Genomic DNA, 72,089 nt, shown 5'->3' with positions numbered 1-72,089 from the left:
AATTAAAGTGACTTCTATATTGCATCCAAAATAATATTTAGATATATTTAAATATTCAAAAAGGTTTAAACTTTTTTTTTTTTACTTTCATTAAAATATTTCAATAAAATGAAATAATTGCCTATTGAAAATTTATGAATCCATGGTTAACTTTTTTTCTGCAGTCACTGGGCTATATGTATTGAGACATTTTTACATTTATATTTAGTAAAAAATAATAAAAAATAAACCTGAATTTTAATCTAAACATCTGTATTTTCATACAATTTAATACAATTGCTGTGTGAACACGTTCATGTGATTGGCTTATAAGTAAACAATCCCCCCACATGGGGTGCATTCTTGTGATTGGCTAAAAGAAGGGAGATATCTGATTGGTTGCTGATCATTCCCTGTTTAAAAAAAAGCATTTGTGTGTCGAGCCAAGTCAGGGGAGTCTCAAAATTCACACACAAATGCAGTGAAGTTCACAGACCGCAAGCAGTTTGTGAATCAAGATATATGTGTGTGTGCATCAGAAATACATTTGTGAATCTTGTCCTGTGCATTTGTGAATCTTGTCCTGTGCATTTGTGAATCTTGAGTGCATTTGTAAATGTTGTTTGCATTTCTGAATTGTGTGTGTATTTCTGATTTTTGTGTGCATTTCTGAATTTTGTATGCATTCGTAAATCTTCTGTGCTTTTTAAATTTTGTGTGTGCATTTGTGAATTTTGTGCGCATTTGTGCATCTTGTGTGTGTATTTATGAATCATGTGTGTACATCTATGAATCCTGTGTGTGCATATGTGACTGTAGTGTGTGCATTTATCTTTATTGAGACTCTTCTGGCTCCATACATTAGGGCCGGGCAGAGACTGATACACGGGCGTGGCACAGGGGCTCTACAGCGCCCTCTGGAATACTGAGGGCCATATATCATACATACTTGCACGTAGACGCACGAAACTCGGTACACATGTAGATCTCATCAAACCAAACAACTTTCGTACTGCATGTCATAGGCTCCGCCCAACAGGAAGTTGGATATTTAGGGTTTAGTATTCATATTTTTCGTCAAAGTTGTGGGGGCTTTTGGGGTCCTTAACATACTCAAAAACTCTTGAAAATTTGCGCACACTTTGGAATCTGTGCCCTTTAGGAGCCTGCAGAGGCTGGGACCCGGGCGTGGCACAGGGGCTCTACGGCGCCCCCTGGAACACAGTCATAAATGTTGATGTATAGCTCACACATACTTGCACATATTCATATGAAACTCAGTACACATATAGATCTCATTGTGCCAAACAATTTTCGTATTGCATGTCATTGGGCTCCGCCCAACAGGAAGTCAGCTATTTAGAGTTATGTAAAAAGCGCATGCTCTGGAATTTGATATACTTGTCATAGGTTTTTAACTCGTTTACCACCAAACTCGGTCAACATGATCTCAAGACATTGGGGATGAAAATTTGCCAGGGGATTTTTGATATCTCGAACGGTTTGCTCGTGGCGAGGCGTTGAAATTATGGCGAGAATTGAGAAACAGGAAGTGTCTAATACCATCCACATACATTTCCTGATTTCAATCAAACTTCATCAGATTATTCATTGTATGATGTCGATCACATATATGTGACTATTAGGAGTCAAAGTTATAGCGCCACCAACTGGCAGCAGTAAGTGTGTCATTTTCAAAATGCTTGGAATTCAGCATCTTATTTTTACTCGATTTGCTTCAAACTTCATCAGAATAATGTTAAAACACAGCCGATATAAATCTGCTGGGGGGATATTGATATCTAAAAATATTGTTGCCGTGGCAACATGTCAAACTGGAATACTTCTCAGGTGATTTTGAGGCATATAACATGCTTAGAATTTCATCAAACTCAGAACACATATCAGTATTAGTGACAGCTAGACACTGGCAAAAGTTCATAAGAGGGTGTGGAAGAGGCACTCTATAGCGCCACCTTTTGTCAAAAGTGGGGGGGTTAGTTTTAGCTACAAACACCAAACTCAGTACAAAAATTGTTCTTTTTAAGACGGACAACTTTCTAATTCACAGTCATCAGCTACGACCAACAGGAAGTTGGCTATTTTGATTTGAATGTGGATTTTTTTTTACATTTAGCTGTGAATTAATGCATACTGCTCAGAGGAGAGTAACACTATACACACCAAACTTTGTCTACATGTTGAAAAAACATTGAGGAACTTAAATTGTGAATGGGTTTTGGATAGCTTGGATGGTTTAGTGGTGGTAATTTTTTTAAATGACAGTAAAAATGGAATTATTAATTTTCCTGCATTTTTAAATTCCAAACACTTCAAAACCTTTTTTCATACAGAAAAAAAGTCATTCTGAGGAAATATGCATAGTTTCATGACTTTACAACACTGTATGGATAACAGAAAATTAAAAAACTGTCAGACATCTGATCTCACTCTATCCCCCTGTTTGAGTGTGTGTGCTTAGACTACCATTGTCTGAGAGAAATAGCGCCCCTACAGGTGCAATTCCCGCAAAAAAAGGGAGGAGACTCTCTTTTATTTTCACTTTTAAATCGGTTAAAATACAAATAAATACTTGGATTTAATTCACACTGACAAGCTAAACCAACATATATGATTATTACCATGTCAGGGCTCATTAATAATTGATGTGTGGTCAGTGATACGTGAGAAACACGAGAGATGAATCACTGCTCTGAGCAGGAGCGTGTGGAATGATGAGCTCAGAAAAAACGAGTTTATTCTTGTTTTATAGCTATTAAAAATAAAGTATTGCAGCGATATCACACAATTCACCAATTACAACACACCAAGAGCTAAATTCAGATGTTTTTGAACTGTTTGTGTGAAAACGAAATATTCGCGGCTGCCTATCTGAAATCACCGCCTCCGACCAGCGTGTACAGTGTCACTAGTTCAAAAAAAACTAATTTGTTCTTGTTTAAGAGCTTTTTCAAATAAAATATTGCCATAAATGCACACAATACATCCATTATAACACAGCAAGCTAAATGCAGGTGTTTGTGACCCGTTTAAGTGTGCAAGACTATTTGAAAGCGCGACTGGCAGAATAACGTATCTCTCGAGCTGCAGGGTTCTGCCTTTCGTCGTACGAACGAACACATCACGGACAAGATTATTTCAAAATACATAATAGCTTGGCTAATATAAACGAAAACAGCCACGTGAACATAAACTTTTGAGAAATAAATCTGAAGTGGATCTACTCGGTTTGAATATTAAGTGACCGCATTTACCTGCTTCTGTCTTCAATTTTAATCTATATATGTAAAAAAGGAAACTCATTCGTCTTGGCTGCTTTTTTTTAATGTCTGTGCGTATTTATTTATTTACTTTTTTATACATTTTGTATAATTTCATAGTTTATGTATTATAATTATAAAAACATAAATACATTTAGCCACTTACATAGAAATATCTTAGGCCTTATCCTTTTCTGACAGTTTTAGGGATTTTTAAAAATCCTAAAAAACCTTATTTGTGCTGCAAATAATAATTTCAAACTCATTTGATACTGACCTATGACATCCTGTGACATGATATTTGTTTGAATTTACATAATCTCATGGATGTAACAGTAAATCTGTTCAGCTCACAGATCAAGACTAAGCTGTAATGCAAGCAGAACTTTCACAAATGCTTATAGGTCAATAAAATCATTATTAAAAAAAAACGTATAAATCATTTAAGGATTTGATAACACTGTAAAATAATGTCTAATTTGTTAACATTAGTAAATGCATTGGTAACACTTTATAATAACTGCACTCATTAGTAAATAGTCAGTTTATGCTTTATAAAGCCTTGTTTTAACACTAATAGTCAATACTAAGCAGTTTATAAATACAGCTATAAATAGCTATATAGCTATATATATATATATATATATATATAGTAGGAGACACGTTGGGGATGGTAAAGGTTTTGTCCACTTGGTGGTGCTGTGGTTATGTTTAATTATATATATATATATATATATATATATATATATATATATATATATATATATATATATATATATATATATATATTAAATTTGAACATGCACAATTATACAAAATCACTTTTTAAAAACTACAACAAAAAAATTTGTTTGTACTACAACAAGCATTTTCCGGGATTTGTGATATCACAAATATTGACGAATGGGATGTGAATTGGTTGAGCTGCACTAAAAAAAGGCAACGAGTGTGAAATACACGTAGTTGACCATGAAGACTGGAAGAGAAAAAAATGACTATGAAGGAACTTTTCCTTTACTGATAAAATGAGCCAAAAAAGACATTTCACTCAGACTGAAAAAAAAAAAAAATTATTAGATCCTCATGAGAAATATTCAAAATTAGATCACTACAGTAATTAAAAAGTAAAGACATGACCACTGGACAGCAAAATGCTTACTGGGTCAGAAGGGTCAGAAAGAAAAAAAAACAGATGGAGAAGAACAGAAACACCTAAATTGCAAAAGAATTAAAGTTAAGAATTAGGTGTGACACTATAATGGAGCATTTAGTCTAGAGTGCCACCATTTTCCAGAACTGCAACTTTCCTGGACTCTCAGAATTACAATGTGTCAGGTTCTGAGAGATGTAAAAGATTCCAAAAAAAAAGGACTTAATTAGAATAACATGATGTACTGTGGAATACTATATATTAAGAATTTATATATTGGCTTTATGAACGGAATATTTTGAGTGATTCTTGAAGGACTAGCATCCCCTCCTCTTGAACGACGGTTTGAGGAATATATCTTCCAGATAGTACCGCGACTCCCTATATGCAGAGTATGCAGTCTTCATAGGGCACCAACTTCCAGAGGGGACACCATCCCAGTTGCTAAAAAAAAAAAAAACATTCACCATTCTCCCATCCGCGCTCGCGATCACTCGCACCTCATGTTTGCGGCTAAATTTTTGAATTTTGGATGGACATCAGCCCGGGTAAAGGACATAAGCAATCAGGCACAGAGAAAAGTAAATTAGAGAAAGTAAAAAAAAAAAAAAAAAAAAAAAAAAACAGGCATAAATTTGGCTTGACATTGGACATTCGAGAGTCTCAAATTTAGGGACCGTCTCTAAAGTTATATGTGATCTTGTTATACACTTTTCTAACATCAGTAGCATTTGAAGAGTATGACTTACAGTCATAAAAACAACTGTAATTGTTCATCTACGTGACAGCTATAATGCACAATAAAATTAAATGTTTGATGTTTATTAAAACAAACTGTAAGTCATATGTAAATTATGCTACTTTTTCACATGGACTCAAAAGCAAATTTGAAGCTCAATAGCATTTGAGGAGAAAGACTTGCAGTCATAAAACAATTTTAATGTGTTAATTTAGGTGTCAGCTACAATGCACACCTTATACATTTATATATATATTAAAATAAAGTGTTACTAAAGTTATATATATTGTTCTGTGTATGTGATTTCAAAGTCTAGATGGGTCGGATTAACCCTTTAACTGCCGTATCCCTTAAAACTTGATTGCCAGAGGGTTACTGTAAATGCTTATGCCCGCTGGGCACAGTTTTCCTGATGCCACCGGGGTGGCGTTGCACTGACGGCTTGAGCCCGCCATCGCTGCTTGCAGCTATATTTATTATTATTATTATTATTTATTTTTTTTTTTTTTAAACCTTCCGGGCATTTTTGGGGGCCTTAACATGCTCAAAAACTCTTGAAAATTGGCACACACATTGGAATCTGCGGCCATCAGGACGCCACAGAGAATGGGACCCGGGCGTGGCACAGGGGCTCTACAGCGCCCCCTGGAACACCGTCAGAAATCTTGAACCATAGCTCACACACGCTTGCATGTATTTATATGAAACTCAGTACACTTATAGATCTCATTGAGCTGAACAACTTTCGCGCTCTATGTCATAGGCTCCGCCCAACAGGAAGTCAGCTATTCAGGGCTGTTTAAAAAAAGCATGCTCTGGAATTTGATATACTTGTCATAGGTTTTTTACTTGATTGCCACGAAACTCGGTCAACATGATCTCAAGACATTGGGGATGAAAAATTGCCAGGGGATTTTTGATATCTCAAACGGTTTGCTCGTGGCGAGGCGTTGAAATTAGAGCAATAAATGAGAAACAGGAAATGCCTAATAACATCCGCATACATTGCCTGAGTTTGATCAAACTTCATCGGTTTGTTCGCTGTATGATACCAATCGAATATATGTGACTATTAAGAGTCAACGTTATATCGCCACCAACTGGCAGCAGGAAGTGTGTCATTTTCAAAATGCTTTGAATTCAGCATCTTATTTTTACTCGATTTGCTGCAAATTTCATCAGAATAATGACAAAACACGGCCGATGAAAATCTGTTGTGGGGATATTGATATCTAATATAGTGTTGCCATGGCAACGTGTCAAACTTGAATATTCTGTTATGGTGAGTTTGAGGCAGATAACAAGCTCAGATTTACATGAAAGTCAAAACACATATCGGTATTATTGATAGCTAGACACTGGCAAAAGTTCATAAGAGGGCGTGGAAGAGGCACTCTATAGCGCCACCTTTTGTCAAAAGTGGGGGGGTTAGTTTTAGTTACAGACACCAAACTCAGTACAAAAACTGGTCTTATCAAGACGGACAACTTTCTAATTCACAGTCATCAGCTACGATCAACAGGAAGTCGGCTATTTTGATTTGAATGTGGATTGTTTTTTACATTTAGCTGTGAATTAATGCATAGTGCTCAGAGGAGAGTAACACTATACACACCAAACTTTGTCTACATGTTGAAAACACATTGAGAAACTTAAATTGTGAATGGGTTTTGGATAGCTTGGATGGTTTTGTCGTGGTGATTTTTTTAAATGACTGTAAAGATGGAATTATTAATTTTCCTGCATTTTTAAATTCCAAACACTTCAAAACCTTTTTTCATACAGAAAATAAAGTTATTCTGAGTAAATATGCATAGTTTCATGACTTTACAACACTGTATGGATAACAGAAAATTAAAAAACTGTCAGAAATCTCATCTCACTCTGTCCATCTGTTTGAGTGTGTGTGCTTAGACTTCCATTGTCTGAGAGAAAATGCGCCCCTACAGGTTCAATTCCCGGACTAAAAAAGGGAGGTTTCACTGGTTTCACTTTTAAATCGGTTAAAATACAAATAAATACTTGGATTTAATTCACACTGACAAGCTAAACCAACATATATGATTATTACCAGCTCAGGGCTCATTAATAATTGATGTGTGGTCAGTGATACGTGAGAAACACGAGAGATGAATCACCGCTCTGAGCAGGAGCATGTGGAATGACGAGCTCAGAAAAAAACGAGTTTATTCTTGTTTTATAGCTATTAAAAATAAAGTATTGCAGCGATATCACACAATTCACCAATTAGAGCACACCAAGAGCTAAATTAAGATGTTTTTGAACTGTTTGTGTGAAAATGATATATTCGCGGCTGCCTATATCTGATATCACTGCCTCCGATCAGCGCGCACAGTGTCACACGTTCAAAACTAACGAATTTATTCTTGTTTAAGAGCTTTTTAAAATAAATTATTGCCATAAATGCACACAATACATCCATTATAACACAACACGCGCTAAATGCAGGTCTTTTGTGACCCGTTTAAGTGTGCAAGACTATTTGAAAGCGCGACTGGCAGAATAACATATATCTCTCGAGATGCAGGATTCTGCCTTTCGTCGTAAGAACGAACACTTCAAGGACAAGATTATTTCAAAATACATAATAGCTTGGCTAATATAAACGAAAACAGCCACGTGAACATAAACTGTTGAGAAATAAATCTAAAGTGGATCTACTGGAATTTAATATTAAGTGACCGCATATACCTGCTTCTGTCTTCAATTTTAATCTATATAAAAAATTAAACTCATTCATCTTGGCTGCTTGTTTAATGTGTGTACGTATCTATTTATTATTTTGCTCTAACAAGACTTAATCTATATTTAATTAAATCAATTACATTTTATTTTACATTTTATTTTTCCATTTCTGCATCTAAACGCCTAAAAACTATTGTATACTATTGTTAGCAATTTCTTTATCGTCCAATTTATCTGGTGTACACGCTTTTATTTTCATAATAAACTTGTTTGTTAGATTATACACAGTTATAGTGGTCTATAATAAATATTGACAGGTTTTATTCAAGCTGTTTAGAATGATTGCCTTAGGCTAATTTTTTAAAATGTAAATCCAAAAATAAATAAATAAATAAATACAAAACATTGGAAAAGAATAACTTTTACTTTTTTATACATTTTGTATAGTTTCATAGTTTATGCATTATAGTTATAAAAACAAACATTTTTAAAAATCCTAAAAAACCTTATTTGTGCTGCAAATAATAATTTCAAACTAATTTGATACTGACCTCTGACATCCTGTGACATGATATTTATTTGAATTGACATAATCTCATGGATGTAACAGTAAATCTGTTCAGCTCACAGATCAAGACTAAGCTGTAATGCAAGCAGAACTTTCACAAATGCTTGTAGGTCAATAAAATCATTACAAAACACTTACAAATCATTTAAGGGATTTGATAACACTGTAAAATAATGTCTAATTTGTTAACATTAGCAAATGCATTGATAACACTTTATAATAACTGCACTCATTAGTAAATAGTCAGTTCATGCTTTATAAAGCCTTGTCCCAATATTAATAGTCAGTAGTAAGCAGTTTATAAATACAGCTATAAATAGCTTGTTCTTGGTTTATAAGCACATTTATTAAAAAGGAGAATAAAGGGTCAGTTATCTTCCTATGAAAAAAATAAAATAAACAAAAAATAAACAAACAACACAGATTGATACAGAACTCAGAAATGTTATTGTGGATTTATGATAAACTCAGCCTGTAAATGAATTCATACTCCTCCAAGAAGACACAAGTAGTTCACACCAAACTGTTTTAACATGAAGCCAATATACTGAAGATGTTAAATTTCGAATGGGTTTAGGATACCTTAAATGGTGTGGCCATAGCGATTTATTAAAGTAACATAAAAAAAAATACAATAGTTATTTTACTATATCTTTAAAATTTTTAATTCCAACTCTTCATAATTTTTTATATACGTAGAAGTCATCATTTGAAGGAAGCACAGTAAGTTTCATAGCTTTATCATTTTCAAGAGCCAGCATAAAATTAAAACTATCATAACATATAAATCAAGCTTGCAATTCTTAGTACCAATAATGGCCACCAGATGGAGCTATAGGATTACTTTTAAATAATTATTGTAGAAACAAGTATGATTTAAATCATTTATAGATATCTTTCAAAGAAAAATAATATGAATTTTATGTATTTTACTGATAAAATGACCCTCACTTAATTAGAATAACAAGCTGAAGTATTGTGAACTGTATATTAAGAATAATTCTTTATAGGCTTTATGGACAAATACGTTTTGAGTGACTCTTGAAGGATCAGCACCACATCCTCTTTTACCACTGTTTAAAGAATGTATCTAACAGTACAGGTGCGGATGAATTTTGAATGGCTTGAATGGTCTTGTCGTGGTGATTTTTTGAAATAACAATAAAAAAGTAACCGGTAAATGTCTTTACTTTTTTTAAGTGCAGCTTCTAAACACTTCAAAAAAATGTACACATAGAAGACAAGTCATTCTGAGGAAATATGCATGGTTTCATGACTATACAACACTATATGGATGATAGAAAATTAAAAAACTATCATACATCTGATGTCACTCTGTCCCTCTGTCACTGTGGGTAATGTGTCTGTGTGTGTGTGTGTGTGTGTGTGTGTGTGTGTTAAGTGAATTAGGTGTGAAACTATCAGGGAGCATTTAGTCTCCAGCGCCAACATTTTACAGAACTGCCACTTTCCTGGAGTCTCAGAATTACAATGTGTCAGGTTCTGAGAAATCAAAGATTCCAAAAAATGATTTAATTAGAATACCATGAAGTATTGTGAAATACTATATATTAAGACTTTATATATAGGCTTTATGAACAGATTAGAGTGACTTGTGAAGGACCAGCACCACCTCCTCTTGTCCGATGGTTTGAGGAATAAATTTTCCTGAATCCGGGATTAAGATTTAAGGAGCTCATTTTTATTCCACCTCCTTTCCTGAAAGTCTGTCTTGCAGAATTGACTAAAAAATAATCTTCACATTAATTCCTAATTATTTTGCAATTATTGTTCAGTTCTTCTTGACCTGTTTTTTTTCTTCTTCTTTTCTGACCTCATGACCCAGTCAGCATTTTTGTACAATGGTCAAGTCTTAACTTATCCATTTCTGTATTGCATTTGTGTTTGATATTTCTCATGAGTATTTCATAATTTTCGACTTTGAGTTAAAACAGTTTGAGTTAAAACTCTTTTTTAGCGCATTTCATCTGTAAAAGAAAACATGCCTAATAATTCTGCACATGAATATAAGGAGTGTTTCTCTTCCAGCTTTCCTGGACTATTGTATAGCACTCATAAATGATTAAATAAAAAATAATGGTAGTTATAAAGATTGATATGGTTTGGAATTGGTAAAATGTGCTTGGAAAAAAATCACAATAAAACAATGTTTTAATGTTTAAGTTTGGAATATTAACTGACATGAATGAATGCTATATAAATATTGTTCATGTTAACATAATGTTTATAAATGAAATCTTATTGTAAAGTGTTACTAAATATATATGTATATATATATATATATATATATATATATACAGTATTGTTCAAAATAATAGCAGTACAATGTGACTAACCAGAATAATCAAGGTTTTTAGTATATTTTTTATTGCTACGTGGCAAACAAGTTACCAGTAGGTTCAGTAGATTGTCAGAAAACAAACAAGACCCAGCATTCATGATATGCACGCTCTTAAGGCTGTGCAATTGGGCAGTTAGTTGAAAGGGGTGTGTTCAAAAAAATAGCATTGTCTACCTTTGACTGTACAAACTCAAAACTATTTTGTACAAATATTTTTTTTTCTGGGATTTAGCAATCCTGTGAATCACTAAACTAATATTTAGTTGTATGACCACAGTTTTTTAAAACTGCTTGACATCTGTGTGGCATGGAGTCAACCAACTTGTGGCACCTCTCAGCTGTTATTCCACTCCATGATTCTTTAACAACATTCCACAATTCATTCACATTTCTTGGTTTTGCTTCAGAAACAGCATTTTTGATATCACCCCACAAGTTCTCAATTGGATTAAGGTCTGGAGATTGGGCTGGCCACTCCATAACATTAATTTTGTTGGTTTGGAACCAAGACTTTGCCCGTTTACTAGTGTGTTTTGGGTCATTGTCTTGTTGAAACAACCATTTCAAGGGCATGTCCTCTTCAGCATAGGGCAACATGACCTCTTCAAGTATTTTAACATATGCAAACTGATCCATGATCCCTGGTATGCGATAAATAGGCCCAACACCATAGTAGGAGAAACATGCCCATATCATGATGCTTGCACCTCCATGCTTTACTGTCTTCACTGTGTACTGTGGCTTGAATTCAGAGTTTGGGGGTCGTCTCACAAACTGCCTGTGGCCCTTGGACCCAAAAAGAACAATTTTACTCTCATCAGTCCACAAAATGTTCCTCCATTTCTCTTTAGGCCAGTTGATGTGTTCTTTGGCAAATTGTAACCTCTTCTGCACATGCCTTTTTTTTAACAGAGGGACTTTGCGGGGGATTCTTGAAAATAGATTAGTTTCACACAGACGTCTTCTAACTGTCACAGTACTTACAGGTAACTCCAGACTGTCTTTGATCATCCTGGAGGTGATCATTGGCTGAGCCTTTGCCATTCTGGTTATTCTTCTATCCATTTTGATGGTTGTCTTCCGTTTTCTTCCACGTCTCTCTGGTTTTGCTCTCCATTTTAAGGCATTGGAGATCATTTTAGCTGAACAGCCTATCATTTTTTGCACCTCTTTATAGGTTTTCCCCTCTCTAATCAACTTTTCAATCAAAGTACGCTGTTCTTCTGAACAATGTCTTGAACGACCCATTTTCCTCAGCTTTCAAATGCATGTTCAACAAGTGTTGGCTTCATCCTTAAATAGGGGCCACCTGATTCACACCTGTTTCTTCACAAAATTGATGACCTCAGTGATTGAATGCCACACTGCTATTTTTTTTTAACACACCCCTTTCAACTAATTCAACTAATTGCCCAATTGCACAGCCTTAAGAGCGTGCATATCATGAATGCTGGGTCTCATTTGTTTTCTGAGAATCTACTGAACCTACTGGTAACTTGTTTGCCACGTAGCAATAAAAAAATATACGAAAAACCTTGATTATTCTGGTTAGTCACATTGTACTGCTATTATTTTGAACAATACTGTATATATATATATATATATATATATATATATATATATATTGTTCTGTGAATGTGATTTTAAAGTCTAGATGATTCGGATTAACCCTTTAACTGCCATATCCTTTAAAACCTCACTGCCAGAGGGATATTGTGAATGCATGTGCCCACTGGGCACAGTTTACCTGATGCCACCGGGGTGGCGATGGCATTGGTGGCTTGAGCCCGCCATCGCTGCTTGCAGCTATATTTATTATTATTATTATTATTATTCTCCAAAATGAATCGCATTTTTGAGGGCCTAAACATGCTCGAAAAGTCATGAAACTTTGCACACACCTCAGAACTGGCGAAAATTTACGTCTGATATGGGTTTCAGAAGTGGGTGTGGCAAAATGGCTCAACAGCGCCACCTATACACTTTCAACAGAGTGCGCCTCGAGCTATGTTTCACGTACATGTACAAAAATCGGTATACACATGTAACACACCAATAGCTACAAAAAAGTGTCTTGGTACGAAATCCGAATCCCAACAGGAAGTCGATTATTTAGAATTTTCCCTGCAAAATTGGTGTTGTTTTTGTCATTTTCAGGGGTTGTATTTTAACGAAATCCTCCTAGAGATTTATTCAGATCAACACCAAACTTGGTCAGTGTAATCTAAAGCCCTTTGCGATGTTAAATTGCGAAGGAATTGAGGTCTCGTTAAAGGGCGTGTCCATGGCGGCCTGACAAATTTCGATGATTCGCCATGAAAAATGATGGTGCTATAACTCAGACATACAATGTCCAATCTGCCCCAAACTTCACATGTTTGATAAGACTCTTGACCTGAACAGATCTACATGCCAATATTCAGTTATAGTCATAGCGCCACCTATTGGCAACAGGAAGTGACATATTTTACACTGTGACAAACTACTCCTAGAAATTTTATGACATCAATGTCTTTTTTGTGGTCAGTCTAATCTAAAGACCTGTGTGATGGTTAGTTGTGAAGATCTTGAGTTTTTGTTAAAAGGCGTGTCCATGGCGCCGTGACGAAGTTCGATGTCTCGTCATGGGAATAACAGATGTTATATCTCAGGCATAAAGTGTCCAATCTTGCCCAAACTTCACATGTGTGATAAGGGTCCTGGCCTGAACAGATCTGAAGGCCAATATTCCATTGGGTGTGGCAAAATGGCTCGATAGCGCCACCTATAAACTTTCAACGGAGTGCATATGCACATTCAATGGAGTGCGCCTTGAGCTATTTTTCATGTACATGTACAAAAATCGGTACACACATGTAATACACCAATACCTACAAAAAAGTCTCTTGGTACGAAATCCGAATCCCATCAGGAAGTCGGTTATTTAGAATTTTCTCTGCAAAATTGGCATTGTTTTTGCCATTTTCAGGGGTTGTACTTTAACAAACTACTCCTAGAGATATATTCAGATCAACACCAAACTTGGTCAGTTAAATCTAAAGGTGTTTGCGATGTTAAATTGCGAAGATTTTGAGGTTTCGTTAAAGGGCGTGTCCATGGCGGCCTGACAAAATTCGATGTTTCGCCATGAAAAAGGAAGTTGCTGTTACTCAGACTTACAATGTCCAATCTGCCCCAAACTTCACATGTTAGATAAGACTTCTGCCCTCAACAGATCTACATGCCCCTATTCAGTTATAGTCATAGCGCCACCTGCTGGCAACAGGAAGTGACATGTTGTATGCTGTGACAAACTTCTCCTAGAATTTTTTTGAGATTAATGTATTTTTTGTAGTCAGTCTAATCTAAAGGCCTGTGCAATGTTAACTTGTGGAGATCTTGAGTTTTTGTTAAAGGGCATGTCCATTGCGTCATGACAAATTTTGATGTCTCGCCACAGCAAGAGAAGTTGTTGTAACTCAGGCATAATTTGTTTGATCTTCCCCAAACTTCACATGTTCGATAAGAGTCCTGCCCTGAACACATCTGAAGGCCAATAGTCCATTATAATGAGAGCACCACCTGCTGGCAACACAAAGATTGGCACAAATATGGAGTAAACTTTGATATATTCCACTTATATTTATGAGTTTAAATGCATGTTTCTCACCGTTCACCTATTTACTAAAGCCACTCGCTGCCGGTGAGCCCATGTGCGAGGGCCCGTTCATCGCTGCTTGCAGCTTTAATTGCCTATTGCCTATTTTTTTTTTTTATTAAACCTTCCGGGGGTTTTTAGGGGCCTTAACATGCTCAAAAACTCTTGAAAATTGGCACACACATTGGAATCTGCGGCCATCAGGACGCCGCAGAGGCTGGGACCCGGGCGTGGCACAGGGACTCTACAGTGCCCCCTGGAACACCTTCAGAAATCTTGAACCATAGCTCACACAGACTTGCATGTATTTATATGAAACTCGGTACACTTATAGATCACATTGAGCCGAACAACTTTCACACTTTATGTCATAGGCTCCGCCCAACAGGAAGTCAGCTATTCAGGGCTGTTTAAAAAAAGCATGCTCTGGAATTTGAAATACTCCTCTGAGGTTTTCAACCCGTTCGCCACAAAACTCGGTGAACATGATCTCAAGACATTGGGGATGAAAAATTGCGAGGGGATTTTTGATATCTCGAACGGTTTGCCCGTAGCAAGGCGTGGAAATTATGGCGAGAAATGAGAAACAGGAGATGTCTAATAACATCCACATACATTTCCTGAATTTGATCAAACTTCATTGGTTTGTTCGTTGTATGATACCGATCGTATATATGTGACTATTAAGAGTCAACGTTATAGCGCCACCAAATGGCAGCAGGAAGTGAGTCATTTTCAAAATGTTTTGAATTCAGCATCTTATTTTTCCTCGATTTACTTAAAACTTCATCAGAATAATGACAAAACACGGCCGATGTAAATCTGTTGTGGGGATATTGATATCTAATATGGCGTTGCCATGGCAATGTGTCAAACTTGAATGTTCTGTTATGATGAGTTTGAGGCAGACAACAACCTCAGATTTACATGAAACTCAAAACACATATCAGTATTAGTGATAGCTAGACAATGGCAAAAGCTTTTAAAAGGGCGTGAAGGAGGCACGCTATAGCGCCACCTTTTGTCAAAAGTGGGGGGGTTAGTTTTAGCTACAGACACAAAACTTGGTACATAAATTGTTCTAATCAAGACGGACAACTTTCTAATTCACAGTCATAAGCTACGATCAACAGGAAGTCGGCTATTTTGATTTGAATGTGTATTTTTGAGATTTTACAGTTGTGAATTAATGCATACTCCTCACAGGGGAAGTACACTATACACACCAAACTTTGTCTACATGAAGAAAAACCATTGAGGAACTTAAATTGCGAACGGATTTTGGTTAGCTTGAACCGTTTTGTTGTGGTGATTTTTTGAAATGACAGTAAAAAGGGAATCATTAATTGTCTTGTATTTTTAAATTGCAGCTTCCAAACACTTAAAAAAAAATTCATACAGAGATCAAATCATTCTGAGGACATATGCATAGTTTCATGACTTTACAACACTGTATGATTAAAAGAAAATTAAAAAACTGTCAGACATCTCAACTGACTCTGTCCCTCTGTTTGAGCAATGTATGTGTGCTGACTGAGTGCATGTGTGTGTGTGAGTGGGGGATGGGCATGAGCTGAGTGGCAGACACAATGAGAGAGAGAAAGAGAGAGAGAGAGACTTAATCATCTCTTTAATCACCAGAAAAAAAAAAAGTATTTTAAATTGTTATTTTTTGTTGCTGTTGCTAACATTGCGGTTTTCATTACAGCTTAAGAAATCTCTTAGGCCTTATCCTTTTCTGACAGTTTCAGGAATTAAAAACAAAATTCTAAAAATACTTATTTGTGCTGCAAATAATAATTTCAACTCATTTGATACTGACCTATTCCATCCTGTGACATGACATGTATCTACATTTTTAAAATCTCATGGATGTAACAGTAAAACTGTTCAGTTCACAGATCAAGACTAAGCTTCTTTCACAAATGCTTATAAGTCATTAAAGGATTTAATAACACTGTAAAATAATGTCTAATTTGTTAACATTAGTAAATGCTTTGGTAACACTTTATAATAACTGCACTCATTAGTAAATAGTCAGTTCATTCTTTATAAAGCCTTGTCCCAATATTAATAGTCAGTAGTAAGCAGTTTATAAATACAGCTATAAATAGCTTGTTCTTGGTTTATAAGCATATTTATTAAAAAGGAGAGTAAAGGGTCAGTTATCTTCCTATGAAAAATAAAAAAAATAAAAATAAACAAACAACAACACTGATTGATACAGAACTCAGAAATGTTATTGTGGATTTATGATAAACTCAGCCTGTAAATGAATTCATTCTCCTCCAAGAAGACACAAGTAGTTCACACCAAACTTTTTTAACATGAAGCCATATACTGAAGATGTTAAATTGCGAATGGGTTTAGGATACCTTAAATGGTGTGGCCATAGCGATTTATTAAAGTAACATAAAAAATACAGTAGTTATTTTACTATATCTTTAAAATTTTTCATTCCAACTCTTCATAATTTTTTATATGCGTAGAAGTCATGATTTGAAGGAAGCACAGTAAGTTTCATAGCTTTATCATTTTCAAGAGCCAGCATAAAATTAAAACTATCATAACATATAAATCAAGCTTGCAATTCTTAGTACCAATAATGGCCACCAGATAGAGCTATAGGATTACTTTTAAATAATTATTGTAGAAACAAGTATGATTTAAATCATTGATAGAAATCTTTCAAAGAAAAATAATATGTATTTTATGTGTTTTACTGATAAAATGACCCTCACTTAATTAGAATAACAAGCTGAAGTATTGTGAACCGTATATTAAGAATAATTCTTTATAGGCTTTATGGACAGATAAGTTTTGAGTGACTCTTGAAGGATCAGCACCACATCCTCTTTTACCACTCTTTAAAGAATTTATCTTACAGAACAGGTGCAGATGAATTTTGGATAGCTTGAATGGTTTTGTCGTGGTGATTTTTTGAAATAACAGTAAAAAAGTAACCAGTAAATGTCTTTTATTTTTTTAAGTGCAGCTTCTAAACACTTCAAAAAAATGTACACATAGAAGACAAGTCATTCTGAGGAAATATGCATAGTTTCATGACTATAGAACACTATATGGATGATAGAAAATTAAAAAACTATCATGCATCTGATGTCACTCTGTCCCTCTGTCACTGTGGGTAATGTGTGTGTGTGTTAAGTGAACTAGGTGTGAAACTATCAGGGAGCATTTAGTCTCCAGCGCCAACATTTTACAGAACTGCCACTTTCCTGGAGTCTCAGAATTACAATGTGTCAGGTTCTGAGAGATCTAAGATTCCAAAAAATGATTTAATTAGAATACCATGAAGTATTGTGAAATACTATATATTAAGACTTTATATATAGGCTTTATGAACAGATTAGAGTGACTCGTGAAGGACCAGCACCACCTCCTCTTGTCTGATGGTTTGAGGAATATATCTTCCAACTGGCAGCAGGCAATTCTTTTTGTCAGTTCTTCTTGACCTGTTTTTTTCTTCTTCTTTTCTGACCTCATGACCCAGTCAGCATTTTTGTACAATGGTAAAGTCTTAACTTATCCATTTCTGTATTGCATTTGTGTTTGGTATTTATCATGGGTTTTTCATAATTTTCGACTTTACAGTTTGAGTTAAAACTCTTTTTTAGCGCATTTCATCAAGAAAACATGCCTAATAATTCTGCACATGAATATAAGGAGTTTTTCTCTTCCAGCTTTCCTGGACTATTGTATAGCACTCATAAATGATTAAATAAAAAATAATGGTAGTTATTAAGATTGATATGGTTTGGAATTGGTAAAATGTGCTTGGAAAAAAATCACAATAAAACAATGTTTTAATGTTTAAGTTTGGAATATTAACTGACATGAATGAATGCTATATAAATATTGTTCATGTTAACATAATGTTTATAAATAAAATCTTATTGTAAAGTGTTACTAAAGTTATGTATATATATTGTTCTGTGAATGTGATTTTAAAGTCTAGATGATTCGGATTAACCCTTTAACTGCCGTATCCTTTAAAACCTCACTGCCAGAGGGATAGTGTGAATGCATGTGCCCGCTGGGCACAGTTTATCTGATGCCACCGGGGTGGCGATGGCATTGGTGGCTTGAGCCCGCCATCGCTGCTTGCAGCTATATTTATTATTATTACTTTTTTTTTCTAACGTTACGGGGGCTGTTGGGGTCCTTAACATGCTCGAAAACTCTTGAAAATTGGCACACAGATTGGAACCTGCGGCCATTAGGGTTGGGCAGAGACTGATACACGGGCGGGGCACAGGGGCTCTACAGCGCCCCCTGGAATACTGAGGGCCATATATCATACATACTTGCACGTAGACACATGAAACTCGGTACACATGTAGATCTCATTAAACCAAACAACTTTCGTACTGCATGTCATAGGCTCCGCCCAACAGGAAGTTGGCTATTTAGGGTTTATTATTCATATTTTTCGTCAAAGTTGTGGGGGCTTTTGGGGTCCCTAACATACTCAAAACCTCTTGAAAATTTGCACACACTTTGGAATCTGTGCCCTTTAGGAGCCTGATGAGGCTGGGACCCGGGCTTGGCACAGGGGCTCTACGGTGCCCCCTGGAACACAGTCAGAAATGTTGATGTATAGCTCACACATACTTGCACATATTCATATGAAACTCAATACACATATAGATCTCATTGTGCCAAACAATTTTCGTATTGCATGTCATTGGGCTCCGCCCAACAGGAAGTCAGCTATTTAGAGTTATGTAAAAAGTGCATGCTCTGGAATTTGATATACTTGTCATAGGTTTTTTACTCGATTACCACCAAACTCGGTCAACATGATCTCAAGACATTGAGGATGAAAAATTGCCAGAGGATTTTTGATATCTCGAACGGTTTGCTCGTGGCAAGGCGTTGAAATTATGGCGAGAATTGAGAAACAGGAAGTGTCTAATACCATCCACATACATTTCCTGATTTCAATCAAACTTCATCAGATTATTTATTGTATGATGTCGATCACATATATGTGACTATTAGGAGTCAAAGTTATAGCGCCACCAACTGGCAGCAGGAAGTGTGTCATTTTCAAAATGCTTTGAATTCAGCATCTTATTTTTACTCGATTTGCTTCAAACTTCATCAGAATAATGTTAAAACACAGCCGATATGAATCTGCTGGGGGAAATTGGATATCTAAAAATATTGTTGCCGTGGCAACATGTCAAGAGGGAATACTTCTTAGGTGATTTTGAGGCATATAACATGCTTAGAATTTCATCAAACTCAGAACACATATCAGTATTAGTGACAGCAAGACACTGGCAAAAGTTCATAAGAGGGCGTGGAAGAGGCACTCTACATTCTGAGGAAATATGCAAAGTTTCATGACTTTACAACACTGTATGGATAAAAGAAAATAAAAAAACTGTCAGACATCCTATTTCACTCTGTCCCCCTGTTTGAGTGTGTGTGCTTAGACTTCCATTGTCTGAGAGAAATAGCGCCCCTACAGGTGCAATTCCCGCAAAAAAAAGTGAGGAGACTCTCTTTTATTTTCACTTTTAAATTGGTTAAAATACAATTCACACTGACAAGCTAAACCAACATATATGATTATTACCGGGTCAGGGCTCATTAATAATGGATGTGTGGTCAGTGATACCTGAGAAATACGAGAGATGAATCACCGCTCTGAGCACCAGCGTGTGGAATGATGAGCTAAGAAAAAAACGAGTTTATTCTTGTTTTATAGCTTTTAAAATTAAAATATTAAAGCGATATCACACAATTCACCAATTAGAACACACCAAGAGCTAAATTCAGATGTTTTTGAGCTGTTTGTGTGAAAATGAAATATTTGCGGCTGCCTATATCTGAAATCACTGCTCCGATCAGCGCGTGTGGTGTCACGATGTCAAAACAAGCGTATTTATTCTTGTTTAAGAGCTTTTTAAAATAGAATATTGCCACAAATGCACACAATGCACCCATTATAACACAACACAAGCTAAATACAGGTGTTTGTGACCCGTTTATGTGCGCAAGACTATTTGAAAGCGCGACTGGCAGAATAACATATCTCTCGAGCTGCCTTTCGTCGTATGAACGAACACATCACGGACAAGATTGTTTCAAAATACATAATAGCTTGGCTAATATAAACGAAAACAGCCACGTGAACATAAACTGTTGAAAAAAAAATCTGAAGTGGATCTACTGGGTTTGAATATTAAGTGACCGCATACCTGCTTCGGTCTTCAATTTTAATCTATACATATAAAAAAGGAAACTCATTCGTCTTGGCTGCTTTTTTAAAATGTGTGTGCCTATTTATTTATTTACTTTTTTATACATTTTGTATAATTTCATAGTTTATGTATTATAATTATAAAAACATAAATAAATTTAGCCACTTACATAGAAATATCTTAGGCCTTATCCTTTTCTGACAGTTTTAGGGATTTTTAAAAATCCTAAAAAACCTTATTTGTGCTGCAAATAATAATTTCAGACTCATTTGATACTGACCTAGGACATCCTGTGACATGATATTTATTTGAATTTACATAATCTCATGGATGTAACAGTAAATCTGTTCAGCTCACAGATGAAGAGTAAGCTGCAATGCAAGCAGAACTTTCACAAATGTTTATAGGTCAATAAAATCATTACAAAACACTTATAAATCATTTAAGGATTTGATAAAACTGTAAAATAATGTCTAATTTGTTAACATTAGTAAATGCATTGGTAACACTTTATAATAACTGCACTCATTAGTAAATAGTCAGTTTATGCTTTATAAAGCCTTGTCTTAACATTAATAGTCAATACTAAGCAGTATATAAATACAGCTATAAATAGCTTGTTCTTGGTTTATAAGCACATCTATTACAAAGGAAATGGTCAGTTATCTTCCTAAGAAAAATTTAAATAAACAAACAACAACACAGATTGATACAGAACTCAGAAATATTTATTTCAATATCCAATAAAAGTAAACCGTACACTTGAATTATATATTATATTATATATATATACACACACTTGATAAAAAATGAAATATAGACGTATGCAATTATATATATATATATATATATATATATATATATATATATATATATACATATATATATATATATATATATATATATATATATATATATATATATATATATATATAGTAGGAGACATTTTGGGGATGGTAAAGGTTTTGTCCACTTGGTGGTGCTGTGGTTATGTTTAATTTAGTGATGGCCGATTCGTGAACGAGTTCACCAAATCGAACTGAATCGTTTGAAACGGTTCACATCTCCAATAAGCATAAATCCACAAATTACTTAAGCTGTTAACTTTTTTAACGTGACTGACACTCCCTCTGAGTCAGAATAAACCAATATCCCGGGGTAATCCATTTACTCAAACAGTACACTGACTGAACTGCTGTGAAGACCGAACTGAAGATGAACACGGAGCCGAGCCAGATAATGAACAAACACGCCCACTGCTGGAGCAATTCTCGTTCTCCAGTCAAGAACCGGTTGCTTTGGTTTTCGGATCACCAGTACACTCAACCGAGAATCGTTTCTGTCGGACGCGTCCGATTTGAGAACCGATGAGCTGATTCTCGTTCTCGAGTCAAGAACCGGTTGCTTCGGTTTTCGGATCACCAGTACACTCAACCGAGAATCGTTTCTGTCGGACGCGTCCGAATTGAGAACCGATGAACTGATGATATTGCGCATGCGTGTAATTTTGTAAGTATTTTGTTAAACAAATCGGAAAGTGTGATAAAATAACTATATTTTATTTTGATTTTTTTTTTTTTTTTTTTTTTTTTTTTTTAGATTAATGTTTCCAATCTGTATATTGTATATAATGTATAGGCCAAATGGGTTTTCAGGGAAGTTGGACAATAATTAAGACTCTAAAGACTCTTATGTTTAATAGGAATAAGGGATGATTTATGAGATATCTGTACTGTATTTATAGTTAATGATGACATTCACAAATAGAGTTTGTAGTAAACAGAACATGAACACGAGTAGAGCAGCTGATGAAACTGAACTGCAGCACGTGCTGGTTAGAGCGATTCTCGTTCTCGAGTCAAGAACCGGTTGCATCAGTTTTCGGATCATCAGTACACTCAACCGAGAATCGTTTCTGTCGGACGCGTCCGAATTGAGAACCAATGAACTGATGATACTGCGCATGCGCGATTCAGCGTGAAGCCAAACTGACTCACAGCATGTCTGAACTGAAGTGATTCTTTTGGTGTTTGATTCTGATTCTGTACTAGTAATGTTATGAGCGCGGGTATTTCGAGGGCTTGGATGAAGGGCAATCTGGCGAAACGTAAGTTCATTTAATAACAAATACATCGCAATGGATTATGTTTAGTAAGTGGATCATGGTTTCTGCGCTGATGACACCTAATTTTTTTTACTTTATATCTTGAAGACTTAAATCCTCATATGCACATTATTGCTGTTACTGTATTTAGGTGTTGTTGCAAAAGTCAAATGTAAACTTTTCATGATTATGAGGTTTTAACTGACTAAAGTTATGATTACTGACTTTATATATTTGAATGTTTGATAGACGTGACGCCATTACGTCATCGCCAATGACGTCATTGCGTCGAGCGTGAAAGAACCGATGAACCGTTTTTTTCAACCGGTTTATTGAATCGAACCGTCCGAAAGAACCGGTTCGCGGAAAAGAATCGAACTTCCCATCACTAGTTTAATTAGAGCACCTAAGCAAGAACTGTGTGTGTTGCAGTGTTGGTAACTGGGAAGCACAGTTTTTGAGGGCATGGCATATTAGCCCGTAAGGTGGATTCTAGTTGTATTCGGTCCATAAGGTATGGCTTTGTGTGTACATGTGAATACGGAGAGGCCACAAGAAGTTTGAGATCATTTTTAATGGAGCTCAAGAAATAAAGAAAGACATTTGTTATGCATCTACGTCTGTCTACATGGACTCTGTTTGTACGTGTTCTAAACTTGCTTAATCCTATTATCAACAGCAACGGCATTGGAAAGCTATATATATATATATATATATATATATATATATATATATATATATATATATATATATGAAATATAAACATGCGCAATTATACAAAAATCACTTTTTAAAAGCTACAACAACAAAAATTGTTTGGACTACAACAAACATTTTCTGGGATTTGTGATATCACAAATATTGACGAATGGGATGTGAATTGGTTGAGCTGCACTAGAGAAGGCAACGAGTGTGATATATACGTAGTTGTCCATGAAGACTGGAAGAGAAAAAAATAACTATAAAGGCACTTTTCCTTTACTGATAAAATGAGCCAAAAATTTCACTCAGACTGAAAAAAAACCAAAATTATTAGATCCTCATGAGAAATATTCAAAATTAGATCACTACAGTAATTACAAAGTAAAGACATGACCACTGGACAGCAAAATGCTTACTGGGTCAGAAGGGTCAGAAAGATAAAAAAAAACAGGTGGAGAAGAACAGAAACACCTAAACTGCAAAATAATTAAGAATTAAAGTGAAGAATTAGGTGTGACACTATCAGGGAGCATTTATTCTACAGTGCCACCATTTTCCAGAACTGCAACTTTCCTGGAGTATCAGAATTACAATGTGTCAGGTTCTGAGAGACGTAAAAGATCCCAAAAAATGACTTAATTAGAAAAGCATGATGTATTGTGGAATACTATATATTAAGACTTTATATATTGGCTTTATGAACAGAATATTTTGAGTGATTCTTGAAGGACTAGCATCCCCTCCTCTTGTACGACAATTTGAGGAATATATCTTCCAGATAGTACCGTGACTCCCTATATGCAGAGTATGCAGTCTTCATAGGGCACCAACTTCCAGAGGGGACACCATCCCAGTTGCTAAAAAAAAAAAAAAAAAAAAAAAAACATGCACCATTCTCCCATCTGCGCTCGTGATCACTCGCACCTCATGTTTGCGGCTGAATGTTCGTAATTGATGGATGGACATCAGCCCGGGTAAAGGACATAAGCAATCAGGCACAGAGAAAAGAAAACTAAAGAAAGTAAAAAAAAAAAAAAAACAGGCATAAATTTGGCTTGACATTGGACATTCGAGAGTCTCAAATTTAGGGACCGTCTCTAAAGTTACATGTGATATTGTTATACACTTTTCTAACATGAGTAGCATTTGAAGAGAATGATTTACAGTCATAAAAACAACTGTAATTGTTCATCTACGTGACAGCTATAATGCACAATTAAATTGAATGTTTTATGTTTATTAAAACAAACTGTAAGTCATATGTAAATTATGCTACTTTTTCACATGGACTCAAAAGCAAATTTGAAGCTCAATAGCATATGAGGAGAAAGACTTGCAGTCATAAAACAATTTTAATGTGTTAATTTAGATGTCAGCTACAATGCACACCTTATACATTTTTTATATATATTAAAATAAAGTGTTACTAACGTTATATATATTGTTCTGTGTATTTGATTTCAAAGTCTAGATGGGTCGGATTAACCCTTTAACTGCTGTATCCCTTAAAACTTGATTGCCAAAGGGTTACTGTAAATGCTTATGCCCGCTGGGCACAGTTTTCCCGATGCCACCGGGGTGTCGTTGCACTGATGGCTTGAGCCCGCCATCGCTGCTTGCAGCTAAATTTAGGGCCTGAGCCAATGGGCGCAGGGCCCTATTGTTCCCCTAAGGATTATTCTTATTAGGGCTCAAGCCCGAAGGGGCGAAGAGCCCTATTGTTCTTCTAAGGATTATTAGGGCTCAAGCCCGAAGGGGCGAAGAGCCCTATTGTTCTTCTAAGGATTATTAGGGCTCAAGCCCGAAGGGGCGAAGAGCCCTATTGTTCTTCTAAGGATTATTCTTATTATTATTTTTTTTATTTTTTATTAAACCTTCCGGGGGTTTTTGGGGGCCTTAACATGCTCAAAAACTCTTGAAAATTGGCACACACATTGGAATCTGCGGCCATCAGGACGCCGCAGAGGCTGGGACCCGGGCGTGGCACAGGGGCTCTACAGCGCCCCCTGGAACACAGTCAGAAATCTTGAACCATAGCTCACACACACTTGCATGTATTTATATGAAACTCAGTACACTTATAGATCTCATTGAGCCGAACAACTTTCACACTTTATGTCATAGGCTCCGCTCAACAGGAAGTCAGCTATTCAGAGCTGTTTAAAAAAAGCATGCTCTGGAATTTGAAATACTCCTCTGAGGTTTTCAACCCGTTCGCCATGAAACTCGGTGAACATGATCTCAAGACATTGAGGATGAAAAATTGCGAGGGGATTTTTGATATCTCGAACGGTTTGCCCGTGGCGAGGCGTGGAACTTATGGCGAGAAATGAGAAACAGGAAATGTCTAATAACATCCACATACATTTCCTGAATTTGATCAAACTTCATTGGTTTGTTCGTTGTATGATACCGATTGTATATATGTGACTATTAAGAGTCAACGTTATAGCACCACCAACTGGCAGCAGGAAGTGTGTCATTTTCCAAATGCTTTGAATTCAGCATCTTATTTTTACTCGATTTACTTAAAACTTCATCAGAATAATGACAAAACACGGCCGATGAAAATCTGTTGTGGGGATATTGATATCTGATATAGTGTTGCCATGGCAACGTGTCAAACTTGAATGTTCTGTTATGGTGAGTTTGAGGCAGACAACAACCTCAGATTTACATGAAACTCAAAACACATATCAGTATTAGTGATAGCTAGACAATGGCAAAAGCTTTTAAAAGGGCGTGAAGGAGGCACTCTATAGCGCCACCTTTTGTCAAAAGTGGGGGGGTTAGTTTTAGCTACAGACACCAAACTTGGTACATAAATTGTTCTTCTCAAGACGGACAACTTTCTAATTCACAGTCATCAGCTACGACCAACAGGAAGTTGGCTATTTTGATTTGAATATTTAAATTGAGCTCTGATTTAATGCATACTCCTCACAGGAAATGTTCACTATACTCACCAAACTTTGTCTACATGTGGAAAAAACATTGAGGAACTTAAATTGCGAGTGGATTTTGGTTAGCTTGAACAGTTTTGTCGTGTTGATTTTTTTAAATGACAGTAAAAAGGGAATCATTAATTGTCTTGTATTTTTAAATTGCAGCTTCCAAACACAAAAAAAATTCATACAGAGATCAAATCATTCTGAGGACATATGCATAGTTTCATGACTTTACAACACTGTATGATTAAAAGAAAATTAAAAAACTGTCAGACATCTCAACTCACTCTGTCCCTCTGTTTGAGGAATGTATGTGTGCTGACTGAGAGTGTGTGTGTCTGTGAGTGGGGGATGGGCATGAGCTGAGTGGCAGACACAATGAGAGAGAGAAAGAGACTTAATCATCTCTTTAATCACCAGAAAAAAAATGTATTTTAAATTGTTATTTTTTGTTGCTTTTGCTAACATTGCTGTTTTCATTACAGCTTAAGAAATCTCTTAGGCCTTATCCTTTTCTGACAGTTTCAGGAATTAATAACAAAATTCTAAAAATACTTATTTGTGCTGCAAATAATAATTTCAATCTCATTTGATACCGACCTATTCCATCCTGTGACATGACATTTATCTTAATTTACATAATCTCATGGATGTAACAGTAAAACTGTTCAGCTCACAGATGAAGACTAAGCTGTAATGCAAGCAGAACTTTCACAAATGCTTATAAGTCATTAAAGGATTTTATAACACTGTAAAATAATGTCTAATTTGTTAACATTAGTGAATGCATTGGTAACACTTTATAATAACTGCACTCATTAGTAAATAGTCAGTTCATGCTTTATAAAGTCTTGTCCCAACTTAAATAGTCATTAATAAGCAGCTTATAAATACAGCTATAAATAGCTTGATCTTGGTTTATAAGCACATTTATTAAAAAGGAGAGTAAAGGGTCAGTTATCTTCCTATGAAAAATAAAAAAATGAAAATAAACAAACAACAACACAGATTGATACAGAACTCAGAAATTTTATTGTGGATTTATGATCAAATCAGCCTGTAAATGAATCATACTCCTCCAAGAAGACACAAGTAGTTCACACCAAACTTTTTCAACATGATGCCAATATACTGAAGATGTTAAATTGCGAATGGGTTTAGGATACCTTAAATGGTGTGGCCATACCGATTTATTAAAGTAACATAAAAAAATACAATAGTTATTTTACTATTTTTAACATTCTTTATTCCAACTCTTCATAATTTTTTATATACGTAGAAGTCATCATTTGAAAGAAGCACAGTAAGTTTCATAGCTTTATCATTTTCAAGAGCCAGCTTAAAATTAAAACTATCATAACATATAAATCAAGCTTGCAATTCTTAGTACCAATAATGGCCACCAGATGGCGCTATATGATTACTTTTAAATAATTATTGTAGAAACAAGTATGATTTAAATCATTTATAGAAATCTTTCAAAGAAAAATAATATGTATTTTACTGATAAAATGACCCTCACTTAATTAGAATAATATGCTGAAGTATTGTGAAATACTGTGTATTAAGAATAATTCTTTATAGGCTTTATGGACAGATAAGTTTGGAGTGACTCTTGAAGGATCAGCACCACATCCTCTTTTACCACTGTTTATAGAATTTATCTTACAGAACAGGTGAATGAATTTTGGATAGCTTGAATGGTTTTGTCATGGTGATTTTTTGAAATAACAGTAAAAAAGGAACCAGTAAATGTCTTTTATTTTTTTAAGTGCAGCTTCTAAACACTTCAACAAAATGTACACATAGAAGTCATGCTGAGGAAATATGCATAGTTTCATGACTATACAACACTATATGGATGATATAAAATTAAAAAACTACCATACATCTGATGTCACTCTGTCCCTCTGGGTAATGTGTGTGTGTTAAGTGTGTGTGCTGAGTTTGTGTGAATGTGTGGGAGAGGGGATGGGCTTGGTGTCAGAGAGAGAGAGAGAGAGAGAGAGAGAGAGAGAGAGAGAGGGAGGGAGACTTAATCATCTCTTTAATCACCAGCAGAAAAAAAGCAATTTTGTGTTGTTGTTGTTTTTTCATCATTACAGCTTAAGAAATATCTTAGGCCTCAACATCAACTGTTGCTGCTTTATATAGCCTTCTCCCAAAATTAATAGTCATTAGTAAGCATTTTATAAATACAGCTATAATTAAATTGTTCATGGTTTATATGCACATTCATTTTGAGGAGATTAAAGGCTGTAATCTTCCTAAAAAAAATAAAAAAATAAAAATAAAAAAAATAAACAAACACAGAACTCAGAAACATTTATTTCAAGATGCAATAAAAGAAAACTGTACACTATATATACATATATATACAATTGCATAAGTTTATATTTAATTTTTTTATCAAGTGTACAGCTAATAATAATAATAATAATAATAATAATAATAATAATAATAATAATAATAATGCATTTTATTTAAGGCGCCTTTCAAACCACTCAAGGTCACCGTACAACAAGTAACAACAGTAACAATATTAAAACAAAAAATAACAGCAAATAACAATGTCAATAAAAAACCACAATAATATTAGAATAGCACAACATATTGTGGAATACTATATTAAGACTTTATATATAGGCTTTATGAACAGATAGGTTTTGAGAGATTCTTGAAGTACTAGCATCACCTCCTCTTGTACGACGGTTTGAGGAATATATCTTCCAGATAGTACCGCCGCTCCCTATATGCAGAATACGCAGTCTTCGTAGGGCACCAACTCCCAGAGGGGGCACCATCCCAGTAGCTCAAAAAAAATAAAACATGCGCCATTCTCCCATCCGCGCTCGCGACCGCTCGGACATTTGCGGATGAATGTTCGTAATTGATGGATGGACATCTATGCCCGGGTAAAAGACATCAGCAATCCGGCACAGAGAAAAGAAAAATAAAGTAAAAAACAAAACAAAAACAGGCATAAAGTTGGCTTGACATTGGACATTCGAGAGTCTCAAATTTAGGGACCGTCTCTAAAGTTACATGTGATATTGTTATACACTTTTCTAACATCAGTAGCATTTGAAGAGAATGACTTACAGTCATAAAAACAACTGTAATTGTTCATCTAGGTGACAGCTATAATGCACCATTAAATTGAATGTTTGATATGTATTAAAACAAACTGTAAGTCATATGTAAATTATGCTACTTTTTCACATGGGCTCAAAAGCAAATTTGAAGCTCAATAGCATTTGAGGAGAAAGACTTGCAGTCATAAACCAATTGTAATGTGTTCATTTAGGTGTCAGCTACGATGCACAACTTATAAATTTTTTATATATATTAAAATAAAGTGTTACTAAAGTTATATATATTTTTCTGTGTATGTGATTTCAAAGTCTAGACGGGTCGGATTAACCCTTTAACTGCCATATCCCTTAAAATTTGATTGCCAGAGGGTTACTGTAAATGCTTATGCCCGCTGGGCACAGTTTCCCGATGCCACCGGGGTGGCGTTGCACTGACGGCTTGAGCCCGCCATCGCTGCTTGCAGCTATATTTCTTATTATTTTTTTTATTTTTTATTTAACCTTCCGGGGGTTTTTAGGGGCCTTAACATGCTCAAAAACTCTTGAAAATTGGCACACACATTGGAATCTGCGGCCATCAGGACGCCGCAGAGGCTGGGACCCGGGCGTGGCACAGGGACTCTACAGCGCCCCCTGGAACACCTTCAGAAATCTTGAACCATAGCTCACACAGACTTGCATGTATTTATATGAAACTCGGTACACTTATAGATCTCATTGAGCCGAACAACTTTCACACTTTATGTCATAGGCTCCGCCCAACAGGAAGTCAGCTATTCAGGGCTGTTTAAAAAAAGCATGCTCTGGAATTTGAAATACTCCTCTGAGGTTTTCAACCCGTTCGCCACGAAACTCGGTGAACATGATCTCAAGACATTGGGGACGAAAAATTGCGAGGGGATTTTTGATATCTTGAACGGTTTGCCCGTAGCGAGGCGTGGAAATTATGGCGAGAAATGAGAAACAGGAAATGTCTAATAACATCCACATACATTTCCTGAATTTTATCAAACTTCATTGGTTTGTTCGTTGTATGATACCGATCGTATATATGTGACTATTAAGAGTCAACGTTATAGCGCCACCAACTGGCAGCAGGAAGTGAGTCATTTTCAAAATGTTTTGAATTCAGCATCTTATTTTTACTCGATTTACTTAAAACTTCATCAGAATAATGACAAAACACGGCCGATGTAAATCTGTTGTGGGGATATCGATATCTGATATGGCGTTGCCATGGCAACGTGTCAAACTTGAATGTTCTGTTATGATGAGTTTGAGGCAGACACCAACCTCAGATTTACATGAAACTAAAAACACATATCAGTATTAGTGATAGCTAGACAATGGGAAAAGCTTTTAAAAGGGCGTGAAGGAGGCATGCTATAGCGCCACCTTTTGTCAAAAGTGGGGGGTTTATTTTTAGCTACAGACACCAAACTTGGTACATAAATTGTTCTTATCAAGACGGACAACTTTCTAATTCACAGTCATCAGCTACGACCAACAGGAAGTCGGCTATTTTGATTTGAATATTTAAATTGAGCTCTGATTTAATGCATTCTCCTCAGAGGAAATGTTCACTATACTCACCAAACTTTGTCTACATGTTGAAAAAACATTGAGGAACTTAAATTGCGAACGGATTTTGGTTAGCTTGAACCGTTTTGTCGTGGTGATTTTTTGAAATGACAGTAAAAAGGGAATCATTAATTGTCTTGTATTTTTAAATTGCAGCTTCCAAACACTTAAAAAAAAATTCATACAAAGATCAAATCATTCTGAGGAAATATGCATAGTTTCATGACCTTACAACACTGTATGATTAAAAGAAAATAAAAAAAAAACTGTCAGACATCTCAACTCACTCTGTCCCTCTGTTTGAGCAATGTATGTGTGCTGACTGAGTGCATGTGTGTGTGTGAGTGTGTGTGTGTGAGTGGGGGATGGGCATGAGCTGAGTGGCAGACACAATGAGAGAGAGAGAGAGAGAGAGAGACTTAATCATCTCTTTAATCACCAGAAAAAAAATGTATTTTAAATTGTTATTTTTTGTTGCTGTTGCTAACATTGCTGTTTTCATTACAGCTTAAGAAATCTCTTAGGCCTTATCCTTTTCTGACAGTTTCAGGAATTAAAAACAAAATTCTAAAAATACTTATTTGTGCTGCAAATAATAATTTCAACTCATTTGATACTGACCTATTCCATCCTGTGACATGACATGTATCTACATTTTTAAAATCTCATGGATGTAACAGTAAAACTGTTCAGTTCACAGATCAAGACTAAGCTTCTTTCACAAATGCTTATAAGTCATTAAAGGATTTAATAACACTGTAAAATAATGTCTAATTTGTTAACATTAGTAAATGCATTGGTAACACTTTATAATAACTGCACTCATTAGTAAATAGTCAGTTTATGCTTTATAAAGCCTTGTCCCAATATTAATAGTCAGTAGTAAGCAGTTTATAAATACAGCTATAAATAGCTTGTTCTTGGTTTATAAGCACATTTATTAAAAAGGAGAGTAATCTTTTCAGTTATCTTCCTATGAAAAATAAAAAAAAATAAAAATAAACAAACAACAACACAGATTGATACAGAACTCAGAAATTTTATTGTGGATTTATGATAAAATCAGCATGTAAAAATGAATTCATACTCCTCCGAGAAGACATAAGTAGTTCACACCAAACTTTTTCAACATGATGCTAATATACTGAAGATGTTAAATTGCGAATGGGTTTAGGATATCTTAAATGGTGTGGCCATACCGATTTATTAAAGTAACATAAAAAAATACAATAGTTATTTTACGATATCTTTAAAATTTTTAATTTCAACTCTTCATAATTTTTTATATATGTAGAAGTCATCATTTGAAGGAAGCACAGTAAGTTTCATAGCTTTATCATTTTCAAGAGCCAGCATAAAATTAAAACTATCATAACTTATAAATCAAGCTTGGAATTCTTAGTACCAATAATGGCCACCAGGTGGAGCTATAGGATTACTTTTAAATAATTATTGTAGAAACGAGTATAATTTAAATCATTTATAGAAATCTTTCAAAGAAAAATAATATGAATTTTATGTATTTACTGATAAAATGACCCTCACTTAATTAGAATAACAAGCTGAAGTATTGTGAACTGTATATTAAGAAATAATTCTTGATGGGCTTTATGGACAGATAAGTTTTGAGTGACTCTTGAAGGTTCAGCCCCACATCCTCTTTTACCACTGTTTAAAGAATTTATCTTACAGAACAGGTGCGAATGAATTTTGGATAGCTTGAATGGTTTTGTCGTGGTGATTTATTGAAATAACAGTAAAAAAGTAACCAGTAAATGTCTTTTATTTTTTTAAGTGCAGCTTCTAAACACTTCAAAAAAATGTACACATAGAAGACAAGTCATTCTGAGGAAATATGCATAGTTTCATGACTATACAACACTATATGGATGATAGAAAATTAAAAAACTATCAAACATCTGATGTAACTCTGTCCCTCTGTCACTGTGGGTAATGTGTGTGTGTGTGTTTGTGTGTGTGTGTGTGTGTGTTAAGTGAATTAGGTGTGAAACTATCAGGGAGCATTTAGTCTCCAGTGCCAACATTTTACAGAACTGCCACTTTCCTGGAGTCTCAGAATTACTCTGTGTCAGGTTCTGAGAGATCTAAGATTCAAAAAAATGATTTAATTAGAATACCATGAAGTATTGTGAAATACTATATATTAAGACTTTATATATAGGCTTTATGAACAGATTAGAGTGACTCGTGAAGGACCAGCACCACCTCCTCTTGTCCGATGGTTTGAGGAATATATCTTCCAGAATCCGGGATTAAGATTTAGGAGCTCTTTTTTATTCCACCTCCTGTCTTGCAGAATTGACAAAAAATTAATCTTCACATTAATTCCTAATTATTTTGCAATTCTTTTTGTCAGTTCTTCTTGACCTGTTTTTTTCTTCTTCTTTTCTGACCTCATGACCCAGTCAGCATTTTTTGTACAATGGCCAAGTCTTAACTTATCAATTTCTGTATTGCATTTGTGTTTGATATTTCTCACAGGCTTTACAGAGTTAAAACTCTTTTTTAGCGCATTTCATCTGTAAAAGAAAACATGCCCAATAATTCTGCACACATGAAAATAAGGAGTTTTTCTCTTCCAGCTTTCCTGGACTATTGTATAGCACTCATAAATGATTAAATAAAAAATAATGGTAGTTATTAAGATTGATATGGTTTGGAATTGGTAAAATGTGCTTGGAAAAAAATCACAATAAAACAATGTTTTAATGTTTAAGTTTGGAATATTAACTGACATGAATGAATGCTATATAAATATTGTTCATGTTAACATAATGTTTAGAAATGAAATATTATTGTAAAGTGTCACTAAAGTTATATATATTGTTCTGTGAATGTGATTTTAAAGTCTTGATGATTCGGATTAACCCTTTAACTGCCATATCCTTTAAAACCTCACTGCCAGAGGGATATTGTGAATGCATGTGCCCGCTGGTCACAGTTTACCTGATGCCACCGGGGTGGCGATGGCATTGGTGGCTTGAGCCCGCCATCGCTGCTTGCAGCTATATTTCTTCTTCTTATTAGGGCCCGAGCACCGATGGTGTGAGGACCCTCTTGGAATTGCTCCGTTTATTATTAGGGCCCGAGCACCGAGGTGCGAGGACCCTCTTGTATCTGCTTTGTTTTTTATTATTATTATTCTTCTTCTTCTTCTTCTCCCGAATGAATCGCAGTTTTGAGGGCTTTAACATGCTCAAAAAGTCATGAAACTTTGCACACGCGTCAAACCTGGTGAAAATTTTCGTCTGATATAGGATTCAGAAGAGGGTGTGGCAAAATGGCTCGACAGCGCCACCTATACCAAGAAAATCAACAGCCTTCCAGCTATGTTTCACGTACATGCACGAAAATTGGCACACATATGTAACACATCAATACCTACAAAAAAGACTCTTGGAGCGAAATTCTAAACCCAACAGGAAGTCGGTTATTTTTAATATTATGAGCATATTTTGTGTAATTTTGGTCATTTCCATGTGTTGTATTTTAACGAACTCCTCCTAGAGAGTTCTTCAAATCAACACCAAATTTGGTATGCCTAATCTTAAGGCCTTTGCGATGTTAAATTGCGAAGATCTTGAGTTTTCGTTGAAGGGCGTGTCCGTGGCGGCCTGGCGAATTTCGATGATTCGCCATGAAAAATGAAGTTGCTATAACTCACACATACAATGTCCAATCTGCCCCAAACTTCACATGTTTGATGAGACTCCGAACCTGAACAGATTGACATGCCCATATTCAGTTATAGTCATAGCGCCACCTATTGGCAACAGGAAGTGACATATTTTAAGATGCGACAAACTACTCCTAGAAATTTTATGACATCAATGTCTTTTTTGTGGTCAGTCTAATCTAAAGGCCTGTGCGATGTTCAGTTGTGAAGATCTTGAGTTTTCGTTAAAAGGCTTGTTCATGGCGCCGCGACGAAGTTCGATGTCTCGCCATGGGAATAAAAGATGTTATAACTCAGGCATAAAATGTCCGATCTTCCCCAAACTTCACATGTGTGATAAGAGTCCTGGCCTGAACAGATCTCAAGGCCAATATTCCACCGGGTGTGGCAGAATGGCTCTATAGCGCCACCTATGCACTTTCAACGGAGTGCGCCTCGAGCTATGTTTCACGTACATGTACAAAAATTGGTACACACATTGTAACACTCCAATACCTACAAAAAAGTCTCTTGGTACGATATCCGGATCCCAACAGGAAGTCGGTTATTTTGAATTTTCCCTTCAAAATTGGTGTTGTTTTTGCCATTTTCAGGGGTTGTACTTTAACAAACTCCTCCTAGAGATTTATTCAGATCAACACCAAACTTGGTCAGTGTAATCTAAAGCCCTTTGCGATAATAAATTGCGAAGGACTTGAGGTTTCGTTAAAGGGCGGGTCCATGGCGGCCTGACAAATTTCGATGTTTCGCCATGAAAAAGGAAGTTGCTGTAACTCAGACATACAATGTCCAATCTGCCCCAAACTTCACATGTTGGATAAGACTCTTGACCTGAACAGATCTACATGCCAATATTCAGTTATAGTCATAGCGCCACCTATTGGCAACAGGAAGTTACATATTTTACACTGCGACAAGCTACTCCTAGAAATTTTATGACATCCATGTATTTTTTGTGGTCAGTCTAATCTAAAGACCTTTGTGATGTTTAGTTGTGAAGATCTTGAGTTTTTGTCAAAAGGTGTGTCCATGGCGCCGTGATGAAGTTCGATGTCTCGCCATGGGAATAAAAGATGTTATAACTCAGGCATAAAATGTCCGATCTTGCCCAAACTTCACTTGTGTGATAAGGGTCCTGGCCTGAACAGATCTGAAGGCCAATATTCCATCGAGTGTGGCAAAATGGCTCGAGAGCGCCACCTATACACTTTCAATGGAGTGCGTATACACTTTAAACGGAGTGCGCCTCGAGCTATGTTTCACGTACATGTACAAAAAATCGGTACACACATGTAACACACCAATATCTAAAAAAAAGTCTCTTGGTACGAAATCCGAATCCCAACAGGAAGTCAGTTATTTTGAATTTTCTCTGCAAAATTAGTGTTGTTTTGGCCATTTTCAGGGGTTGTACTTTAACGAACTCCTCCTAGATATTTATTCAGATCAACACCAAACTTGGTCAGTGTAATCTAAAGCCTTTTGCGATCTTAAATTGCGAAGATCTTGAGGTTTTGTTAAAGGGCGTGTCCATGGCGGCCTGACGAATTTCGTTGTTTCGCCATGAAATAGGATGTTGTTGTAACTCAGGCATAAAATGTCCAATCCTCCCCAAACCTCACATGTTCGATAAAAGTCCTGCCCTGAACACATCTGAAGGCCAATATTCCATTATAATGATAGCGCCACCTGCTGGCAACAGGAAGATTGGCACATATATGGAATAAACATTGATATATTCTACTTATATTTATGAGTTTAAACGCATATTTCTCACCGTTCACCTATTAACTAAAGCCACTCGCTGCCGGTGAGCCCGGGTGCGAGGGCCCGTTCATCGCTGCTTGCAGCTTTAATTATTCTTATTATTATTATTCTTCTTCTCTAAGATGAATCGCATTTTTGAGGGCCTAAACATGCTCGAAAAGTCATGAAACTTTGCATACACCTCAGAACTGGCGAAAATTTACGTCTGATATGGGTTTCAGAAGTGGGTGTGCCAAAATGGCTCAACAGCGCCACCTATACACGTTCAACGGTGTGCGCCTCGAGCTACGTTTCATGTACATGTATGAAAATCGGTATACACATGTAACTCTCCAATACCTACAAAAAAGTCTCTTGGAGCAAAATCCGAAACCCAACAGGAAGTCGGTTATTTCAAATATTATGAGCAAATTTTGTGTCACTTTTGTCATTTCCATGCGTTGTATTTTAACGAACTCCTCCTAGAGATTAATTCAGATCAACACCAAATTTGGTATGCCTAATCTAAAGTCCTTTGCGATGTTAAATTGCGAAGCTTTTGAGTTTTCGTTGAAGGGCCTGTGTGTGGCGGCCTGGCGAATTTCGATGATTCGCCATGAAACAGGAAGTTGCTATAACTCAGACATACAATGACCAATCTGCCCCAAACTTCACATGTTGGATGAGACTCCTGTCCTGAACAGTTTGACACGACAATATTCAGTTATAGTCATAGCGCCACCTATTGGCAACAGGAAGTTACATATTTTAAGCTGCGACAAACTACTCCTAGAAATTTTTGACATCAATGTCTTTTTTGTCGTCAGTCTAATCTAAAGGCCTGTACGATGTTAAAATGAGAAGATCTTGAGTTTTCGTTAAAGGGCGTGTCCATGGCGCCATGTCAAAGTTCGATGTCTCGCCATGGGAGTAGAAGTTGCTGTAACTCAGTCATAAAATATCAGATCTTGCCCAGACTTCAAATGTTTGATAAGAGTACTGACCTGAACACATCTGGAGGCTAATATTCCATTGGGTGTGGCAAAATGGCTCGATAGCGCCACCTATACATTTTCAATGGAGTGCGCCTCGAGCTACATGTCATATACATGTACGAAAATCGGTAAACATATGTAACACACCAATAGCTACAAAAAAGTCTCTTGGTACGAAATCCGAATCCCAACAGGAAGTCGGTTATTTTTAATTTTCCCTGCAAAATTGGCGTTGTTTTTGTCATTTTCAGGGGTTGTATTTTAACGAACTCCTCCTAGAGATTTATTCAGATCAACACCAAACTTGGTCAGTGTAATCTAAAGCCCTTTGCCATGTTAAATTGCGAAGGAATTGAGGTTTCGTTAAAGGGCGTGTCCATGGCGGCCTGACAAATTTCGATGATTCGCCGTGAAAAATGATGGTGCTATAACTCAGACATACAATGTCCAATCCGCCCCAAACTTCACATTTTTGTTAAGACTCTTCACCTGAACAGATCTACATGCCAATATTCAGTTATAGTCATAGCGCCACCTATTGGCAACTGGAAGTGACATATTTTACACTGTGACAAACTACTCCTAGAAATTTTATGACATCAATGTCTTTTTTGTGGTCAGTCTAATCTAAAGACCTGTGTGATGTTTAGTTGTGAAGATCTTGAATTTTTGTTAAAAGGCATGTCCATGTCGCCATGACGAAGTTCGATGTCTCGCCATGGGAATAAAAGATGTTATAACTCAGGCATAAAATGTCCGATCTTGCCCAAACTTCACATGTGTGATAAGGGTCCTGGCTTGAACACATCTGAAGGCCAATATTCCATTATAACGATAGCGCCACCTGCTGGCAACAGGAAGATTGGCACACATATGGAATAAACTTTGATATATTGCACTTATATTTATGAGTTTAAATGCATATTTCTCAACGTTCACCTTTTTTACTAAAGCCACACGATGGTGGTGAGCCCGGGTGCGAGGGCCCGTTCATCGCTGCTTGCAGCTTTAATTATTATTCTTTTTATTTTTTATTAAACCTTCCGGGGGTTTTTGGAGGCCTTAACATGCTCAAAAACTCTTGAAAATTGGCACACACATTGGAATCTGCGGCCATCAGGACGCCACAGAGACTGGGACCCGGGCGTGGCACAGGGGCTCTACAGCGCCCCCTGGAACACCTTCAGAAATCTTGAACCATAGCTCACACACGCTTGCATGTATTTATATGAAACTTGGTACACTTATAGATCTCATTGAGCCGAACAACTTTCACACTTTATGTCATAGGCTCCGCCCAACAGGAAGTCAGCTATTCAGGGCTGTTTAAAAAAAGCATGCTCTGGAATTTGAAATACTCCTCTGAGGTTTTCAACCCGTTCGCCACGAAACTCTGTGAACATGATCTCAAGACATTGGGGATGAAAAATTGCGAGGGGATTTTTGATATCTCGAACGGTTTGCCCGTAGCGAGGCGTGGAAATTATGGCGAGAAATGAGAAACAGGAAATGTCTAATAACATCCACATACATTTCCTGAATTTGATCAAACTTCATTGGTTTGTTCGTTGTATGATACCGATCGTATATATGTGACTATTAAGAGTCAACGTTATAGCGCCACCAACTGGCAGCAGGAAGTGTGTCATTTTCAAAATGTTTTGAATTCAGCATCTTATTTTTACTCGATTTACTTAAAACTTCATCAGAATAATGACAAAACACGGCCGATGTAAATCTGTTGTGGGGATATTAATATCTAATATGGCGTTGCCATGGCAACGTGTCAAACTTGAATGTTCTGTTATGATGAGTTTGAGGCAGACAACAACCTCAGATTTACATGAAACTCAAAACACATATCAGTATTAGTGATAGCTAGACAATGGCAAAAGCTTTTAAAAGGGCGTGAAGGAGGCACGCTATAGCGCCACCTTTTGTCAAAAGTGGGGGGTTTAGTTTTAGCTACAGACACCAAACTTGGTACATAAATTGTTCTTATCAAGACGGACAACTTTCTAATTCACAGTCATCAGCTACAACCAACAGGAAGTCGGCTATTTTGATTTGAATATTTAAATTGAGCTCTGATTTAATGCATTCTCCTCAGAGGAAATGTTCACTATACTCACCAAACTTTGTCTACATGTTGAAAAAACAATGAGGAACTTAAATTGCGAACGGATTTTGGTTAGCTTGAACCGTTTTGTCGTGGTGATTTTTTGAAATGACAGTAAAAAGGGAATCATTAATTGTCTTGTATTTTTAAATTGCAGCTTCCAAACACTTAAAAAAAATTTCATACAGAGATCAAATCATTCTGAGGACATATGCATAGTTTCATGACTTTACAACACTGTATGATTAAAAGAAAATTAAAAAACTGTCAGACATCTCAACTCACTCTGTCCCTCTGTTTGAGCAATGTATGTGTGCTGACTGAGTGCATGTGTGTGTGTGAGTGTGTGTGTGTGAGTGGGGGATGGGCATGAGCTGAGTGGCAGACACAATGAGAGAGAGAAAGAGAGAGAGAGAGACTTAATCATCTCTTTAATCACCAGTAAAAAAATGTATTTTAAATTGTTATTTTTTGTTGCTGTTGCTAACATTGCTGTTTTAATTACAGCTTAAGAAATCTCTTAGGCTTTATCCTTTTCTGACAGTTTCAGGAATTAAAAACAAAATTCTAAAAATACTTATTTGTGCTGCAAATAATAATTTCAACTCATTTGATACTGACCTATTCCATCCTGTGACATGACATGTATCTACATTTTTAAAATCTCATCGATGTAACAGTAAAACTGTTCAGTTCACAGATCAAGACTAAGCTTCTTTCACAAATGCTTATAAGTCATTAAAGGATTTAATAACACTGTAAAATAATGTCTAATTTGTTAACATAAGTAAATGCATTGGTAACACTTTATAATAACTGCACTCATTAGTAAATAGTCAGTTTATGCTTTATAAAGCCTTGTCCCAATATTAATAGTCAGTAGTAAGCAGTTTATAAATACAGCTATAAATAGCTTGTTCTTGGTTTATAAGCACATTTATTAAAAGGAGAGTAAAGGGTCAGTTATCTTCCTATGAAAAATAAAAAAAATAAAAATAAACAAACAACAACACAGATTGATAAAGAACTCAGAAATGTTATTGTGGATTTATGATAAAATCAGCATGTAAAAATGAATTCATACTCCTCCGAGAAGACATAAGTAGTTCACACCAAACTTTTTCAACATGATGCCAATATACTGAAGATGTTAAATTGCGAATGGGTTTAGGATACCTTAAATGGTGTGGCCATACCGATTTATTAAAGTAACATAAAAAAATACAATAGTTATTTTACGATATCTTTAACATTCTTCATTCCAACTCTTCATAATTTTTTATATACGTAGAATTCATCATTTGAAAGAAGCACAGTAAGTTTCATAGCTTTATCATTTTCAAGAGCCAGCATAAAATTAAAACTATCATAACATATAAATCAAGCTTGCAATTCTTAGTACCAATAATGGCCACCAGATGGCGCTATAGGATTACTTTTAAATAATTATTGTAGAAACAAGTATGATTTAAATCATTTATAGAAATCTTTCAAAGAAAAAGAATATGTATTTTACTGATAAAATGACCCTCACTTAATTAGAATAATATGCTGAAGTATTGTGAAATACTGTGTATTAAGAATAATTCTTTATAGGCTTTATGGACAGATAAGTTTGGAGTGACTCTTGAAGGATCAGCACCACATCCTCTTTTACCACTGTTTAAAGAATTTATCTTACAGAACAGGTGCGAATGAATTTTGGATACCTTGAATGGTTTTGTCGTGGTGATTTTTTGAAATAACAGTAAAAAAGGAACCAGTAAATGTCTTTTATTTTTTTAAGTGCAGCTTCTAAACACTTCAACAAAATGTACACATAGAAGACAAGTCATGCTGAGGAAATATGCATAGTTTCATGACTATACAACACTATTACAACACTATACAACACTAGAAAATTAAAAAAACTACCATACATCTGATGTCACTGTCCCTCTGGGTAATGTGTGTGTGTGTGTGTGTGTGTTTGTGTGTTAAGTGTGTGTGTGTTAAGTGTGTGTGCTGAGTTTGTGTGAATGTGTGGGAGAGGGGATGGGCTTGGTGTCAGAGAGAGAGAGAGAGAGAGAGAGGGAGGGAGACTTAATCATCTCTTTAATCACCAGCAGAAAAAAAAAGCAATTTGGTGTTGTTGTTGTTTTTTCATCATTACAGCTTAAGAAATATCTTAGGCCTCAACATCAACTGTTGCTAGCCTACTCCCAAAATTAATAGTCATTAGTAAGCATTTTATAAATACAGCTATAATTAAATTGTTCATGGTTTATATGCACATTTATTTTGAGGAGATTAAAGGCTGTAATCTTCCTAAAAAAAATTAAAAAAATTAAAAAAAAATAAATAAACAAACACAGAACTCAGAAACATTTATTTCAAGATGCAATAAAAGAAAACTGTACACTATATATATATATATATATATATATATATATACAATTGCATAAGTTTATATAAAAAAATTTTTATCAAGTGTAAAGGTTAATAATAATAATAATAATAATAATAATAATAATGCATTTTATTTAAGGCGCCTTTCAAACCACTCAAGGTCACCGTACAACAAGTAACAACAGTAACAATATTAAAACAAAAAATAACAGCAAATAACAATGTCAATAAAAAACCACAATAATATTAGAATAGCACAATATATTGTGGAATACTAAATTAAGACTTTATATATAGGCTTTATGAACAGATAGGTTTTGAGAGATTCTTGAAGTACTAGCATCACCTCCTATTGTACAACGGTTTGAGGAATATATCTTCCAGATAGTACCGCCGCTCCCTATATGCAGAATACGCAGTCTTCGTAGGGCACCAACTCCCAGAGGGGGCACCATCCCAGTAGCTCAAAAAAAATAAAACATGCGCCATTCTCCCATCCGCGCTTGCGACCGCTCGGACATTTGCGGATGAATGTTCGTAATTGATGGATGGACATCTATGCCAGGGTAAAAGACATCAGCAATCCGGCACAGAGAAAAGAAAAATAAAGTAAAAAACAAAACAAAAACAGGCATAAAGTTGGCTTGACATTGGACATTCGAGAGTCTCAAATTTAGGGACCGTCTCTAAAGTTACATGTGATATTTTTATACACTTTTCTAACGTCAGTAGCATTTGAAGAGAATGACTTACAGTCATAAAAACAACTGTAATTGTTCATCTAGGTGACAGCTATAATGCACCATTAAATTGAATGTTTCATATTTATTAAAACAAACTGTAAGTCATATGTACATTATGCTACTTTTTCACATGGGCTCAAAAGCAAATTTGAAGCTCAATAGCATTTGAGGAAAAAGACTTGCAGTCATAAACCAATTGTAATGTGTTCATTTAGGTGTCAGCTACGATGCACAACTTATACATTTTTTATATATATTAAAATAAAGTGTTACTAAAGTTATATATATTGTTCTGTGTATGTGATTTCAAAGTCTAGACGGGTCGGATTAACCCTTTAACTGCCATATCCCTTAAAATTTGATTGCCAGAGGGTTACTGTAAATGCTTATGCCCGCTGGGCACAGTTTTCCCGATGCCACCGGGGTGGTGTTGCACTGACGGCTTGAGCCCGCCATCGCTGCTTGCAGCTATATTTATTATTATTTCTTTTTTTTATGAAACTTCCGGGGTTTTTTGGGGGCCTTAACATACTCAAATACTCTTAAAAAATTGGCACACACATTGGAACCTGCGGCCATCAGGACGCCACAGAGGCTGGGACACGGGCTTGGCACAGGGGCTCTACAGCGCCCCCTGGAACACAGTCAGAAACCTTGAACCATAGCTCACACACACTTGCATGTATTTATATGAAACTCAGTACACTTATAGATCTCATTGAGCTGAACAACTTTTGCGCTCTAAGTCATAGGCTCCGCCCAACAGGAAGTCAGCTATTCAGGGCTGTTTAAAAAAAGCATGCTCTGGAATTTGAAATACTCCTCTGAGGACTTTCAACCGTTTGCTTCAAAACTCGGTGAACATGATCTCTAGACATTGGGGATGAAAAATTGCGAGGGGATTTTTGATATCTCGAACGGTTTGCCCGTGGCGTGGCGTTGAATTTAGGGCAAAAAATTAGAAACAGGAAATGCCTAATAACATCCACATACATTAACTGAGTTTGATCAAACTTCATCGGTTTGTTCGAAGTCTGATACCGATCGTTTATATGTGACTATTAAGAATCAACGTTATAGCGCCACCAACTGGCAGCAGGAAATTGAGTCATTTTCAAAATGCTTTGAATTCAGCATGCTATTTTTACTTTGCTTCAAACTACATCAGAATAATGACAAAACATGGCCGATGTAAACCTGTTGTGGGAATATTGAGATCTTATATTTTGTTGCCATGGCAACGTGTAAAACGTGAGTATTCTGTTATGGTGATTTTGAGGCAGATAACAACCTCAGATTTACATGAAACTCAAAACACATATCAGTATTATTGATAGCTAGACAAAGGAAAAAGCTTTTACAAGGGCGTGGAAGAGGCACTCTATAGCGCCACCTTTTGTCAAATGTGGGGGGGTTAGTTTTAGCTACAGACACCAAACTCGGTACGTATATTGTTCTTATCAAGACGGACAACTTTCTAATTCACAGTTATCAGCTACGACCAACAGGAAGTCGGCTATTTTGATTTGAATATGGATTTTTGAAAAAAAATTGAGCTGTGATTTAGTCCATACTCCTCAGAGGAAAAGTTCACTATACTCACCAAACTTTATCTACATGTTGCAAAAACATTGAGGAACTTAAATTGCAAACGGATTTTGGTTAGCTTGAACGGTTTTGTCGTGGTGATTTTTTGAAATGACAGTCAAAAAAGGAATCATTAACTGTCTTGTATTTTTAAATTGCAGCTTCCAAACACTTAAAAGCATTTTCTCATACAGAGATCAAATCATTCTGAGGAAATATGCATAGTTTCATGACTTTACGACACTGTATGATTAAAAGAAAATTAAAAAACTGTCAGACATCTCATCTCACTCTGTCCCTCTGTTTGAGGAATGTATGTGTGTTGACTGAGTGTGTTTGTGTGTGTGAGTGTGTGTGTGTGAGTGTGAGTGTGAGTGTGAGTGGGGGATGGGCATGAGCTGAGTGGCAGACAGACAGGGAGAGAGAGAGGGACTTAAACATCTCTTTAATCACCAGAAAAAAAAAATATTATTTTAAATTGTTTTTTTGTTGTTGTTGTTGTTGCTAATTGTGTTTTCATTACAGCTTAAGAAATCTCTTAGGCCTTATCCTTTTCTGACAGTTTCAGTGATTAAAAAAAAATTCTAAAAATACTTATTTGTGCTACAAATAATAATTTCGGTCCCACTTTATATTAGGTGGCCTTAACTACTATGTACTTACATAAAAAAATAAGTAAAATGTACTTATTGTGTTCATATTGTATTGTAAAACACTTTTGCTGCTATTGAGGTGGGATAGGGGTAAGGTTAGGGAGAGGGTTGGAGGTATGGATAAGTTTAAGGGTGGGTTAAGGTGTAAAGTATGGGTCAACAGTGTATTTATAAATGCAGTTACAGAAATTAAATACAGATGTAATTACATGTAGTTTTTTTTTTATATATAAGTACAATGTAAAAACATGTACACAATAAGTACATTGTACTAAATTATTAATTAAAATGTAAGTACATAGTAGTTAAGGCCACTTAATATAAAGTGGGTCCATAATTTCAAACTCATTTGATACTGACCTCTGACACCCTGTGATTGACATTAATCTGAATTTATATAATCTCATGGATGTAACAGTAGAACTGTTCAGCTCACAGATGACGACCAAGCTGTGATGCAAGCAGAACTATTTCACAAATGCTTATAGGTCAATAAATTTATAACAAAACACTTTTAATTACTTAAGGATTTGGTAACTAATTAAAATAATGTCTCATTTTTTAACATTAGTAAATGCATTGTTAGATACCTACAAAATACCTACCACAAAGTCTCTTGGTAGGAAATCCGAATCCCAACAGGAAGCAAAATTGGCGTTGTTTTTGCCATTTTCTGGGGATGTACTTTAACGAACTCCTCGTGGAGATTTATTCAGATCACCACCAAACTTGGTCAGTTAAATCTAAAGGCCTTTGCAATGTTAAATTGCGAAGATCTTGAGGTTTCGTTAAAGGGCGTGTCCATGGCGACCTGACAGATTTCGATGTTTCGCCATGAATAAGGAAGTTGCTGTAACTGAGACATACAATGTCCAATCTGCCCCAAACTTCACATGTTAGATAAGACTTCTGCCCTTAACAGAGCTACATGCCCATATTCAGTTATAGTCATAGCGCCACCTGCTGGCAACAGGAAGTGACATGTTTTACGCTGCGACAAACTACTTCTAGAAATCTTTTGACATTAATGTATTTTTTGTGGTCAGTCTAATCTTAAGGCCTGAGCAGTGTTAATTTTGACACAAAATTTTAATTTAGTTTTAGTCTTAGTCTTTTGACTATAATTCTTTTTAGTTTTAGTCAAGTTTTAGTCATCTGATTTGTTTTAATTTTAGTCTTATTTTAGTCGACTAAAATTGCTTGGTATTTTAGTCGACTAAAATTGCTTGGTATTTTAGTCGACTAAAATAAGACTAAAATCAATAACAGATTTACTAGACAATTTTTTTACAGCTGGTATAGGAAACAAACTTAACCAAAATATATAAAACACAAATTCAACTTAATTTCAACACAACTGTGTCTTTATTTCGATTCAAAAGCTTTTATGCAGCAACAAACACTGTCATGATAATGTAAACAATAACGAGCTGCCAACTGACCATCAATAAAAGAAAAATAAAGTTAGGTCCAGGACCTTAAAGCTTACAGCTGAGCTGAACAAGGAGTGCATACATTTAAAGTAAATATTTAATAAGTTGGGTGGATAAAAAAAGTAACAAGATTTTATAAGGTATTAATTTGTCTAGCAATATTGTATGTTTTAAATACTACAATATTGCTAGATTAGTATGTATAATGATAGTATGTGAACATTCACGTTTCACATGACTAATATAGAAATATTTGTGATATTGTCAACAAGTAGAACATTATAAAATATACTAAACATTAGTATTAATCAAATGTATGTATCATAATATTACGTATTAGTATTGTGCTCTCATCTAACTTGAAGAAGGGGCTATTTTACAGTACTTTTCAGTTCATAATATTTAATGCTACAACATCTACGCACTGCAGTCTTCAAATTTTGCTTAGCTCAATAAACAAAAGAACATCGTTGTGAAATTACATTTGAGAAAATGTCCGAGTGGCTCGTCTGTAAATGTCTTTTCAAATTGGTTGTGTTGCCACGAATGAGCACTCCGCCTGCTTTACACTTCATTTTGTTTTGTTCGTCGTCAAACGTGAAGTGAGCTGTGGACATTTTGTCGCTCTTTTAGACATCACCTAAAAACTGAAACTGAAAACCTTCTCTATACGTCTCAATAAGTCAGGCTCGGATTGGTTCTCTTCTCTCATGCAGTCTCGCCTATTCCGTTTTGCCGGTTCTTTTGTTCATTCCTCGCATCTCTCCCGTCTGCTGATTTGATTTTCGTCACAGTCTATTTTCGTCTCGTCCTTTATTCGTTGACGATAATGTCAATCAATTTAGTCATAGTTTTAGTCTCCATCAGTGCCTTCTTTTTTAGTTTTCATTTCGTTTTCGTCCGCAAAAATATATTCGTGACGAAAATAATGACGAAAATATTTAGTCAACGAAATTAACACTGAGCAATGTTAAATTGTGGAGATCTTGAGTTTTTGACAGACAGAAAATTGGCACACAGATTGGAACCTGCGGCCATTAGGGTCGGGCACAGACTGATACACGGGCATGGCACAGGGGCTCTACAGCGCCCCCTGGAATACTGAGGGCCATATATCATACATACTTGCACGTAGACACATGAAACTCGGTACACATGTAGATTTCATTAAACCAAACAACTTTCGTACTGCATGTCATAGGCTCCGCCCAACAGGAAGTTGGCTATTTAGGGTTTATTATTCATATTTTTCGTCAAAGTTGTGGGGGCTTTTGGGGTCCCTAACATACTCAAAAACTCTTGAAAATTTGCACACACTTTGGAATCTGTGCCCTTTAGGAGCCTGCAGAGGCTGGGACCAGGGTGTGGCACAGGGGCTCTACGGCGCCCCCTGGAACACAGTCAGAAATGTTGATGTATAGCTCACACATACTTGCACATATTCATATGAAACTCAATACACATATAGATCTCATTGTGCCGAACTATTCTCGTATTGCATGTCATTGGGCTCCGCCCAACAGGAAGTCAGCTATTTAGAGTTATGTAAAAAGTGCATGATCTGGAATTTGATATACTTGTCATAGGTTTTTTTACTCGATTACCACCAAACTCGGTCAACATGATCTCAAGACATTGAGGATGAAAAATTGCCAGGGGATTTTTGATATCTCGAACGGTTTGCTCGTGAAATTATGGCGAGAATTGAGAAACAGGAAGTGTCTAATACCATCCACATACATTTCCTGATTTCAATCAAACTTCATCAGATTATTCATTGTATGATGTCGATCACATATATGTGACTATTAGGAGTCAAAGTTATAGCGCCACCAACTGGCAGCAGGAAGTGTGTCATTTTCAAAATGCTTTGAATTCAGCATCTTATTTTTACTCGATTTGCTTCAAACTTCATCAGAATAATGTTAAAATACAGCCGATATGAATCTGCTGGGGGAAATTGGATATCTAAAAATATTGTTCCCGTGGCAACATGTCAAACTGGAATATTTCTCAGGTGATTTTGAGGCATATAACATGCTTAGAATTTCATCAAACTCAGAACACATATCAGTATTAGTGACAGCTAGACACTGGCAAAAGTTCATAAGAGGGAGTGGAAGAGGCACTCTATAGAGCCACCTTTTGTCAAAAGTGTGGGGGGTTAGTTTTAGCTACAGACACCAAACTCAGTACAAAAATTTTTCTTATCAAGAAGGACAACTTTCTAATTCACAGTCATCAGCTACGACCAACAGGAAGTCAGCTATTTTGATTTGAATGTGGATTGTTTTTTACATTTAGCTGTGAATTAATGCATACTGCTCAGAGGAGACTAACACTATACACACCAAACTTTGTCTACATGTTGAAAAAACATTGAGGAACTTAAATTGTGAATGGGTTTTGGATAGCTTGGATGGTTTTGTCGTGGTGATTTTTTTAAATGACAGTAAAAATGGAATGATTAATTTTCCTGCATTTTTAAATTCCAAACACTTCAAAACCTTTTTTCATACAGAAAAAAAGTCATTCTGAGGAAATATGCATAGTTTCATGACTTTAAAAACACTGTATGGATAACAGAAAATTAAAAAACTGTCAGACATCTCATCTCACTCTGTCCTTCTGTTTGAGTGTGTGTGCTTAGACTTCCATTGTCTGAGAGAAATAGCGCCCCTACAGGTGCATATCCTGGACTAAAAAAGGGAGGAGACTCTCTTTTGGTTTCACTTTTAAATCAGTTAAAATACAAATAAATACTTGGATTTAATTCATACTGACAAGCTAGACCAACATATATGATTATTATCAGGTCAGGGCTCATTAATAATTGATGTGTGGTCAGTGATACGTGAGAAACACGAGAGATGAATCCCCGCTCTGAGCACCAGCGTGTGGAATGATGAGCTCAGAAAAAACGAGTTTATTCTTGTTTTATAGCTATTAAAAATAAAGTATTGCAGCGATATCACACAATACACCAATTAGAACACACCAAGAGCTAAATTAAGATGTTTTTGAACTGTTTGTGTGAAAATGAAATATTTGCGGCTGCCTATCTGAAATCACTGCCTCCGATCAGGGTCGACTTTAAATCACATGCCAGTTGGAAAGGAATGCTAAGCTTTATGAGTTAAACATGTTATTTTCCAGCACTGCTAATCACTGTAGGTACTCACAATAAAGCGATTTCAAACTTTGTTGATATACAATCGATATATTCTTAACCTAAATTTGCTCATTAACTCACAGCACAAAGTACTCACCAGTGCAATGTCGTGACTCGTGGTGGGGGAAACTCCAGCCTGCTGCCTGCACCTGGTAGTGACGCTGTTCACTCTTGCTCGGCCAACATAATATTTTTTGTGTAACGTTAAAAGTTCTCTCAACACAATTATTTATTTTCTCTTGATGAACATTTTGTAGTACATTCATGGAAATCATGCAATCATTGACCAAACATATTTTTCTTTTTTGACACAACCATTATTATTATTATTATTATTTTTTTTTTTTTTTTTTTTATTCAGTTCCATCACACAAATGATTAATGTGAACAGAAAAACATTGCACATCTCAAAGCATGCAAAATAACTGCGGCAACAACAAAAATTACAATTGAATACAAACGTAAATATAAACAAAGACAAATAAAAATAAGAATACAAAAAAAGATACAAATTAAATAAATAAAAAATAAAAACTGCATTAGGGCAATTACATAAATTTGAAAAGCTTTAGAATTTTTTAGAATTTAGTATTGTTTTTAAAAGCTTCTTGTTTTGTGATCTTATATTAGAAAGGGTTTCAAAATATATTTTAAGATCAGTGTTACACAATGTAATATATGATGGTTTCTTTTGAAATACTTTTGACTTATGAATATAAAACTTTGCTAAGATAATTAACAGATTAATAATATACATATGTTTATCAGAAATAAATGGGTTTTGATAACAAAGTAATATATCGTGAGGTTCTAAATTAAGGACTTTGTTTATTTTTTTTTTTTTGTTATGTCTATTTTAAAGTCAACCCAAAAAGAAATAGACCAAGGGCAATAGAAGAATAAATGTTCAATATCCTCAACAGATGCATTACAAAAGGTACACTTATCACAAACACTATGAATATATCTGCTAACAACTGCATTTACAGGATAACATCTGTGAATAATTTTGTAAAGTACTTCTTTTACTTTATTAGAAATTACATATTTATATGGCAGCATCCAAATGTTGCGCCAAGATATACAGTGAGGTTTAAGCCATTTTGATTTACATGGAGGACTGGATCCAACATTAAGGGAGCTTCTTATAAAACTATTATTAAAACGCTTGTCAAAAATAGAGATTTTGTTGGCTTGTATTATTGATATTAACATCAGAGGATTTGGTTAAAATTAGTATGCCATTAGGAATAGCCTTGATTACTTTGTTAAATTCTTTTTCACTTACAAAAAAGCCATATCTTGTAATAAAATTAGGATAAGTGTAAAAGTGCCCATTATTGTCAATAAGCTGGTTTACAATTAATATGTTATGCTGAACCCAATTCTCCATATATAATGACTTGTTACTATGAGTGATATTACCATTGTTCCATATAAAACACCTACTAGGAGAAAAATTATGTTTGTACAGAGACCAGTAAAGCAATGCTTGTTTGTGATAATTGGCCAAGGCAATGGGGAGTTTACCAGTTATATAAGGGCACTACAGCAAAAAATTTAATCCCCCAAGTTTTTCAAATAAATAATATGGGACAATGTTGAAAATACTTGTCTGATTTTTTAAAAAGTTTTTAAGCCAGTTAATTTTTTAAATTTGGTTGAAAATTGTAAAATTAAGAACATTTAACCCACCATCAGATAGTTTATTAATAAGGAAAAAATTTTTTACTTTATGAGGCTTGTTTCTCCAGATGAAATTAAAGATAATTTTATCCATTTGTGAGCATATAACCTTTGGGGCATTAAGTGAAGACAGGATGTATGCTGCTCTCGAAAGACCTTCTGCTTTACTTAATAAAATTCTTCCCTGAATAGAAAGATTTCTTGCCAACCATGAATTATACCTCTTTTTTATACCCAAATAGTTTACCATGCTCTTAACAGGAATATTACATACGGTGGATAGGTTGTTATTTTTGAGCTGTAGGATCTCACATTTAGATAGATTTAAATTCAATCCAGAGAATTTTGAAAAATTATCAATGATATTCAAAGCCAGAGGTACCTCAGAACTATCACTAAGAAAAACTGTTGTGTCATCAGCAAGTTGCGATATTTTGATTTGTCTTTCATTAACTGTAATACCTTTGAAGGAATGTTGATTTATCATATTACTTAAAACTTGAGCTACAACCAAGAAAAGGAATGCAGAAATTGGACAACCCTGTCGGATACCTCGGTTTATTTCAAATCTAGGAGATGTTCCATTGGCAAGTTTAATAGAACTATTGCTACCACAGTACATAGTTCTTACACTTTTTATGAAATATTGTCCAAAACCAAAGAATTTTAATGAATCAAAAATAAATGTATGGCTTACAGTATCAAAAGCTTTTCTAAAATCGAGAAAAAGTATTAAAGGGTCTCCATTTAATAAATTACTATACTGCACTAAATCAATAACTAAACGAATATTAGAGGAAATGTGACGACCTTTCATGAATCCACCAACCCGTTCTCATCAGTCTGCGTATAAATAACACGACTTTACACTTTCTATTTGCGTGTAATGCATACGCCAAATGCCATTTTTGCGTGCATATGATACGCCAATCCTTCCCATTAATTTCGGTGGAGAGCAGATGCGTCCAAATAACACGCATCATCTTCAGCGGCAGTGACGTCACCAGCGAGGCTCGTTCAGTTCACCTGATGCGCGTACACCTTCAAACAGGTAAGCAAGGGTAAATATATTTTTTTCTTCTTCTTTTTGTAATGATATCACGTGGTTAAGCGTATTGTTTTAATTATTTCAGTATTTCTGCATCACGTTAGACAGGGTCGTGTTTTTAAAGGGCAGTTTATGCTCAAATTATGGGTCAGTGGGCTGCTCAGCTAGCCTACCATTGTCATTAGCCTAAGCTAACCTGTACTGTTTATAGACCTGTTGCAGTTTTACATAAATAATGATGTGACATATGGGTCTTCAGCTTTTAGACATGACTAATACAAGCACAACAAAGCACCCAACCCAATATCGCGTGATAATCGTGATCGTGTAAAAAGTCCACACATTTAGCATATTTTTACAATACTAGCCTAACTTTTGCTTGACCACGTCATGTGTAGCCAATACACACACAGTAACTACAGCATATTTACCATGCTTCTCCTACTGTAACCGTAATTTTACTCTGGACTTTGTAACGCACATAACCACGACATTTACTATGGGTTTACCATAGTAACCATAGTTTTACTCTGGTATTTGTATTCACTAACACACATAACCACGACATTTACTATGGGTTTACCATAGTAACCATAGTTTTACTCTGGTATTTGTATTCACTAACACTCATAACCACGACATTTACTATGGGTTTACCATAGTAACAATAGTTTTACTCTGGTATTTGTATTTACTAACACACAATAACCACGACATTTACTATGGGTTTACCATAGTAACCATAGTTTTACTCTGGTATTTGTATTTACTAACACGCAATAACCACGACATTTACTATGGGTTTACCATAGTAACCATAGTTTTACTCTGGTATTTGTATTTACTAACACACATAACCACGACATTTACTATGGGTTTACCATAGTAACCATAGTTTTACTCTGGTATTTGTATTTACTAACACACAATAACCACGACATTTACTATGGGTTTACCATAGTAACCATAGTTTTACTCTGGTATTTGTATTTACTAACACACAATAACCACGACATTTACTATGGGTTTACCATAGTAACCATAGTTTTACTCTGGTATTTGTAGTTACTAACACGCAATAACCACGACATTTACTATGGGTTTACCATAGTAACCATAGTTTTACTCTGGTATTTGTAGTTACTAACACGCAATAACCACGACATTTACTATGGGTTTACCATAGTAACCATAGTTTTACTCTGGTATTTGTAGTTACTAACACGCAATAACCACGACATTTACTATGGGTTTACCATAGTAACCATAGTTTTACTCTGGTATTTGTAGTTACTAACACACAATAACCACAACATTTACTATGGGTTTACCATAGTAATCATAGTTTTACTCTGGTATTTGTAGTTACTAACACACAATAACCACAACACTTACCAGGATTTTACCACAGTAACTGTGTTTTTACTCTACACTATTTGTAAAGCACAGTAACCACTAAGTTTGCCATGCCTTTAATATCTTTTTGTGATGTAATTGTAATTCAGTGTTTTTTCTGTCTTGCAGTTACGTCGGATTACATACTCCACAACAACCTGTAATCCATCAGATCTTTAAAGAAGCCATCTCTTGTAAAATCTCTCTCTCGCTCTGCTAGAATTAACAGGGAACTTCAACTCCACGCTCCCAATGCTGATATTGAAGAAGCTGTCAAGGGGGCTGAACAAGTCCTTCAAAGGATCAACCCTTCACAGGTTATGTTGAAGACTCTTAGTTATAACTGATTTGCTTTAATGAACGCATCCTTATATTATGTGTTAATCAAATATTTTGGTCACAGATCATTTTAACACACTGTCTCAACATGTTTATATTTCAGGAAGGCCTGTCATGAGATTTGAATTTGACCATCTTGTGCATTTATGAAGAAGACCAAAAGCTGCAAAGGCAAACACTTCCAATGGTACGTCAGATACATTTTTCTCAGCATTTGATGTTTCTTAAATTTTGGTTCACTTAGCCCATCAGGAAGAACACTCAACAAAGAGCATGTTGTAGTAGTAATAATTCATCCAATAATCATATTATATTGCACAAGCGTACTTGTACAAAATTCTACAACTTTTACTCCTACTGCTGTTATTGGCCATTACCACAGCTCCCATCAGATTGTGCCCATTGTAAGAGTGTTTATATCATGAAGTTTAAATGAAGTCCATTGTATTCTTTATTAATCTTTACAAATTGGTGCCGCCTCTTCCTGTTTCAACAGTACATGATATCTGTCCACACCTCATAGTCTGCCTTTCTTTCTATGGTGATGTTACTGAACACATCTGTCTTAGAAGCAAGAGAATGGAAATCCTAGTTTAACTTTTCAAGTGCTACAAATCAGATCTTCAATGAATTTGGGCAATCAGATCACTTAAAGTTGTTCACACAAAGACCAATAACTATAATGAGAAGTATTTTAGCATCCACACCAACAGACAGTACTGTACAATTTTGTTGTTGTCAGTGTTTTTGTTGTTCATAATGTGATAAATTATCTTTGTTTCTTCTTGCAGGATTTCTCACAGATTACTTAATCATTCTTCATCAGCTCTTCACAATATCAGCCCATTCAAAAGCTTCCAGATCTTCCTCTCTTGTGTGACACATCTGCTCTCAGTCCTTTACTGCCAACCTCCAGTCTTAGCATTTCTGCTTGTATTCATTTTTCCTCTACATTCATCACTCCAATCTCTACTATAAGCACTCCTGTATATATATATATATATATATATATATATATATATATATATATATATATATATATATATATATATATATATATATATATATATACACATAATAATAATAATTATTATTAACCATTTATTTGTTTTGCATTTATTCACAATAGAAGCAAACAATGATTACAGGATATATGTTTTTAAAGGTGATGATTGTAAAATATTGGAGCATTGCTCTTAATCATTTTTGCCTATTTGGTTGATAAAGGGAAGAAAACAATATATTTTCAACTGTAGCCTTGATTATTCTTTGGCATCTTTTGTCAGGATTTCTGTAAACAAATTCCCTTTTTATTTGTGAATATTAAACTTATGTTTTTTGAAGGGAGTTTCTGTTGCAATTTTGTTTGTTTGTTTTCACTTAGTTACCTCTATGCATTTTTTTATCAACTTTTCTTTTTTTTTCATAGTGGAATAAACTGGAGAGAGACTGTTCTGGGCACTATGTTTATCTGCGAAAAGTTTGACATATCAATAAACACTGTAAAATGACTAGACAATTAGTGATTGATGTCATGATGTTTGTTTGTTTGTTTTCTATTCCTATAGTTCAACTGGTGGATCTAAGAATGGCAAGTTTTTAGGGTCCATTTCCATGAAACGTAGATGTGATAAATTGTTTACCTTTAATACACTATAAATACATTGTGAATATTACAGAAGGAAAATTGAGTAGTAGAAAAATATTGTGTTTAAATAATCTTCAGAGGTGTTTTTTTTAAGCAAATGAAACATTTTGACATTTATTTTTCACACAGTATATGCAAACTTTTGAGTTTAAGTACTGTACACTAATATTAGTGTAAACAATGTAGCCTATTCAATACAATGGGAATCATTATACCTTCGTTAAAACACAAAACAAAAAAAACACCTTTAATCAACGTATTTCTTGCTGCATCAGGGTAACTGCAGCTTCTGTCCATTCACTACAGGAACCCGGAAGCTCCCGGCATAAATGACCATATATGTACAAGTTAGTGTGACGCCTCTGCTCAACTGGGTTGCCATTGGCTTTGACGTTCCCTTGGCTCTCGCAGAACTCGCTGTGATTGGACTATCTTTTAACCCAAATTATAAACCGCTTAATGTTGCAAAGTCCGTTTGACTGTAATTATTACGTCAGTAACACCTTCAGTTAACAATGCAGTGTTGCTATGTCGTGAGAAATTACCTCTTTACCGAAATCGTAACCCTAACCCTAAGCACAACTCCAATAAACTCCAAATACCAGCGCTAATATTACTCGCGTTCAAACGATAGAATGGCAGAGGCTTATGGGTAATGTAGTTTAAAATGTTTAATAATTAAAAAAATGGGAAAATGCAATATTTTTTAACAAAGGGTCATCTAAACATGTTCATTGTGTAAACATTAATGACATATTTAAGAGGCAGGCTGAAATTCGATATTTTACTAAGTGCACTTTTTTAAACACCTTTATACCACCTTTCCATATATGTTTGAAAACTCTGTCCAACATTATTTAATTAGCATAGCATAAGTAGTTGTCCTGCCAATTTTTTCTTTGACACTATAATCAGACTTTGATTTACAGCCATTTGAAATTTACATTTTTTTGCTCTTCTAGGGGACTCTGCTGGGCCCTTGAAGATGGAAGGGCAGTAAAACATACACATACCTTTCTCATCATGGACAACAGACTGTGCTGAGTCATAATTTCTAAGTTTTTCTTTTCAACAAATTGCCAATATGTAAGTTGTAAGTCATGTTTATCTTAGAATAAGAATAGAACCATAAAAATATACATCAGTGCCTATTTGGAATAGGCTCCAAATATTGAATTACATCAGGTACAAGGATACAGTATTGAAAGTAAACAAAGACACCAAATTTAAACAACCAATACATACTGTGACACTTCATTGTACTTTCACAGTGTCAATGTGTCATTCAGTAAGACAAGGTACAGAGAGTGTGTAGTTTATAGTGCAAAGCCATACAATTCATGCAATGCAAAGAATCATAATATTAAGAGCTAATTTGTGTCTCTGTGTAAAATACTCCTCATATTTGTCCTCCTCGGGTACTAAACATCAGTAATGTGCATGCTCATCTTGCTTATTATACAGTACTGGATTCATGTTGATCTTTCCCTTGTCCATCACCTTCAGTTGTGCATGAAATTCCTGCAGCATTATAGTCCATGCAGTATCTTCTAATGCAGCTTTCAGCCTGCCCTTCATCTAACTGAATGTCATTAATGTAACCAAATGTTCATTTCTTAATTAAAACACATTTATCTATTGTTTACAAAATTAAATGGTGTATTTACCAAACACCATTCTTAATATAGAATATTCACCCTACTTTATTATCCAACACCATGTGCAGTACTTTACTGGAGGATACAACATAAAAACAACTAAAGTAGTGTATTAAGACAAATGATATACAATTTTTAACAATATTAAAAATGGGTTATGTTAAAACCATGTTTTTCTAATCAGATGAAGCCATGCAAATGCATGCATGGTGAAATGTCTTGAGCCCCAAAGAATCACATCAAGTTTTTAGAGCTCTCCTGCTTTTCTTCCTCTTCTTGCTTGTCCATGTCCTGGACATATCATAATCTTCCATGTCATACATTTTTTTTTTTGCAGTTGTTATGCAGCACCCTAACAGCACAACTGATGAACATAAGACATGTAACTAATTTAAATCAAATATCTTTATTGTCACAATACAATGAACACAAGTATACAGGTGATGAAAGTCTTGGGTGCAGACTGCAGCGTGACAGTATGGATGACAAATGAATTAAAATCATGAATATATGTAATACAAATTCTGAATATATATATGCAACACACATATATAAGGGACTCAATTCAGGTAGAGAACAATATATGTTAAAAATTATGCTATACAGAGAGCATGAATTGAAAACAATAATAATCACAGTACACATACATCTCTGCAGTAAAGCACGGTATGAATTAGTGCAAACAGAATGTCAGGGTGCATAATAATATTGAGTCCAGTCAGCATAACTGATAAGAGTGCAGGGCATATGAGGTTGGTGGGGCGTGTATGGTTTTACTGGTATGAGTTCAGTTCAGTCTGATTGCCTGTGAAAGGAACTTGTCTCACTGTCTGCTGGTGTAGGTTCTGTGATAACGTCTGCCTGATGGTAACAGTGAGAGCAATCCATGGCTCGGCTGGCTGGAGTCTCTGACGGTCCTCCTCACACTCCACCTGGTCTAGATGTCCTGGAGGGCCAAAACATGTATTTAGGGTATGGTAAATCAATAAACAATATATAGTATTTTTATTTATAATTGTTGCACTGGACTTAACATTGATTCTTGTTGGGGATATTGGCCAAAAGAATCCCACCACAACTAGCTCTCGTTGTTTAGCTGTGATGTTTACTTTTACAGGCCGTAACATCTGAGCTGTCGCAGTAGAGCGGTTTGTGAATGCAGTCTTCACAGCAGATAACTGATGGGTTCAGGTAGCAGTGATGCACTCGGTGGCCATTCAATTGATATCTTCATCAACTGGCTTCATCTTAATTCAAACAAACAGACAAAACAATAAGTCAGCAATAACAGCAATAACCATTCTAGAGTAATAGTGTTGGTGAATACAGTTGCAGGTGTCAGTACTCACCATATTCAGTCATTTCCTTTCCAAATCACAGAGATGATGCACAGCTTATTTGCTCATTTTAGGAGCTATAAAAAAGATGTATATGTGAAAAACTATAACTGCGGACTTGAAAAGTCTTTTGAGAGATCAACATCAATGTTGTACCACACATAACTGCATTGAATTCAGACATACAAATGGAAATGTGAAACTTTTCACCTTTCTGTCTTTTCTTTTGGGGCACAAGAAGTCCATGTTCATTCCTCATTTCTTTAGGACTGGTTTGACTGATTTTCTTTGCGTTTCTGGTCTTCAGCTGTAAAATAAGAAAATATTTATTGACCCCATGTTTAATCATTATTGTTGTTTAAAAATATAAATAAAGCAGATATAATTATATACTTCAAGCACAAGTTCCTTGGCAACTCTAGTAGGCTCCTGAGTTCATCTGTACACATCAGATTCAGCGTCTGAGAAAATGCCATCATGCAAACTCTCAGTTTCTGCCTTACAACAGAGCATAAAAGAATGTGTGAGTGAGGGAGTACAGCATGAAGATGAAGTGAAAAAGGCAGAGAAAGGCAGAATTTTGTGTATAAATTTAACAGAATGAGGGGAACATTTAAGAGATTTAAGAGAACAGTACTGTCTGTTGGTGTGGATGCTAAAATACTTCTCATTATAGTTATTGGTCTTTGTGTGAACAACTTTAAGTGATCTGATTGCCCAAATTCATTGAAGATCTGATTTGTAGCACTTGAAAAGTTAAACTAGGATTTCCATTCTCTTGCTTCTAAGACAGATGTGTTCAGTAACATCACCATAGAAAGAAAGGCAGACTATGAGGTGTGGACAGATATCATGTACTGTTGAAACAGGAAGAGGCGGCACCAATTTGTAAAGATTAATAAAGAATACAATGGACTTCATTTAAACTTCATGATATAAACACTCTTACAATGGGCACAATCTGATGGGAGCTGTGGTAATGGCCAATAACAGCAGTAGGAGTAAAAGTTGTAGAATTTTGTACAAGTACGCTTGTGCAATATAATATGATTATTGGATGAATTATTACTACTACAACATGCTCTTTGTTGAGTGTTCTTCCTGATGGGCTAAGTGAACCAAAATTTAAGAAACATCAAATGCTGAGAAAAATGTATCTGACGTACCATTGGAAGTGTTTGCCTTTGCAGCTTTTGGTCTTCTTCATAAATGCACAAGATGGTCAAATTCAAATCTCATGACAGGCCTTCCTGAAATATAAACATGTTGAGACAGTGTGTTAAAATGATCTGTGACCAAAATATTTGATTAACACATAATATAAGGATGCGTTCATTAAAGCAAATCAGTTATAACTAAGAGTCTTCAACATAACCTGTGAAGGGTTGATCCTTTGAAGGACTTGTTCAGCCCCCTTGACAGCTTCTTCAATATCAGCATTGGGAGCGTGGAGTTGAAGTTCCCTGTTAATTCTAGCAGAGCGAGAGAGAGATTTTACAAGAGATGGCTTCTTTAAAGATCTGATGGATTACAGGTTGTTGTGGAGTATGTAATCCGACGTAACTGCAAGACAGAAAAAACACTGAATTACAATTACATCACAAAAAGATATTAAAGGCATGGCAAACTTAGTGGTTACTGTGCTTTACAAATAGTGTAGAGTAAAAACACAGTTACTGTGGTAAAATCCTGGTAAGTGTTGTGGTTATTGTGTGTTAGTAACTACAAATACCAGAGTAAAACTATGATTACTATGGTAAACCCATAGTAAATGTTGTGGTTATTGTGTGTTAGTAACTACAAATACCAGAGTAAAACTATGGTTACTATGGTAAACCCATAGTAAATGTCGTGGTTATTGCGTGTTAGTAACTACAAATACCAGAGTAAAACTATGGTTACTATGGTAAACCCATAGTAAATGTCGTGGTTATTGCGTGTTAGTAACTACAAATACCAGAGTAAAACTATGGTTACTATGGTAAACCCATAGTAAATGTCGTGGTTATTGTGTGTTAGTAAATACAAATACCAGAGTAAAACTATGGTTACTATGGTAAACCCATAGTAAATGTCGTGGTTATTGTGTGTTAGTAAATACAAATACCAGAGTAAAACTATGGTTACTATGGTAAACCCATAGTAAATGTCGTGGTTATGTGTGTTAGTAAATACAAATACCAGAGTAAAACTATGGTTACTATGGTAAACCCATAGTAAATGTCGTGGTTATTGCGTGTTAGTAAATACAAATACCAGAGTAAAACTATGGTTACTATGGTAAACCCATAGTAAATGTCGTGGTTATTGTGTGTTAGTAAATACAAATACCAGAGTAAAACTATTGTTACTATGGTAAACCCATAGTAAATGTCGTGGTTATGAGTGTTAGTGAATACAAATACCAGAGTAAAACTATGGTTACTATGGTAAACCCATAGTAAATGTCGTGGTTATGTGTGTTAGTGAATACAAATACCAGAGTAAAACTATGGTTACTATGGTAAACCCATAGTAAATGTCGTGGTTATGTGCGTTACAAAGTCCAGAGTAAAATTACGGTTACAGTAGGAGAAGCATGGTAAATATGCTGTAGTTACTGTGTGTGTATTGGCTACACATGACGTGGTCAAGCAAAAGTTAGGCTAGTATTGTAAAAATATGCTAAATGTGTGGACTTTTTACACGATCACGATTATCACGCGATATTGGGTTGGGTGCTTTGTTGTGCTTGTATTAGTCATGTCTAAAAGCTGAAGACCCATATGTCACATCATTATTTATGTAAAACTGCAACAGGTCTATAAACAGTACAGGTTAGCTTAGGCTAATGACAATGGTAGGCTAGCTGAGCAGCCCACTGACCCATAATTTGAGCATAAACTGCCCTTTAAAAACACGACCCTGTCTAACGTGATGCAGAAATACTGAAATAATTAAAACAATACGCTTAACCACGTGATATCATTACAAAAAGAAGAAGAAAAAAATATATTTACCCTTGCTTACCTGTTTGAAGGTGTACGCGCATCAGGTGAACTGAACGAGCCTCGCTGGTGACGTCACTGCCGCTGAAGATGATGCGTGTTATTTGGACGCATCTGCTCTCCACCGAAATTAATGGGAAGGATTGGCGTATCATATGCACGCAAAAATGGCATTTGGCGTATGCATTACACGCAAATAGAAAGTGTAAAGTCGTGTTATTTATACGCAGACTGATGAGAACGGGTTGCAACTGAATCCACACTGAGTTTCATCAATAATCTCATTTAATGCATTTTTCATACGTTTTGCAAAAATGGATGCCATTATCTTATAATCATTATTTAATAATGAGATAGGACGCCAATTTTCTAATAAAAGGATATCTTTTTGATGCTTAGGGATCAAGGTGATAACACCTTGTTTAAGTGATGTAGGTAAGGATTCCTTGTCGATGGCCTCTTCATATACTGCTAACAGGAATTTAGATATATCATTTATAAAATCTTTATAAAATTCTGATGTAAGCCCATCGTTTCCAGGGGATTTGTTGTTTTTAAAAGCTTTTATACAAAATTCTATTTCATTTAGAGAAAGGTCTTGAGAACACTCGGTTTTACTTTCTAAAGACAATGTTTTTGGACTTATAATTGTTTTAAAAAGAATTGCATTGTCTTGATCCTCTCCTAAAGAATAAATATCTGTGTAATATTTAGAGACAAATTCAGAAATCATGCCTTGGTCCTCAGTAACAGTACTGTTAATTTTTAATTTTTTTATTAAGTTTATTTCTATATTCCTTTTCTCAAGACTAAAAAAGTATTTGCTGTTTCTTTCACCTTCTTCCATCCATTTCCTTCTAGATCTTACAAAGGCGCCTCTGGCTTTTTCTTGATAAATAGAGTCTAATTCTTTCTGTACATTTTCTAAATCTTCACTATTTGATGGGTGGGTAGGTGACTGAGTTAAATTTGAAATCTCTTTTATTATGTCTTGAATACGTGTTATTTTTTTCATGGCCAACTTTTTCCCAAATTGAATGCTAAATTTTCTTATTTCAAACTTTAGCAGTTCCCAAACTGTGCCATATTCCTTTCTGATTTGTGCCTGTGTCCAGTATTTATTTATTAATGTTTGGATATGCTCCACATAATCTTGATGGTGTAAAAAGGAAGTATTTAATTTCCAATAGCCTGCATTTCTACAATTACATTGGACAACTTCAAATTTAATGTTTAAAGTTAAGACTCTGTGATCAGTGAGAATAGCAGGGGATATTTTAGTTTGCAAAACATTTTGTTCTAATTCTGAGGAAATTAGCCAAAAGTCAATTCTCGATTGCTGAGTCATTTGCTTATGGCTCCATATAAATTGTCTAACAGAGGGATTTCTATATCTCCATATGTCTATGAGAGCTAAATTATTGCAAAAATTCTGGAGGTTGTTATTTTTATTAAAGACTCTTGGGGGGAATCTATCTAGAGCATTGTCATGAACCATATTAAAATCTCCACCAATAATTACCTTTGCCCTTGGAAATTTAGTTGAGAGAATATTTACATTTTCTTCTATAGTGTCCAACAGATTTTGATTCAGAACACAAGAATTATATCCATATATGTTACATAATATAAACATATTACTGCCGATTTCAATAACTAAAATTACCCAATGACCTTTGACATCACACTGGTTATAAAGAATTGCCCCTCTAAATTTGCCTTTCAAAGTGATCACACCAGCTGAATGGTTAGTTCCATGTGTTAACCAGAGCTCATCACCCCACTGGTTCTTCCAAAACAAAACGTCTTCTGCACTTGAGTGGGATTCTTGTAAAAAAATAAAATCTGCTTTCATTTCTTTGCAAAACAAAAATATCGCTTTTCTTTTTACAATATCTCGAATGCCCTTTACATTAAGAGAGATAAGTGATAACTCCATTGTGAAGTAACAACAGGAGATAAGAGAACAGAAGTATGTAGAGGGTTTGAACTATCCTCAGGGTACTGTATCAGAACAGACTTAACATTGTAATTCTTGAAACAAGTTCAATAAATTATAACTAGCCTACAATTTAAAATTGACATTTTAGCATAGGTTATGAACAACAGAAATAACAAAGAACTTCGTTGACTTAAATTTAAGCAAAACAAAATAAAGATATTTGTATGTAGGCATGACTCTAAACGGTCTGTTAGTTCATCCGCATTGTTTAGTTTATCTTTTGGCCTTCCACGTCCAGCTTGATCTCTATGCCTTCAATGAAAGCTTTGGATCCGATATAGTAAGCTTTCTTGTTGTCTTCACGTGCTTTCTTCACATGTGGCCACAGAAGCGATCGCTTGTCCTTTTCTTCTTTGGTCAAATCCTCTACGAAGCAAAGCTTGCGTTGTTTCAGGAATTCGCTGTTTTTGGCATTCCTCCATACGGCATCTCGCATAGATCGCAACGCGAACAGAATAATAACGGCACAAATCCTACCTGGCTGCGGTTTGCCGAGCCTATGAGCAATGTCAATGACATCAAATCCCTTCCGGCAAGATTCTGGAGAAACGGCGTTGCAAATTTCAAGGACTTTCGCTTTTATGTCTTCGTTTGGTTGTTCAGAAAGACCATAGAGGCGAAGGCTCCAGCGTCTTTTGTAGCGTTCAGCATCAGCAATTCGCTCTTCCAGAGTGATAAGCGATTTCTGTTGCTGTGCAATCTTCTCAGCGATCTTAGTTTTGTCATTTTTAAGATCTTGAATCTCCACGTACATGTGATTTAAAGATGTTTTGAGATCCTCAATTGAGTTTGAGTTGGTAGTTATCATTTTCTCGAGCGAGTCTGCCCTTTGATTAATTTTCAGGGTAAGGGCAGTGCTAATATTTTCCTGTAACTCAGACAGGGAAGGCTCACCTTTGTTTCTCTTCGGCATGGGGCTACTTAGTGGAGTGTCAGGAGCTGGAGGAAGAATTATTGGTAGGTCACCTGAAGACGAATCAGTAGGCGGTGAGTCTGTGGCAGAAGATGAGTAGACGTGATCTAATATCAATTTCTTTCGTTTATCTTTGGTGCTCATCGTTGACTTGTTGGCAAGGCCATTATGATATTAAGTGCTTCTTACTGAATGAAATGGAACGATTATTAGACAATATTGTGAAATTGTTTCAAGATTTCTTTCTTTTAAATAAAATAGAATACAAAATGTTTTTCTAAGAGGATAGAAGCCAAAACCCCACAGAGCGTTTCAACATACGTCTGTGTCGGTCGCCATCTTGTTTCGACCCCCACACAACCATTATGTTGAGCCAACATGTATTTCCTCATTTGTACAACTTTTTGCATCAGTAATTTTTTACAGTGTATATAGACAATACTTGCCACAACTTTTATTATTATTATTTTTAATGTGATTAAAACAACAGTAGTAAGTAATTTCAGACCCTTTTGTCATTCTGGGATTTGAATGGTTTGAAAATTTGTTACTTGAGGTTGCAAAATATTTTCAAATGTTAAAGTTGTTAAATCCTTTCTATTCAAGATTTATTAGTGTTATTTTAATATAATTTATACTATTATAGTATTCATTAATATTTTAGCTTTTATTTGTATATTTTTAAATCTGAATATAACAAAGAATTAAACCTAGTTTAAATAGGTTATTTTTAAATATTTCATTATAGCCCATTAATTAAAATATGTTGTAGGCTCACCGGTGTTGTTGATTCGAGCTCTAATGTGCGCAGTCTGGAGGAATGTTAAGGCAGAAGTTAACAGACTGATAGCTAAAAGAGCTTGGAGTGTATTATGAGCCCATTCCAGCCATAAAATGGGCACAAACCAAGCGGCCACTCCTCTGCGCACATACGCGCCTGCACCACTAGAGAGAGACACTCATGATCATGAGGCGTTTGTCGACAGACTGGTCTGACACGGAGCTATACTAAAACATGCCCTTAATTGTAATCAAACTAAATTAAGGAAGAGCGCCGAGATCAATTTTTGTCTGGCAAATATATTGTCTGTCAGCTAAATTTGTAGGCTAGCTAGGATATTTGTAAATAAAAACCCACATTACAACTCGCTGCATGCATTGTGCATCTACTAGCTACAGGAGACGACTAGACAAAGTGACAAAATGTGAACTACACGTGGTTGAAATATGCTGTTTACCTGCTCAAAACAAATACGCATAGGATAATAAATAAATAAATATGATAAAAATATAATCTCGACAAAAGAGAGATAAACTTACCTGTGTGAAAAAAAAAAAAGTTGTGCCCTGTTGTTCTGTATATTGTGCCCTTTAATTCCGAACTCATTAATAACAGCAGATAGAGCTTCTTCCGTCTCCACACAACGTACCTGCACCGGTTATCTGCACGTAACGTGACCTGGAAATATACAAGTCGTCCCATTACAACGTGAACAGTACGAAAACAAACACCCAATTCATTCACAATGTATTCACCTGAAACACCCCTTCTTCTGAAGGTCTAAGGGAGTCCCACTCCGGAGAGTCCAGGAACTGAAAGGGATGGATGTGGTGCAAAAACTCCCCGTTCACCGTCACTCGTATCCTATTTCAGACAAAGCGAGAGCTTTGTTTGCCTTGAAGCACACAAGACTAAATACGTGGATTATTTCTAGTAATGAAGTTTATTTACTCACCTGCCTGAGATGAGAACTGACAGTTTGTCGATGGAGGTCTTACCCTCCACGGCGAAGCAGTGGTCTTTTTCTATAGTGTAGATATCGCCCTCACAACACTCCACGATTTTTCCAAAATGAGTTAAGGATACTCCCAGCTTTTTGAACATATAATCGTAGAGATCCTGGAACTCCTTACCGAAAGTAACGCTGCGCAATCGGTACGAGCCATGAACAACTTGTGCCAGACAGAAGACGAAAAGCGCGAAGCTCCACGAGAACGAGTCAGACGTGCAAGCTGTCTCTGCTGTCAAGTTATTATATGTCAAATGATTCATAATGGAAAATAAATAATTCGCCAGATGACGCGAGTCGTACAGAATGTTAATAAACGCACTATATATTTCTCTGAAGAAACGATCAAGGTCCTGCGCACAGACAGCTCTTTATTGCGCACACAGAAACCTAACCTAACTATTACTAAAAGGCTGCTGCGTTGGAGACATTATGGAGTTGTGTGTTTAGTTCAAGTATGCGACTTTGTCTGGGACGTTTCTGAATCAAATCTTGAGTTTTCACTTGTGACTTCTCTGCCAACTTTACATCTAATTTTAATATGACATGAATTTAAAGGCATGAAATGTTACCACCTCCCCACTTTTTGCCAGAGTATTTGACCATGGAGTATGCGTTTATAATCATTTATCATTTAATAGATTTATTATTCCATTCAATCATTTGATCCTCTTTTTGGAAACTGTAAAATGTTATCTTATGTCGAACCTTTTCCCCCATGGCTAAAAAGTACTCTTCTTATAATTGAGTAGTATTCAATGGTTCTTTAGTTTAGAATTTACATAAGAAAATAGGTTACTTATTCTCAAAATAGGCCACTTGAGAATATTAATGAAGTTATGCAAGTACTTTATACCCACAAAATGAATGATGGCATTTTTTTCAGAAGATATTTGTTAAGTTAATTAAGGTTGCATGTCCATTACAATTTCCAAGACTTTGCTTCAGGTAAAGGAGAAGGTCAAGGGCAGACAGTCTTTATGTGTGAAAACGTCACACTATAACGAGATGTGACATACTGGGACAGATCTTTTCTCAAGACACAAATCAGGGTGTTTCAGCAGCGGTAGTTGTAATGTTATCAATTCACATGTGATTATTTGCATACTGAATGTTGATTGGTTGGTAGCTTTCTGTATGAGAGGCAGTTGATTTCCAGTAAAGACGGAAGCTAGACGCAAACATGTGTGCTCTTGGTTATTTCTTGGTACGACACTATTCTGAGTGACTACACGAGAATAATACATGGTGTCAGAAGTTTATTAATTGTGGCATGATGGATTCGTCAGGGGTTCCTACGCCGAAAATGGATTGGGACTCCGTAAACTTGCCGGATGCATGGCGGAGATTTCGTCAGCATGTCCAGCTCATGTTCGCCGGGCCGCTGCGCGACAAGGAAGAGGAGACCATGTGTAGCTATCTGCTCCTTTGGGTAGGTGAAAAGGGGCGAGATGTTTATAATACATGGACATTATCAGCCGATGAATCCAAAAAACTGCAGTCTTACTATGATAAGTTTAAAGAGTATGTCATGCCAAAAGCAAACCCGATTTTTGCGAGGTACAAGTTTCATGAAAAAATACAAGGAGAGCACGAGACATTCGAGCACTTCGTTACAGAGCTTAAACTTCTTGTGAAAGACTGTGGGTATACAAACAGTGACGAAATGGTACGGGACCGTATTGTTTTTGCAACGAACTCCCCAAAAGTCAGAGAAAAACTGCTAAATCAAAGTGCTGATTTAACACTTGAAAAGGCTATTGATATAGCACGGTCGCACGAGGTTGCGCAAGACCAGCTCAGGATGATAAACTCACGTGCAACCGCAGCACATGACCGTGCAGCACATGCAGTGATAAGCAAAAAGTCAACATCAGACAGACAGAAACACGGAGCAACCGCGAAGGAAGCGGATAGAGTTACAGACAGAAACAGGCCATGTGGCAGATGTGCACTGCTACACAATCAGAGGGGTGCGTGCCCTGCAAAAGGCCGTCGGTGCAAAATATGCAATAAACTCAACCACTTCGCAAAAGTATGTAAATCAAAACAACCTGTTACACATAAAGCTGTACACACAGTGGGAAATACAGACATCTTGGAGGGGGATGAGCTGTTCATTGATGCAATTAATAAAGAGCATGAAAGCACAGAATGTGAACAGGCTTTTGCAGAACTTGAATTAGGACAGAAAGCAAGCAAAGTTAGCTTCAAATTGGATACTGGGGCCCAGGTGAACATTATTCCAGCCGGTAGATTTGAAAAGCTTTTCAGCACAACAGAACTGAAGCCCACAACACGCCGTCTTACAGGCTATGGTGGAGAGCCACTGGATGTAAAAGGAACATGTCAGCTTAACTGTAGATACAAAGACACAGAAGCGGTGCTGGAATTTTACATTGTGAGTACACATGCACCTCCCGTGCTTGGTTTGAGAGCATGCCTGGACCTGGGGTTGATAAAGCTTGTCTTTTCAGTTGATGCAGATACAAGCAAGACCTGTGATATCATGCAAGAGTTCCAGGATGTTTTTCATGGGATCGGTGAATTTCCAGGAGAATGTACTATACACATAGATCCTACAGCTGTCCCTGTCGTGTATCCGCCCAGGAGGATTCCTTTCACGCTGCGCAGTCGACTCAAGGAGGAGCTGGACAGCATGGAAAAATCAGGCATTATTGTTAAAGTGACGGAACCCACAGACTGGGTTAATGCCCTGGTTGTTGTTGAAAAGCCCCGCACTGGAAAACTCAGGGTATGTTTAGATCCCAGAGACTTGAATAAAGCGATCAAAAGTCCGCATTACCCCCTGCCGACACTGGACGACATAACCCCAAAACTCGCTGGAGCACAATTTTTCAGTGTGCTTGATGCAAAATCTGGGTACTGGGCAATCAAGCTGTCAGAGTCATCGTCAAAATTGACAACATTCAATACTGTTGTGGGAAGGTACAGATTTCTACGTCTACCTTTTGGACTGGTCTCTGCTCAAGATGAGTTTCAGAGAAAGATAGATGAGACTTATGAAGGGCTCGACGGAGTTGCAGCCATTGTAGACGACATACTCGTCTTTGGGAAAACAAAAGAGGAACATGATGCAAACTTGCGCGCTGTGCTAGTGAGGACCCGTGAAAAAGGAGTACGCCTCAACCCAGACAAAAGTGTGATATGTGTCCCTGAGGTCAGTTATTTCGGGCACAAGTTAACACGAGAAGGCATCAAACCTGACCCAGAAAAAATCAGTGCGATAAGAGACATGAGCCCTCCAAAAATAAGTCAGAACTGGAGACCATTTTAGGTATGGTTAACTATTTATCCAGATTTGCGCCAAATCTGTCTGAAATAAATGCACCCATGAGGCAGCTCCTGAAACAGAGCAGTGAGTTCGTGTGGGACGCTACTCAGACGACAGCATTTGAGAAGATGAAAGAACTGATCACACGAGACCCTGGTCCTGTCCTGTCATACTATGACCCTGGTAAAGAGCTCCACCTACAGGTCGATGCGTCAAAAAGCGGCCTAGGAGCCGTACTGCTCCAGGACCAAAAGCCTATTGCGTATGCTTCAAAATCCCTCACACCAACAGAAGAAAACTATGCGCAGATCGAAAAGGAGTAAATGCACATAAATGCACCCATGAGGCAGCTCCTGAAACAGAGCAGTGAGTTCGTGTGGGACGCTACTCAGACGACAGCATTTGAGAAGATGAAAGAACTGATCACACGAGACCCTGGTCCTGTCCTGTCATACTATGACCCTGGTAAAGAGCTCCACCTACAGGTCGATGCGTCAAAAAGCGGCCTAGGAGCCGTACTGCTCCAGGACCAAAAGCCTATTGCGTATGCTTCAAAATCCCTCACACCAACAGAAGAAAACTATGCGCAGATCGAAAAGGAGTAAATGCACATAAATGCACCCATGAGGCAGCTCCTGAAACAGAGCAGTGAGTTCGTGTGGGACGCTACTCAGACGACAGCATTTGAGAAGATGAAAGAACTGATCACACGAGACCCTGGTCCTGTCCTGTCATACTATGACCCTGGTAAAGAGCTCCACCTACAGGTCGATGCGTCAAAAAGCGGCCTAGGAGCCGTACTGCTCCAGGACCAAAAGCCTATTGCGTATGCTTCAAAATCCCTCACACCAACAGAAGAAAACTATGCGCAGATCGAAAAGGAGTTGTATGCTGTGGTGTTTGGATGCAAACGTTTTTGGATGCAAACGTCTATGGCAGAAAGGTGATTGTCGAGTCTGATCACAAACCATTAGAACCCATCCTGAGAAAGCCTCTTGCAGCTGCGCCTCCACGCCTCCAGAGAATGATCTTACAACTACAGAGGTATGATATTGAAATTGTGCACCGTCCAGGAAAAGACATTCCAATAGCAGACACGCTGTCCAGGAAGTCCATCTCGTACCGACTCAAATCACTGGATGAGGATATGGATGCACAAATTCACACAGTTGTAGATAATCTACCTGTAAGCGACAGTAAGCTAACGAGCATCCGAAAAGCAACAGAGCAAGATCCACAGTTTTCTTCCCTGAGAAGTGTCATAAAATCTGGATGGCCTGATGTGAGGAAAAAGTGCCCCTATAACCTTACTGAGTACTGGAATCACAGGAATGAGATCTCAGAGATCGATGGGCTTCTGTTTAAGGGTGAGAAAATCATCATTCCACATGCGCTTAGGGCAGAAATGTTAGAGCGCATACACACTGGACACATGGGAATAGAGAGGAGTAAGCAAAGGGCCAGAGATATTTTATTTTGGCCAGGCATGAACAAGCAAATTGAAGAAATGGTGGAAAGATGCACCACATGCTTAGAGCGTCGCAAATCCAATGCAAAAGAGCCCATGATATCTCACCAGATACCAGAACGTCCCTGGCAGGTCGTTGCAACAGACTTGTTCATGTGGAATGGAGATGACTATATAATAGCCACAGATTACTATAGCAGATTCTTCGAGCTTGAGAGACTTCACTCGACCACATCATCAGCAGTCATCCGTAAGCTGAAGGCCATCTTCGCCAGGCACGGTATACCTGAAAAAATAATTTCAGACAATGGCCCACAGTTCAGTTCGCATGACTTCAAAAACTTTGCAATTCACTGGGACTTCATGCACGTAACATCTAGTCCACACTATCCGCAAAGCAATGGTCTCGCCGAAAAGACTGTACAAACAGCAAAGGCCATGTTGAGCAAAGCACAGGCTGATAAGAAGGACCCTTACCTCAGTTTACTTGAACACAGGAGCACTCCTGTTGATGGATTTAAGTCTCCCTCACAGTTGCTGATGAGTAGACGTCTTCGCTCCATCCTCCCTATGTCCGAAAAACAGCTACAGCCTCAGGTCGTGGATCAAAAGCTGGTGAATGCGAAAAGAAAGCTAAAGCAAGCAACACAGAGGCAGTACTATGATCGCACAGCACAGCCATTGTCAGCATTGGCACAAGGGGATAATGTTCGATTTCAACAAACCAATGGTCGATGGATGCCCGCCACTGTTTTGCAACCTGTGGATGCACACCGTTCATACCTTATCCGTACTCACGATGACCAAGTGTTCCGCCGTAATCGTCGACACTTAATGGAAACCAAAGAAATGGCATCAGAAACAAATGAGCCAGCACCTGAGAGCATGCACATTCCTGCACCTGT

The 72,089-nt window shown here is 36.2% G+C and overlaps 3 long non-coding RNA genes across 13 annotated transcripts; 2 read left to right on the top strand and 1 right to left on the bottom strand.

The window, feature by feature from the left end:
- The first annotated feature begins 29,328 nt into the window (after positions 1–29,328).
- On the top strand, positions 29,329–43,058 carry LOC128030077 (uncharacterized). The gene is made up of 2 exons (XR_008187792.1): positions 29,329–29,716; positions 42,989–43,058. It is a non-coding gene; the product is annotated as an uncharacterized LOC128030077 (long non-coding RNA).
- A 9,065-nt stretch (positions 43,059–52,123) lies between these two features.
- LOC128030075 (uncharacterized) lies at positions 52,124–55,099 on the top strand. Of its 5 annotated transcripts, none has more exons than XR_008187782.1 (4): positions 52,124–52,355; positions 53,877–54,064; positions 54,190–54,273; positions 54,878–55,099. It is a non-coding gene; the product is annotated as an uncharacterized LOC128030075 (long non-coding RNA). The 5 variants fall into 5 exon arrangements; XR_008187781.1 differs by having other exon boundaries at positions 52,124–52,365; XR_008187784.1 differs by having other exon boundaries at positions 52,126–52,365; positions 53,968–54,064; positions 54,878–55,098.
- Positions 55,100–57,779: 2,680 nt separating this feature from the next.
- Positions 57,780–61,962, bottom strand: LOC128030076 (uncharacterized). 7 transcript variants are annotated; one of them, XR_008187788.1, is made up of 7 exons: positions 61,729–61,962; positions 60,105–60,292; positions 59,896–59,979; positions 59,123–59,227; positions 58,940–59,036; positions 58,742–58,806; positions 57,780–58,639 (listed from the first exon to the last, which is right to left on the bottom strand). It is a non-coding gene; the product is annotated as an uncharacterized LOC128030076 (long non-coding RNA). The 7 variants fall into 7 exon arrangements; XR_008187790.1 differs by having other exon boundaries at positions 60,105–60,201; XR_008187787.1 differs by having other exon boundaries at positions 61,739–61,962.
- Positions 61,963–72,089: the final 10,127 nt, after the last annotated feature.

This window comes from Carassius gibelio, chromosome A16 (assembly GCF_023724105.1).
Source record: "Carassius gibelio isolate Cgi1373 ecotype wild population from Czech Republic chromosome A16, carGib1.2-hapl.c, whole genome shotgun sequence".
Lineage (NCBI taxonomy): Eukaryota > Metazoa > Chordata > Actinopteri > Cypriniformes > Cyprinidae > Carassius > Carassius gibelio.
This window is presented reverse-complemented; position numbering and strand designations above follow the sequence as displayed.